General features: G+C 26.5%; 1 protein-coding gene across 1 annotated transcript; it reads right to left on the bottom strand.

Annotated features, from left to right (window-relative positions):
• Positions 1–16,378: 16,378 nt before the first annotated feature.
• Positions 16,379–60,315, bottom strand: LOC129962200 (cell death abnormality protein 1-like). Its single transcript, XM_056075940.1, has 15 exons — positions 60,278–60,315; positions 58,547–58,647; positions 55,557–55,649; positions 49,805–49,906; positions 48,624–48,787; positions 46,118–46,226; positions 44,565–44,711; positions 43,322–43,456; positions 37,031–37,159; positions 30,851–31,000; positions 26,369–26,513; positions 24,834–24,889; positions 23,070–23,234; positions 18,152–18,259; positions 16,379–16,506 (listed from the first exon to the last, which is right to left on the bottom strand). The coding sequence occupies exons 1-15, from the start codon at positions 60,313–60,315 to the stop codon at positions 16,379–16,381; spliced, it is 1,770 nt and encodes a 589-aa protein (XP_055931915.1).
• Between the last annotated feature and the right edge of the window lie 633 nt (positions 60,316–60,948).

Consider the following 60,948-nt stretch of genomic DNA (forward strand, 5'->3'; position numbering starts at 1 on the left):
TAAGGGTTGTACCGTGGTCGGTTATGGCTCTTAGGACTCAAACACAGTTCCAGTCAGTGTTGCTGTTGCGGAGATCCGATCATTTAGTTTTCTTTATTCATGTGCCTTCGGGAGGGTGGAAGAATCAGTGATATGACTAATTCTTCTAGCTCTAAGAAATCCATTTTGGAATCAAAATGTTTTTTGTAGTTTATTTACTTATGTTTAAAGTGAAAATTTTATTATTAAAATTTCCAATCCTGAATTGCTAAATAATTTGCATTCGTTACCACCATCCTGTAAAATTAGTTTTTATTTCTGTATGCAGCAATGTATTTAATGATTTAATAGTTCATGAACTAATTAACTAACATATGAAAAAAATTGGTAGAATACTTGATGAATGAGTTAACCATACATGCGTTGAGAAAGAAAATATAATAATATTTTTTTCACGATGAAAATGCCTTTATTGCGTGCATTATTTCATGCATAATCAGATGAATATATACATAAAAAAGAAAAAAAAGCGAATTACTTTACATAGTTTTATTCATCAAGCCGGTGGTTTAAGAAATAAAATTTAAGAAAATCGGAAAAAAATAAATCAAAATTCATTTCAATAATTGTTACTGTGATTTCTAATGAGTTATATAAATAAAATACCAAACAATAAATGTTTGTTTCATTTCAACTCAGACATAAACAACTATTTTCGGTAATATATTTTATTGCATATTTTATATTGTTTATTTGTTTGTTTAAAGTAAGCTACAAAAATATTTATGTTACTTTTTGCATATGCTTTACATAGATTTTTGTCATTTATTTATTTAATTCTCTGAATTAAAATTTTAAGTATTTTATAAATGTAAAAGGTTTTTCAGGTGGATTCTGGCATTTGTTTTCATTTCAAATCAATGGTTTTATTTTTAATTTCCTCTGAGAATGTGCTAATGGAAGTTGAACTGTTACTTTGAGATCCAAATATGTTTAAATCGCGTTCCCCCTTTCATTTTTGAAATTTATCAGTTATTTAATAGGTTCATAATGCAATAAACTTATGTGCTGAGATATTATAAAAAAAATATTGCAGCAGTTCTGATATTAACAGATAAAATTTTGAGAGATAAAAAAAATATTAAAGAACGTATAATTTTGTACGCTTTTTTTTCTTTAAGAAAACTTTGATTTTTACAACAAAACACCTGCTAATAACACTCATATTTCACAAAATACTTTATTGTAATTCGATTGAGATGTAAAAATGCATGCATTAGGGTGGATAACAACAGAGCATGTTACAAAATATTTTTAGGGCTAAAAAAAATTTAAAAAGGTACTTCAGAAAAACTACATCATTTGAACCAAATAGATATTTTCACAGATGCCTGCAAAATTGCTTGAAGTTGCTATCAGTATCGATGCATACATTCTTCTAATCTAATTAGTGTTCTGATATTTACTGTTTAATTAGATTAATTAATTGATTTCTTATGTTATTTTTAAGATAAATCTTAAGCCACAACTGAATCTCAATATTTCAATTGTAGACGCTGTAATTATTTCTTCAAAGCTGGAAAAAACCAACTTTCGCATTAATTGAAGTCTGAACTATTAAATCGCTATACTTATAACTAGAAAAGCCTCGAATATAATACTTAACGTACATTGCTTGTACGGTTTATGAGAAAAGACTATAAAACAAAACATATTTAATACTAGTTACGGCTAGGACTTGACTGACTTCGACAATTATGTTGGCTTTGCCTATAATATAAAGCCCTTATTGTTGTGGAATCCTTCAATATTCATATTCAGTAAAATATATACAAATTATTAATTGTTTTTGGATAAACGCTGAAAATGTATGGTTACAATGCGTTTGTACGGTAGTAGCAAAATAAGAAAATTTTATATTCTTTCAGAAATTGTAGTAAAATAATTTCAGCCCTCAATCACGTAAAATACTTTTTCTTTTCTGTTATTATTAATTAATATTGAATACTGAAATATGAAATCATTTGGCTTTAAAAATAATTATGGGTATAACTAAATCGGAAAGACTCTTTTGAAAACAAGCATAATGAGCAAAATCATAAATAAATAATTATTTTAAGAAAAACTGGTTTTTGTGAAATATTAAATTTCCATTCCATCATTAATTATGTTCTAGTGAAATGCTTTGCTGCTTTTAATTAATTTTAAATTGTTCTTAAGTTTAGATTCCGAAATAAAAGAAAAGAAAAATATTAAAAATAAAATATCGTCTTTTGAAAAACAATTATTATAATATTTACATTTCATATTACAATGTCGTTTTTATATTTTTAAGTACAGCTTAAAGGTTTTAGATATAATTACAAACATTTAAATGTTTAGAAATAAAAGATTCAACTTTAATTTCAAATGAGTAATATTTCAAACAGATTTTCTTTTCAAAATTAAGAACTATATACTATTAACTTTTCGAGTCACACTATAGAGGTCCCTAAAATTTGGGGTCTTTGGGTTTTGATAGAATTAAACAATAAATAAATTATAATTGTAGTAAAAAATAAAAAGGCGAAATCATGTTTTAAAAGTGCCACAGTTATTTAAAGAGAAACAAAAACTTTCAATAATAATCTAAGAACTGTTATGGAATTCACAGCAGCAAACTAAATATGTGTAGCTTACAATGGAAAATTGAGCCAAGCCTAATTCATTGAACAATATTAATTTAGGTAAAATACAGGGAAACGTTTTTTCTGCGATGTTTGCAACAAATGCAAAACTTCAAAATGCACATTTAGGAGACTGCAAACCTGCATCTAAAGAGTTCCTGAATGGCTTCAGCATTTGATTAGACATACTCATGATAAATGCTAAGTGACAATTCTATTCATATTTAGGCATTTCATTCTCAGTCCAATTGAAATACAGTCATTTTTCTAGAATATTATTTCATGATAACAGCATATATAAAGAAAATAAATGAAGGAATAATTCTAACTAATCTCATTCTATCACATTTAAAAAAAATGTTCCAACTTTCTATTTTTATGAGCGAAATCAAGTAAAGATAACATTACAGATGTCAAATATAACAAGAAACGATAAAACAGACTCCATGGTATTAAATTTATCTTTCAAAATGAATTTGCGGATTGCAGAACCAAAAGATTGCATGGTACTGCTAATATTAATTTTATATTACATATTTCATAAACTAATATTATTAAAACAACTCCTCAGCTCCTACTTGCTTCCACAATCTGTATATTGTCCAATCCATGAATGCTGATAGATTACCCTGGCCTCAAATCCAGGGCATACTAGTTTTTTTTTCTAATGTTTCCTAACTACATGGTGGGTATTGCACGCAGTAATCTCTAAGATAGGGTGTTTTCTTTATATGAATAATGCCCAAAAATTTTAGTTGAATAGTTATTTTTATTATTTATTTTTATTAAACATTAATAAAAACAAATAATGCTATATCCAATTATTAATATTTATTTTCATTCAAATTATTTAATTTCCTCAGATTTGCATAGATTTCTTCCAAATTGTTCTCATCATAAATGTAGAACTTTAGGAGTAACTATGAGTTGTAAAAAACTAAATACTTGTTTTAATTAATCATGATTTAAGTAATCGTTTGGAATTTCTGAAGAAAATTTCCTCAGAACAAAAAACACCATTTCATATAAAACAACTACAATACTATATAATTTAAAATACAGAATAAAAAAATAAAGAGAAGATAAAGAAACTAGCTGCTTCAAATATGAAGATCTAAGAAATTTGAAAGGGAATTTCACCTGATGATTGCAGCCGTCACTACTTAGTCTGCAATTTCAAATGCCTAAGCAGATGTTAAAAAGATGGGAATCCCATTAACTATATACTACTGCTAGATTGCAAGGAAAAATGCAAAAAAAGTAACTAAGTGAAGTACTTGAGTACCAAGTGATTACTCAATTTCATCGACATCAGTCATTCTACAACAGTTTTCACCTATGTGGCAATAACATTCCTTATGCTCAATTTCTTTGAATTTTTAAAAGATATTGGATTTAATTCTAGAAATAAAATTGCATTTAGATTGTTTCTCACTACAAAATTGAATTTATCACAATATATAGTCTTTAAATTTAAAATCCTAGCAAGGAATTGTTACTTTCCATACTTTTGTGACATTATTGTTAAACTCCATGGAAGGAAAAGCTATTTAAATAAAAAAAAATAACCTACATTTGACGCAAATAAAATCTTCAAAAGAAAATTATTGGCATAGAAATTAAACCACTATGCAATCATCCGAAATTCTTAATGCAATAGAAAATATATCACTAAATAAATTTTTTCTCCTATGAATCAGAATCACTTAACCAATATGAGGAATTTATGATAAATCAATACATTTATTGTTCCTTTACAGTTTCCAATTTTATTGTGTAATTTATATTAACCTTTTTTTATCGTAGAAAGTATTTATTACGAATGCAAACATGAAGCGCACTAATGTCATATAAAATTATAAATAACCTTTGAGAACTCATTATTTGATATATAGTTTGCTACAAAATGTAGCTTTCACTCAGTTTAAAAAATTCAGGCATTATTCTAACAGGTATACATTCTCTTCTTTCAAATCTCATATATATATATATATATATATATATATATATATATATATATATATATATATATATATATATTGTGTAAAGTAATACCAATCAAAATTTTCACTTTTATTATAACTTTATAAGAAGTAGCAGAGTTTCGCAAATCTGAAACGAAATCGATCAATCTCTGTTTACCAAAAAATAATCAACATCATGAGCTATCTGCACATGTCAGGATATCAAGTTAAATGTTATAAAACGAGGAGGCTTGTTGCTTTAAAATAGCTGTGCAAATCAATATTTCTCGAAGCAACTCCTCCCAAATATAGATACGTCCACGGAAAAAATACATATGTATCATGAATGTTGTCGAGAAACGACAAATAGGATGTTCCAGCCTCTAGAAAAAAGAAATTTTTGAGAGAACGACTGAGTATCCATATCTAGAACGAAAGTCAACTGGAGAAGAAGATGAAACGAAGAAAGTTACCGTTAACATTTTCTTGAAGGAACTTTTCGAACAGGAAGCGAGCTAGCTGTTTGGCCTAAGGCGACGGAGGCAGTCCAGTGGACTTCAACTTTCGAGACAGGGCCAAAACACTTCCTCAATTTATCCAGATGGGTTGGATACGAAAGAATTGAATGGCCGCAAGGGATAACCACAGATGGATAAAAAAAATCGGGGAAAATGTTCTTCAAGCTTTTTAAAGGTTGACCATGTTTCTGGGATTGCTTTGGAGAGGCCGAATAATTGAATTTATGACTTAGAATCTTCCCAGAGAGATATTCAATTCGAGTGTGTCAAACAACTATGTACTGGAAGTGATTGGAGGCAATTTGATACAACACAATGATCGCTAGAGCCATAAAAATGGCAATTCCTTTGTACGTTGAAAATATTGCTTTACAGGAACATAACTGTTGATTTCGCCGTTTTTGGAATTTTTCATTTTCAGTTTGGATTAGATAGCAACGATAGAAACTAGTTTACACGAACATTATCTAGTAATGGATATTGTTTCAGATATTCTGCATTAGTAAATGATGCAACGTAGAAATAGTAGGCTTGAGCATAAGAAAATATTGCGTCCTATTGTAATGGGTTACTCAATTTCATTAAAAATAATTTTCAGGTAATCAAATAAAAAAAATTTTTAAAAGTTTACTTATCTTTTAATATTTCAATTATGAAAAATATTCCCAAATATATATCTCTGGTAATAATAAAAATGAATGTTCATACCTTGACGCTTTACAGCTAGCTCGATTGATCTGCAGTTACCAAACTTGACTTATATATAACTCGGAGGGTGGGAATATATATCTTTTAAAATTTTAATTAGAATATCTATTAATTAAAAATTTAATGATTATTTTAGTTTTAAAAATAACTTCCAAAAATTCTACAACAGTAAAACAACTTTTACAACATATCAAAAAAAATTTTTAATATTTTTTTTTTCATTTATACTAATTTTTGCCGTATATTTTTACTTTTAATTTTAAGAATTCAAAATTAATTTCAGTTCGTTTTACACTAATGTATTTCAATGTTTAATTGAAATTTAAATCACTTTTAAATTTTACCCTAAATGTTTCATCTTTCCTTTTTCTCCAGTAGTGAAATTCAAATCGTTTTAAGTGAAATTAAAATCGTTTTTCCATTTTGTCCCAGATGTTTCATCCTGGCTTTCTATCCAGTAGTGAAATTCAAATCGTTTTTCAATTTTGCCCCAAATGTTTCATCTTGGCTTTCTATCCAGTAGTGAAATTCAAATCGCTTTTTAATTTTATCGCAAATGTTTCATCTTGGTTTTCTATCCAGTAGTGAGTTTTAAGTGAAAATCAAATCGTTTTTAAATTTTGTCTCAGATGTTTCATCTTGGCTTTCTTTCCAGTTATGAATGAAACTACAGCTTATTATTATTATTTTTACAATGGATAGGTTTTGTTTTAAGATAACCTTTAATATACATTTTAAAATTTGTGTATTTACAATTATATTTTTAGTTCTTAGTAAGCAATAATGATTTCTTTAATTACGATAGAGATAGATATATTTATATATATAGATATATTTAGATATATTTATTGACCAATCCTCTGAGTTATTACACAAGTTATGAAAATTTTTTGATGGCATACAAAAAATCTGCTAAATCATTCTGTTCTCGGTTTTTATATTTTAATTAAGATTCTTTAATTTCGTAAACAAAATTTTTGTATTAGTTAAAATTTAAACAATTTCTTTTTTGAAAGTACAGGCTTCTATTTTAAGTGAGATGACAGAAAATTAGAGAAATACTTTACACAATGGAAGTAACAGTGACAGACTTCTTAAACAGAGCATGCTACGTCTATTAAATTTCAAATTTAAAAATATTTCGCCGAGGAAGACATGAATAGCGAGTCGAATAAGGCGAAACATTTATTTGAAAATTTTAGTAATCAATATTATAGACGATCGTGACAGATAAAAGTTTCAAACCAAAACTTTCAATCAAATAAAAACAAATTAGCAAAGATGGTTTAACTAAATAACAGCAATTTGTTATAGACAACTTAAAAAGTATAAATGCATTTTTTTTAAACAAAAATGTATCATTTTCTGTGCTCTTCCTTATAATTATAAAATTATAAAAAAGAAATTTCAAAATCAATTTTCAAAATTGCATCGAATGCATTCAATTCAATTTTGGAGTACAAATTGTCACTATTATGTCAAAATGTCTAATGCCTAAATTAACATGCAACAAAATATATGAAATTTTGATTTAAATGCTGGAATAATTAATCATTGGTTAACCATATTCTGTTTCGAAACCAGGTTGTAGAAAGTTGTATTTTAAAAAAGTAAAATTAATTTTTGAATTCTCACAAATGAATTTGTCTTGCATTAAATAACACATTTTATACCGTGATATGAATATGTAATTTTCCAGATTTGATATGGGGATGTACTCTGTATATATGTATATATATATATATATATATATATATATATATATATATATATATATATATATATATATATATATATATATATATAACATAATTAGTAATAAATACTAAGTTAATCAAATTAAAAAAAATAAAAAATAAACCAGAATAAAAAAAGAGAACCTGGCATGAAGACTTTCTCAAGGGTCACCCTCAGGCAGGGATTCAATAAAAGAGTTTTTTTCGGTGAGAGTTCTGACTTTTAGTCCAACCATATTGACTTCTCGTGACTCGAAAATCCCCTGAAATTAAGGCCTAAGAGATACACCATTTTTAAATTACCGTTTCAAGTGCATATTTTATGCTTTCTTTCTATGTAAATTTGGTGTAGCTCCAGGCATGAGATGATACCTGTTTCCCTTTGAAACAAATTTTATAAAATTTATTTGCATAAAACATTCTCAAGTATTACATTGAAGTTCCCTTCTACTTGAATTGCTGATTAAAGAGAAAAAATAATCGTAATCTCCCAGCTGTAATTACAGTGAAATCTTTTAACACTGTATTTATTAATTTTGTTGTTAAACTAATGGCTTTATAAAAGTAATGAAATGTAAAATTAAAAATGAATCTTATAAATATTTCTAAGTTAATTCCAGAAACTTGTTAAACAGAATCCTTAATATTGCTAATCATAACGATTTCGTTCTTTGAATGGGTAGAGGAATATTACAATAGAAGCCAGTCAAAATATAAAAATATTAATTATGAAGAACTGGACGAAAAAAGAAAATTTGAAACCATTGACTTAAACGAGGGTTTTTAGTTCCTGAAATAGCGTGTTACTGAATACTTCCTTAATTTTCTTTCTCATTGTACTAACTAACTAACCATTAAAACTAACATTTACTCTGCTCTCATAATTCATTAGCTATAATATATTCAACAGTTAGATGGTATGTTTAACATTATAGAATTCTCTTTCTCATGTTTTTTTTTTTTTTTTTTTTTTTTTTTCATATTTGCTTCACTGAATCATTTCCGCATACACTTTGGTACTAAAAAAAATGCATTACCACATTTGGAGAATATTTGCGTTTGTATCGTTCTGATTCTAATGCCACTAATCTTTATCAGTGGTGGTGGGAAACAGCGTAAGAATAAAAATATGTAAAAATGAAAGATAAATAAAAAAATAAAAATGAAATAAATGAAGTTGTATCTCGGAGGTATGGGACACGAAAAGTGTGTGTGTGTGTGTATGTGTGCCTGTGTGTATGTGTGCCTGTGTGTATGTGTACGTGTGTGTGTATGTATGTATGTGTGCGTGTGTGTGTGTATGTGTGTCTGTGTATGTGCGTGTGTGTGTGTGTGCCTGTGTGTGCGTGCGAGCGTGTTTGTGTGTGTCTAGTGATATGGCATTGCCTTATATACTTCCGAGAATACAAATCATAATAAATTAGTTATAAGATAAAATAATTTATTAAGCACTTATGAAAAATATCAGAAAATTCTTTGTTGTGGTCAAAACCAAGTTTTAGTACCTTTGACATTAATCTGATGGCTTAATCCAATTTCAGTTTTTTGTAGATGTACACTATAAGAAGTTTTGTAGTATTCAGGTGACATGAATATAGTTATAGGCAAAATAACAAAGTAAAAGACTCCACATTTCTCTTCATTTTCTTTGTTATTATACTTTATACCAATACTGAGAATTAGAAAGACGAAAATTTATATTTAATTTCGTAACATGTGAACTTGATATTAATCGCACCAAAATGCTGGAGAAAGATGGGAGAAAGATTATTAAAATCAGCATAATGATATTAATGTCAGCATAAGATTATTAATGTCAGCATCCCTAAATTTCACTTATTTAGACATTTAAAAATACCCTTTTTTTAAATAATTTAAATTATTCATGCAGTATTTTACGAAAAGACTCTTTGACATGAATCGCCGCCCATACGAATATCATAAAATAATATTAATAAGGATTTTCTAACAGAAGTTGCATAATCATCATAAGAAAAAGATCATGTGTTTTGTAAAATTCTAAGAAAAAGCGTGTTAATATATATATATATATATATATATATATATATATATATATATATATAACCAATCTTAAGTAAGAAAAAGTTTGAAAGCGAAACTAAAATGAAAACGAAACAAAAACAGTTTCGAAATCGCAACTAAAATTTATAACCTATTTAAACTAAAACCAAAAAAGAACTTCATAGTATTTAGAGAGCGCAATTGCAGCTACTTCTAAAACACAGATGAATTGATACAAAAGTATTAGAATCAAGTTAATAGGAAAAACAAAAAATCAAATAAAAATTAAACCAAAAAAATTATAAAAAATATAAAAAAAGAATCCGGCCTGAAGACTTTTTCAAGGGTCACCCTCAGGCAGGGATTCAAAGAAAGTTTTCGGGTCATGAGGAATCATTATTAGACAATGTCTGTATTTCCTCACAGAAAAAATCCCTTTCTTTGAATCCCTGCCTGAGGGTAACCCTTGAAAAAGTCTTCAGGCCGGATTCTTTTTTTTATATTTTTTATAATTTTTACCGCTGTAATATAACCTGTGATTATAAAGTCTGCAGAAGAATGATTAATATACCATTATTAATATTTGTTTGGAGAATGAATGCCTAATGGTTTATTGATATAAAGCATTGCAGGGGAAGATACTGATATAGGAATGATATAAAGATGATACTGATATAGGAATTGCGATTCTGCTTAGTTTAATTAAAAATATTTATGAACTAATATATAAGATATGTGTTCATTCATTTTTAATATATAAAAAGTACAGTACAATATATTTGTATACATCTTCAAGTGAGCGTTCAGAAAATATACATCAATAGGGTTTGTACACAGATTCACAACTGATCTTTTATCATTTTAACAACAACAACAAAAAAGGCTTCCAGCATTGATACTATAATTCTACATCATTCTAATGCTGATGGAACTTCAAATAATGTACGAGAGGAAATGATGCCGTAAAAAAATTAATGAAAAATGCCGCATCAAATGATGCGAGCAAAAGTGTCTAAAGCAACAGCACATAATGCTCTGGGAAAGGGCATTTTTCAAACCTGCTTTCAACAGTGGAGTGGAAAATATCAGCGGAATAGGTGTTATCAGCAATGAATCTTCAGGCCACAATGACTAAAGGAAAAGGCAGAAAGAAGAGTTGTTATTAAATTTATTTTTTCTGATCCGCTTTGAGAGAAGATTATTAGATGTGATAGGGATATGATGATGTGTTAAGCTCATTTTCTGTTGTGATAAGAAATGTCTGCGATAGATGTTTCGTGATTCCCAATCATAATGGTCCATTTGGTAGTTTGTTTTTATCAGTTATTTTTTTGTCATGATACTTTATTACTAACTTGTTTACAAGGAACTCTGCCAAACAAAATGTAAATGTGAAACAACAAAGAAAACTATTTTTAAAAATGCATTTCGATTTTCAGAAAATACTTGATAAAATGAGCAATTCTTTTGATAATAAATCCATATACCTCAAAAATAAAGAAAATATTAATTACTAAAGTTAATCTAATAAAAATATATTAAATTATTATAGCATCAATTTAATAATAACAGTATATAATGCCTTCTTTAAATTTATTAAAAGAAAACCCAATAAAAAATGGCAGAATACCGTTATGGGATTTGTATAAAGGAAGTTATTCTGAAAATAATACTTTTCAGCTCGTTCTATGAAACTGAATCTAAACCATTCTCGTCATATTAAAGTCTTCGATTTTCGTAATCAAATGACAGTGAAAAAAAAAGAATTTCACTACATTTCATAACAAAAATTTGATTATAACTATCAGAAGTTTCACAGAAGTAATGAAATTTGTAAATGACTTACAAATAAATGAGTCGATTATTTTAGTTTCTTATACAAAGTTGCACAGAAAACTGAAGAATCTTGGTGAAGTTGAAAAGTGAAGTAAATTTTGAACTTATTCGAGGTTTATCTCCATTTCTTTGCAATGTTAGGATTGTATTTCATTTTATTAAGAGCTATTTAAATTTTTTACAGTTGTGTTGACGTTTTTGAAACGTTCTTGTCTTTTTATTTTTAATATTCTTACCTTTTTTTTCAAATGTATATAAAAATATTTGTTTGTATCTCTTTAAACAACATTTTTGTCGTTTTATACAATTTTATTGTATCAAAATTAATAAAATATAAAAAGCTTCTATGAGAATTCACTGATAATAAATTAACATAATCAACAGAATTATTTATTCTACAGTATGCCTTGTTTCGGTTTGGATTGAATTTCAAAGTAAAATCAAAAGTAAATTAATAGCAATCATCAATTTTTAAAAATAGTCTATTTAACTGTATATATGGATCACAACAGCCAAGTTAATTGTATATAGGAGAACCAGTTTACTGTACACAGTCAAACCGGATAATATGTATTAATTACTTGAGTATGTATAGTATGTATTGATTGATATGTATTGATAGTATGTATTGATTGATAGAATTGTATTGATTACTTTTTTTCTTATACTGCATTATACAGTATCAAAATGCATAATAACATACAAAGATGATTAAAAAAGTAATTTAAGGAAACATAGCAGATAATCCATCAAATATTGCATCATGACATTATAAAATCTGTGTCCATGATGCATCGCCAATTTTATTCTATCTACACAATAAATAATATTTAAATGTATATTTTTTTAAATTTTTAAGTAAGTATTATTTAAGATATATACAAAATAAAAAAAATTAAAAATCCCAAACAATCCAAATGTTTTGTCTGAAAAAACTAAATTCTAGCTCTACCGTAAGATTTTGTTATTTCTTATGTGGTCTCCATTTCCCATATTAATTTTAAATATATTAAGAACAATATATTTTATAGCTACTTATTAAGCGTCAAAATATTTTTGTGTCTTTCCTTTAATGCGGTACCTATCCTCCGCAGGAAAGACAGGGCATATTTTTAAAGATTTGTTTATCGTTGGAACAATAGTATTCAGAATTAATTTAGATGAAAACAAATGGCGTCATGATTGCATAATTAATTTAAATTATCTAGTGATTGACTTTTTAATTTATTCCTTTCAAATTCTTGGGAATAAATTGAGATACAGATTTCTTAAAGACAACTTTCTTGCAAATATGATATTGATCTACAATTTCGATGTAAGAAATCACATGACATATTTTAATATTCTAGCTGTTGTTTTTTGACTATCGTGTTCACATACAGTTAAACATAATAATAAAAACTATATTTTTTTTTATCTCAGGAATACTTAAAACGTGGGGATTCATCAAATTTCCGAAATTGAAATGTTGTTTATGATTGCAATAGTTTCTTTGCACTTACTTCTTATATGATGAAGTAAAAAAAAAAAAAAAAGAAGAAGAAGATTCGGAACTTATTCATATTAAAATTATTTAAAAACAGTTATTGCTTTACTCTGAAATAAGATAATGTATTTTCAGATCGATTGCAATACTAATATTAATGAAAAGTATTCTCGAGTGTCCTCTTAAGATTGAATTCTTTCTGTCTTTTCAAAACTGATGAAAAATATTGGGATAATGCTATTTGAAATTTTTATCAATACCTTAAAAGAAATTCTGCATACTCAAAATCCTTTTTGAAACGATGATTCATTTTCAATTCTGAACACAAGATTTTTCAAATCATTTCAGTTCAAACGATGATTGAAGACTCCAGCGAATCGGCGGAAACAGAAAAAGGGATTAAATGGAAAGACGAAAAAAATTATGCAGTCAAATGCTATATGAAATCAAGAAAAATGAATTCGAAAAATCTTTAGAATGTTCTTGTTTCCACGGATCATTAACTTGGGGGTTTCAAGCTGCAATGATGAGATTTTCAGAAATAGAAAAAAAATTCGAGAGGAAACTCAATGTTTAAAAAGATGTGAATGTCTTTCGGTATCTTTATGAATATAAACTAAGTGAATTCATATCCGTGTCTTTTCGATTGGTAATGGAGGTTGGAAAACAAATTCAATGTTGAAAAATATGGAGAAAGAGAAGTTTTAAATGGCTATTTATTGTAAGAAGGGTTTCATGATGTTTAAAACATTTCGTCTTGATTTGTTATTTTAAAACTTTAAGTATTTTTTTTATATAATTCTTAAGAAAAGGATCTTAACTAAATTATACACACTCCATAAAAAAAAAAATTGTTAAAATATTACTAACAGATAAATTTGAAAATACAGCGAAAAAGATATTATGCGATAATTTATATTTATTTGAATATTATGAAAGATATAGCCATTGAAGAAATTAAATTATATTACATAAAAAAAAACTTCATAATGCAAATGATTCAAACATATTTTTTCTTTTCCAAAATCATAAAATAATGGATAATTTATCCACAGAAATTCAGATATTGAAAGCAAAAATGCCACCTAATGAAGTTAAAAATTTAAAGAAATATTGAATTCTATTATATAAATAATAATTCCTTGAAAATTATACCTGCACTGCGAGAAATCGTACGATGTAATTGAAGGATCTCGATGACACGACAACAATGAAGCAGGGACGTTGCCTACATATCATTCAAACAATTATTATTTTTTTTCAGATATACCAAATATATACTTGTTTATAGATTTCCTTTATATAGTTTCAAAATCTTTCTATTCTCTCATCAATCAAGAAGGAAAGTAAATTGAATCATACTTTATCTAATATTTGATCCAGAAAAAAGATTTAAATGTTTTTTTCTCTCTTTTGTAATAAAATATTGTTAAAATTTTATTTACAATAGCTTTGATATTTACTTTCCCTCATCTGTTCTTTTATAACAAAATACTATTACAGTGTAAAAAATGCGATTCGTTCAAGTTTTATATCAAATGAAATCCTGTTTATATGCCCTTACTTTCTGTTGACTTCAACATGCATCAATTGCCCTGAAACATTACTTTAAACGATTAATGGCCAGTTTTGATGTCATAATGAATAATGCACAATTGCATGCCCTCTGTTCATGCAGCACTGACTCAAAGATAACAGAAAGGCCTGCAAAGCGCCCTGTTTCCGATATGGCGATTTCGAGACGTCATCCCATCACAAATATACAGTCTTGATTAAAGCCCCATAGATCAATAGCTCTCCGTATCGTATCGTTGAACATTCTATCGGTCCAAAGCCAATTCATGAATTCCAGATATATTATTATGTTAGAGATATCAGATACATTCAGGTTTCTTAAAATAAATCTATAAGTTAAGATGGTTATAATGCAAATATATACTAATGAAATATGTGAAAACGGATTTTACAAAAACCAAAATTTTAAAGTCTTTCTCAAAATTTGAATTGATTTTCTGAGTTTTTCTTAATGTGTAGTAAAATAATGTGCAAGCAGTTTCTTTCTTTTACATGCAGGATGGTACAGCTGAAGAACCAGCTATATATTAATAGGATAGAGTTTTAAATAATCATTAATTCATTAGTATTTCTTATAGGTAAGAACCTTATTAAAAATTTATTGAATAGTCGCTGGCGACGAAAGACAAAAATAAAGTTTGGAAACTGGTTTTTGAAAGCTATTCAAAGCAAGTCAAATAACAAAAGAGAGATTTTTGCAATTCTCTGACTGTACTCTATGTATTCTTCATAGATGTGGTTTCGAGTTGTCTTTTAATTATTGAAATTTGTAAGAGAACATAGACTTGTGAAAACTCTGTTTTCTTTGACGGCTTTGGTTTCTTTTTCTACAGAATATGGCAATAATTGTGTAAACACTAATTTGCGTAACATGCATTCAGGATTACTCAGTTTCTGAAAATGTATTAAGTACCAAAATGGCAAAATAAGATTATGGAATATTTGTTATGTTTCCTGTTCTCTTGTTTAGAACATTTATAATTCTATAAGAAGAGAAGAACATATGCTATGTTCTATTTATTCTGCTATTCTATCCCTTGTGGTAAACAATGTTTACTATGTTTCTAAATACTTTTTCACATACGAAATTTGAAACTGTTTGATAAAAGTCTGTGAAGATTGAATTTAATGAAAATTGGGGATTAAAAGAGAAAAGTGTTGATTATGCTAAAATTAAAAATGCTATTAAATTGCAAAAGACTGTACGATAAACATGCGGGGGCTTTACAATGGCCATCATTTTTGCTCTCTCTTTGGAATTTGCAGGACATCTAGGTTTTTTTTCCCACATTTATCATATTATGTCATTGACCAATTTACATTTTGACATAAGAATTTTTTCTGACAATGTTTTCCACTTTAAATCTTCATATTTATCGGATATGATATAACTGTAGAAATAACTTATTGCAGACATAAATAAAATCACTATAATATAAACAATGTTTATAAAATATTCATAATAATAATCGAGTTATTTAAAAAAAATTATTTTGTAATAATATTAAGACTCCCGGGGGCACCTCGAATTGAGGATGAGATGTTTCCGGTATGGTGGTTGGATCTCGCCACCCTGGAGGGTATACAAAAAGTTGGGATCTGCTTCTCCCATCGATGATGGGACGTACTTCATTCGGGAAGGGTTGTACCGTGGCCGGTGATGGCCCTTCGAACTCAATCACAGTTCCCGCCAGTGCTGCTTTTGCGGCAGTCTGGGCATTCAGTTTTATTTATCCGTGTGCCTTCGGGCGGATCGGAGGGTCAGTGATATGACTTTTAATAATAACAAATCAATTTATATAAGCTCCAATTTAATCATTTATTTACAAAGTTTTCCAATTTTGTTGTTGAATAAGCAACTGAAATTAAAATTGTTACATTCTGAAAGTTAAGTCTCCATCTTTTCAGTTGGATTCATGTGAATTTCTGAAGGATCTTCATTTTTGTACTCAACATCAGCATACATGGAATTTCTTTGAGAAGATGCATCTTCATCAGAAATACCAAATGACTGAGCTAAATGTTTTAAAAAAAAGAAATTATTTAACTAACTTACAATACAATGTAATTATTACGATACATTAATACTTATGATATGATATAAACTGAATTAATAAAAAAAAACAAGTTGTCATAAAGTAAATGTTCAGTTTAAAAGTCTAGCAACAATGTTTGTTTGTTTGTGCTTTAGTGGCTCGAGAGCCATTCCTTGACCATACTGCGTCAGAATTAAGGTTGAACCTGCATTTGTTTAAAATATAGCGATAGCAATTTAAAAAATAAATGATAAGAGGAATGCAGAAAATAGGATATTAAACTTCATTTGTCGAATTTTTATTAACTTTTTGAAAAGATTTTTTTTTTCAAATTTGTTTTCAAAGCTACGTATTTTTCAGAATTGTAATCCAGGTATCTGAATATAAAATATTTTTAAATAAATCGGTAAAAAAAATTAACCACACTAATTATTTTTAAGAATTCTCTTTTTCTCTCTCTTTTGTATGTAATTTTTTTTTTGTTGTTGTTGTTAGAGTCATCATCACGAAGTAGAAGGGGAAAAGCAGAAACCAATATCATGGAAGCCCATTCAAAACCTATCTAATTTAGAAAGAAATTTTTATAAAATGTTTGCCAAGCAAGTATTTTAGTCTGAAGACTGAAAGCGACTATATATAGAAACCCATCACGATTTAGAAGATAAAGGGATGTTTCAACTGAAATGATTAGAAAATATTTAATTATTTGAACACAGATGAAATGAAATTGTTATACATTGATATATATGGCACTCCAAGGTTCCCAATATGATTCCACAAAATAAATTTTAATGTAAACTGTTTTGACGTACGTTAAATCTTGGGCTCATAAGTCTTCCAAATTCTGTGGTAAAAAAAAAAAAAAAAAAAAAAAAAAAGACATTGTCAACAAACATACCATCCTCGTTAACTGAGAAAGATTAAAAATTACGTAGTCCATTTCGAAACAGACAAAGATGTTTTAAAAAAGATATGCCTTAATTTTTCGATTACTTTAATATTTTTCCTATTAAAACATTATCTTGTATTAGGGCGACTCACATAACAGGGCAGAAAGCAGCTAAAAGAAAGCATAAAAACGCATTAAATGCTGGTATAGATGCAAGCAGAAATTACCCGAAAATTTGGTGAAAAACATCAGATTTTAAGCGCGAAATTAAGTATTGTAGACTGTTCCTTGCTTACTTGCAGTTTTATTTCGGACAATTAAAGTTGTAAAAACTAGAGCCTGAGAGACATAAACTAAAATTGAAACTAAAATTCTGATTCTAGTTAGATAATAAATTGTTCTAAGAATACAAAAAAAATTGAATTTATTATTAATATATGTAATTTATAAATCTTTATCTTATAATTATCAAAGTGCAATGTTTGAGATGGGAATTGTTTACAACAGTTCCGAATTTATTTTAAGGAGATAAAGAACAAAATTCTTTCAAAAGAAGCTTGAGAAAAGCCTTCAATAATTCTACTTTAGAAACGCTCTTATTTTTTAGTTTGCTTCTCAATATCTCTGCTTGTAAAAAAAAAAAAAACCCTAAGGAAAAGATTTTGTTTCAAGATAAAATCGAAATGGAAAAATAAATACATTTCAAAGAAAATTTCGCGTAATTTTTTTTTCTTACCTGTTTTGGAATATCTGACTTCTGGGATGCAGGTAACAATTTTATCTCCTTCCTGTGTCTGTGCAGTACCAAAGAATATTTCTACGCATTGTTTTTTAATAGGTGATGCTGCAAAATGAAAATATTGAAGTACTTAAGAGAATTCATGAGTAAAGTGTAAATTCTCGGTTTTATAAATTTTGTTTGCTTTATTTAGTTAGCACATTTCTTACGACATTAAATAGAAGACTTATGGTCTTTAGAATTAATAGCAGCAATGTTATAAAATAAATACGCTTGTTCCAAATATGATCAATAACAGTATCACTCTTTTTTTCATTGCTAAGATAGAAATTTTTTAAATCATTAAAAAGACTGATGTAAATCTCATTTACATCAGTCTTAACATGTCATAAATGTTATGCAATCGATCGAATGTAGATGGCGCTTAAATCAAAGATTAGCGTCCTCGAAAAATTGCTTCTAACAAAAAATAACAGGAATTTTAAAAAATCGGTAAAGAAAGGTAGGAAGAAAGAAAACTTCATTTGATCATGGAATTTTTTCTTTTGTTGATTTTTTTCTTCGTATTAAGGTGATTTGTGGTATAACTTGACTGGAACAGATTATAAAATAACCATAGTGTTGCTAATGCAGGAGCTTACATTCAAATTTGTTAAAAATTAGAATATTAATGTTTGATTATTATTATAATTTCTATGTTTAAAATAATAGACAACTGAATTAAGAAAAGAAAATCATTTTCTGTTGGTTCTATATAAATTGTCCTGATAGTGGATATAATTTTTATTGGTTCTTTAGTGAAGGTATTTCAAGTAAGAGATGTGATATGAAATTATTCTATTCTGACAAATAATTGGTAATTATGGTGATTTTAAATATGGTTCTATTCTGCCTATAACTGCCGTAATGATACATCCGAACGATTATTAGTATCGTATTGTTAGGATTATCAGCAATAGTGTTATTAAAGAAGTAATATAAAAAAATTATTTTTGTTTAAATCAAATTATAAATGGTATCAAAAATTTGTTTTTTTCTTTAAAAAATAATATTGACATAAAAATAGTAAAAAAAAAAATATTATAGAAAATATTATTAGTTGAAATGTGATTTCAAACTGCGCAAATCTACGAAAAATGATATTTACAATTACATGAAATTTAATAAAAAATAATTTTGTATATTTCCAAAAGCAACAGATATAATGGTATTAAAACATGCCGTTTAATTCATAAATTGAAATTTTAATTTTCCATTATATGCTATAAAATCCTTTACAAATTTTGTTTGATTCTAAATTATTTTGCAATATAAAGTAAAAACTTAGAACATAAATTCAGTTAAAACATTCATTAATTAAAGAAAGGCGATTTTGGAGATAAAAATACAACACATTTTTCTTTTTTTTTTAAATCAATGAATCAGAAAATAAAAGAAAATCATGGAACCAAGCGGAAGTAGAAATTTTCACACTTTTTGTAAGTTCAGTAACGATCGCAGTTCCTTCCTGTTCGCTATCTTTTTGAAATTAATTTATTTGCAGTGAAATTTTCTGTCTTAGGGAATGATATCTCTTCAATCCTATAATTATGCAAAATTAATGAATAACTTTGTTATCAGGCATAAAAATGATTAAAGATTTTGAAACCAGAATTAATTTCCTTTAAATTTATTTTATTATTCAAATTATTTTAAAAGTAATTTGTCTCCTTTCTTTCAAACGAGAAGACAATAAACAAAATTACGATAAATGTTATAATGCAAAATATTTATTTATGAAAATGTAAATAACTGACTTTTTAATATAGTTGATATAATAATGTCTAAATTGATTTTATATATAATATTGACTTTTTAATATGTCTATGCTTGAAACATACCGAATCACATTTCTCTATAACAATATTTGCTTTAATAAAGAATAAAGAATCCAATAGCAAAACTTTTTTCAATTTAAATTATCTTGACAATTTAATTAAACCATCTCTATTTCTATTGTGATATTATACTTTATTTATTGAAATCAGAAACATTTAAAAGCTTTAAACTGTTGAAATAATTTGCAGTAGTGAACTACATATTTCAAAAGAGAATAATTAAAATTACAGGTATAGTTAAATTATTAAAAAATCTAGTTAAAATTAGTCTAATTAATCAATCTAAAATACATTTTAATGAATTAAATCTAGTTAAAAAGAAAAATTGGGAACTTCTCAAATTTTCCATGGGATCCTAGATGAAACAAAAAGATATAAATGATTGAGTATGTCACACATTATATAAGTATATATTCTCAAAACAAGCCGTGTGATTTTATTTGATAGTAGAAAAATTGACTTTTAAGTGATTACAATATAAATTATTTAATAGGCTAAACAATATGCACCTTTATTATTTATGTATATTATGTATTATTAAGTCGTAATTGTTTTAAATTATAAAATTCAAAAAATAATATTTTAAAAAAAATTTAATTCTTAATCTGTGTACTGTAACTAATAAAAATAAAATGTAATTTTTTACAAAAAAAAAAAAAAACCACGAATAAAAATCACAAAATCTTACATTTGTCAGATTTTTGATATTTATAATATGTGAATGAATTTGTCAGAAAGAAATAATTATATTAAATTTAAAATCAATGCCTTATTCAAAAATGGTGTAAAATTAATCTACGAATTAATACAGTAATCTCGTATCAAAAATCTAATAAAATAAAATACAATTTAACATATCAGCAATGCAAAAACTCATCATTACTAAAATAGATTAACTAATCATAAAAGTAAAACATTTTAATGAAGAAATATCTAACGCAATCTCAGAATCTTCTTTTACTTGAACTAATATAAAGCTCTAATTAAAATATTTGAGCTAGTGAAAGTGTTTTAACGTAATTAAACATTTAATAACGATATCCATTATGCTACAGCAATTTTTGAATATGCCACGCATTATTATAAGTAATTTTTAAGATCTGGAACCTGTAATGCTTCAAAATAGCCCCAGTTAATTAATTATACATCTTTTAGAATAATATAAAACATGTCTATAATTAATCGTGAAGCGTAATTTGTTAACAAATGATCATCAGTTAATTTTAAATAATCTGTTCGTGTAAACGAATAATTTTGTAATAAGTTGTACTGAAGAAATTGATTTTTTTTAATAGAAATAGTTTTCGGTGCTTGATTTCTTTTAATTAAATTTCTAAGAGAATGGGTGTTAAAACTTTTATTTTGCTTAAATAGTGTTACGGTAATCCAAACTAAATAGACGATTTTAAGTCGAATTCTGCGTAAAAATTATAAGCTATTTCGAAACCTAATTTATGTACATATTTTTTTAATTATGAGGTTTTAATTTCAGAAAAGATAGATATTCCGAATTTTGGTTTCTATATAAAATTCAGCTGGAAGGGTCTCTTCGAAAACTTCTCGCATACTCTCCATAAGCATCTTATCTCTCTTCCCCAGTATAAAATTATGGACCATGTGTAAGGCCACGAATATCTTACATTACATGGATGAACGGCAGTTCGAAATATACATCTTTGGCGTGATTTCAGCATTTTTACTAAATATATTGGGAGTATATGAATTTGGAAGCATTTTTGCTTGCCAGCTGTCGCCAAAATTTGAAGCAAAGCTATATTTGTAATCATGAGATAACATAACGAATTTCATTGATTTAAATCACTGCCTTTATGAGATATGGCGTTTTCACATACATGCGAAAGTACAGACCGGCAGATGGTCAACTGTTCGTCAGACGTGGCTCAAAATTTGAAATGTAACTATATTTGCTATACCGCTGTATTAATTTTTATTTATCTAGCTTTTTTAAGTGATTTATTTGTATTCTAACAGCCGGACAAATAACATTCCTGTGAATGAATTTCGTTTAAAATTTCATAAAAATCTACAAATTTGGTCATAATTTCAAGCACCAAATTTCATCTATCCAGTTCAAAGCGTTTTTGATCCATCGTTTCAACAGAAATACAGATATAAGGCCATAAAACTGTTTTTCAGAAACGTGGAGATTCGTAAAAATCTTGAATTCGAATTTTTTGAAGATTACAGTAATTCCACTATACCTATATACGATAAAGTAAAAATAGTTCTTCCCTTTTAATAATTTGCATACAATTGAGTTTATTTTAAGTTATTTTGTAAATATAATAAATGTTTCATAAAAATATAATTTTATGATTATGATATTAACTTTCACAAATCGAATTTTACACATCAAACACTTTATTGTATAAGAATTTCTATATCATATTCAAAGCATTTCTACAGTTAAAAGTTTCAGAGATCCTCTATTATTATAAATTTTAAAAAAATAATTTTGCGTTTTCAAAAAAATAAAAGTGTAGATTTTATTGCGAAATAACTGGTTTTAAAAAAGGAGAAATATGTGCAATTGCAATTAATAAACTGGCAACCGCAAAAACAAATAATAACTATAATGCATCAATACCTTTAGTTTAATATAGCAGATACCATTACATATTTCTTTTCTTATAAGAAAGTTAATGGATGTACTTTTACAAAGTAAATATCTTATTTGAACAGCAATGCCACGCTCTTTATACATCGCACGAAACCAGAACTATTACTTTCTCCAGAAATAAAAGTCGTGAGCTCAGAAGAGTATGTGTACAGTTTATATTTAACCTAATATTCTATCACGAGAGGCGTAATTGTGTTCGTCTTGTAATTATAATGTGGAAGTCAATTTATTTCACTCCATTTAAATTTTTTCTTACTGATTCAATTTATAGATTGTAAATTAAAATCTTAATGAATACACTGCTTTAACTTACTGCATTTTGAACTGATACAAAATCGGTCAAATACATTTGTTTAAAGAAAGAGAGAAAAAGCAACAAAATTTTGTATAAGCTTACCTTTATCACAATCAGGAATTCTGAATTCCACTTCTTCTAAATCCCACTTTTTGTCTTCTTTTTTTACAGTAAAACTGCTTGTTGATGTAAAAGAAAGTTTTGGATTCTTATTTAGTGAATCTATATTTTCTGCTGTTTCGTAATTAGGATTCATAAAACGAAAACCTAGAATTTAAATGAAACTTTAAATTTAAAAATAATCTAGGCTTAATATATATCCGTAATAATAAGCATTGAAGAATAGATTTTAAATTATTTGATATAATTACCATAGAAATTTCACTCGAATTTCATGCTTTAATATGAAAATATATATTTCAAATAAATTCAATTAACGTGAGTGAAATGATTATCAAAGAAAATAAAATCAAATTTTAATTATTTTAATAAACAAATGCCCTAGCCTTAACTGTTTTTTAATTTATAGTTTAATACTGAATCAATCAGAGGTAGTTATAATTCGATACCTTAAAATTATCGCATGTTTAATATTCTGTAATTGCCGTATGGACTTAGCAATACACTGAACAATGAGTAATGGAATTCGTACCTCTCAACTCATAAAATGAAGTGTTTAGAGATGAAAGTGTTAGAGTATATCCGGACACAGAGATTTAAAAAAAACCGTAGTACAAGTATGAGACATAATGTTTATAGGGGCAATAATTCAAAATGGCTGCCATGAATTTGAATGAAAGATGGGAAACATCATGGAATGATATACTAACACATATTTAGCAATACGAATTTCATAGAAGAATGAGCAGAAATAAGACGAACAAATAACTTTGTTTTCGCTGTAATTAGGGTTTTGATGCATTCATTTCTTTCTAATAACACATTAATAAAGTTCAAGTGTCATGAAAATTTTACTCATGAAGATTAGATTTATGTTCTCATATATTAAAGATTACCTGTGATCAAACAGGTAGAAACCTTATAAGATGATTTAAATAAGATATTTTCGAAAATCATAGGCAGAAGAGCATTGTTCCTGGACATTTTTATCCTCTGTGAGTGAGAAGTGGTATTATTTTAAGTTTATGTTATATTTATCGAACATAAATTTGCTTTTTTTCCTGTAGAATACGCCATCTAGTTTTATTTTCACCCACAAAAAAGCCAAAAATATAAACCATCGTGCTTCTGTAAAATCTGGAGTAACAGAATGAAGTTTATTTCGACAGCACTGAGGTAAGAATTACAGTTTAGTCCTGAAAGGCCTCATCGGTCACGGCATTATCCATTCTATAGGAGGTACATCCAGTTAGCGTAGTAAAGGTGCCTCGTCTCCGTACTTTACTTTATCTACCAGGAAAACGAGAACCAACTAATATATCGGAAGATTCGCGTCGTCCCCATTTTTGAGGGGCTCCCAATAAGGAATGTATAAGTTAGTCATGAAAAACAGTATTTTCGAAATAAATATATTTCAGAAGACCTTCCTATTATTTATCAAACAAATATAATGAGCTGTATAATATTTATGTACCATGATATTGTTATATTTTAAAGCACAAATAAAATTTTAATGATAGAGGAAAATATTTTGCGGAGTTACTGAAGAATATTTTTCAAGTTTTTCTGTAAATTTCGGAATTGATTTCGGAATTGATAAAATGAATAAATCTTTCATTGCTTCTACATATTAAAATTAATTTAATTTATTACATGTCACTAAAATCTATTTTCTTATGGGATAATTTAATAAATGATATGAAAAAAATTGAGCTTGTGACTTGTAAAAATTGAATTTTAACTTACTTGAAATAGAAGGAGAGCTGTTTTCTTGTATTACGTTAGTTGTGCTGTTTTCTTCTCTAAACATTGGTATAAAAGGTAAGAAAATCATTTTTTTCAAGTAATTGCGATGTAAAACAAGCATTATTTTGAAAAAAAAATAGCTAATGGAAATTTTGCAGATCCTAAATAACATGAATAATATTTTATGAAATTATAATTGCATAGATATGATAAAAAATATATGGCGCCTTTGAAATAATAATAATGTGGTTGCTTTTTTAGAATTAATTTTTTTTAAATTTCATTTAAGGTTTTCAGATTTTAGTTAACAATGTCATAGTTACCTAATAGCCGTAGACTTTAATCAATTTATACTCTTCAAATGGCTAGACTGAAACCTTTCAATGGGATATAAATGACTACTTTTTTTTTAAAAAAAAAATCTTTTTGTATTGTTTCTGAAGCCTTTAATTAGTGTTCCTTTTATTCGAAATTAAAATGGTCTTGTTTAATCTTATACAAAACAAATCGTTTGCTTTTTTCTGAAATTTTCTCTTAAATTGTAGAAATTTATTGCTCGTTTTTATTTTTCACAAGCAAAACTGATAACACAAAGATTTAGCACTTAGCTCTAAAATTTAGCAAATCTAATAAACAAGTCTTTTCAGAAAAATAAGGCGCTTAAAGAATCGTACTGAAATTGATTTCAAACAAAATAGTTCCAAAATCGAAAAAGTGAAATATACATCAATGGTAAAGCAGAAACCGAATGAAAACATACATATTGGACAACCTATAAATATAATATTTACATGGATCCGTTTCTTGGACATTTTGATTGACATAAAAATCATCGAGTTAATTTAAATATGAAATTAGTTCCCCATATAGCCGAAGAAAACGTTATTATGTTACTTAAAATCGAAAAAAAGTTTACGATTGCCTACCACAGTTCGATTATCACACACCTGAATATACCATAGAAGTATACTCAGTTTTTTTAAATTTTTTTTTATTATTATTATTAAATGAACCAGAATGTACAGCTTATACGCATGCAAAAATATGCCAAGAGCTTAATAATCTCCAAATTTCTCGGCAACAATGATAATTTTGAAATAATATAAAAATTCAAAAACAAATTTATGAGCAACAAACTCAGTCAAACTGATGGTGATAATTTATTTTTATTTAAAAAACATATTTACAGAAACTTTCTTTTTCGTTTTACAAATCAAATTTATGGATTCTTTTACAATGCCCTTCACGTAGTAAGCAGCCATATTTCGTTTTTTTAATTTTGAAAGACAGCTATAAATAGAAAAAAAACATTATACTCAATTACTACTTGGATTTCATGGCATAAAATGAATTTTCATGTAAAAAGTGTTAAACATGTCATATGGTGGTTGAAATTAATCGTCAGAAACTTGATAGTAAGCATTCATGATTTACAACATTATTAGTGTGTTTGTAGATATCAAAATGGAAAGTATAAATAACATTTAACATTTAGTCATTTCTAATATTTTTAGAAATATTGATCATATACTTACTTTGTTAAGCGGGAGCGAGATTTTTTAGCCCTCTTGGTGATGCAGAGTACAAAGAAACAGAATAATAAAAATCCTAGCAAAACGCAGGCAATAAGTAGAATAATCAAAATGTCCCAAGATGATTCTGATTCGTCATACTCCGGACCTATTAAAAAAGATAATTACATGCTCCGGTAGTTTTGGTCTTTTTATAAACCTACAACATTAACTATTGAGAGTTTAGTAACAATGCATTCAGACAAAGTTCTATTAATATCTATATACGTTAATATGCAAATAAAATGGCTTATCGGAATACAATTTTTTTCTAAGCTCTGTTACACAGTTACCTTTGCTACATTTATGCATGCCACTTGCAATCTAGAAATAATTGGTACCACGATTGACAATGAAAGATTTTTAATTACGTTTTTACCAGAGATTGCCCATTTTTGCTTCAGTTTTGAAATTTCATCAATGTAAAGATTATATTGTTATTTGGATAACAGTTACCTTTGCTACATTTATACATGCCACTTGCAATCTAGAAATAATTGGTACCACGATTGACAATGAAAGATTATTAATTTCGTTTTTACCAGAGATTGCCCATTTTTGCTTCAGTTTTCAAATTTCATCAATTTAAAGATTATATTATTATTTGGGTAACAGTTACCTTTGCTACATTTATGCATGCCACTTGCAATCTAGAAATAATTGGTACCACGATTGACAGTGAAAGATTATTAATTACGTTTTTACTAGAGATTGCCCATTTTAGCTTCAGTTTTGAAATTTCATTAATTGTTTTTGTTGTTTTTGTTTTCCTACACTTTGAAATGCATCCCATAAAAATATGTCATTCATTAAATAGCCGCACTAAAGGAAAAATTTAAAAAGATTCTAAAATGAAAGATGGAATGAAAAAGAAGAATGCATAAAATAAATTGAATTAAAAACACTTTAAAAATATTACATAGAAAAATGCAATAAATATAATTATATATATATATTTTGTTTGTTTTAGTGATATCCTGCACTTTAATTTTGGGATTTATTGCTTCTCAAGTTCACTTCTATGTTAGAAGGCATTAAATTTGTATTTTTATATTTTTTGTATTAATTTAAATAAGTTAATGAATGAATTAAATTAAATTAATTTAATTCATTCATTAACTGATACTTTAGCTCTCGAAATATTAAAATACTCTTATTGTTTTTTATACTCAAGAGCGCAATATTTCACAGCGATAGCACACCGAACAATGAGCTAAAAGTTGACGATAAAATTCCATTCTTAAAATTCCCCAAATAAGTGTCCAATAATTTGAAAGATATAAACTTTAAAGCTAATATATTTTCAATATTCAATTCAATACATAAATATTGTAAAAACTAAAACAAAAATATTAAAAATTCAATATATTTTTTGAAAATATCTGTAATTGATTTTTTTTTTCAAACTTAAAATATTGTCAATGGATATTTAAAGTAATTTAAGTTTAACTTTCAATGGATATTAAAAGTTATTTAAAGCTTCAGAATTAAAAGATTTTCATATTAAACTATATATAGTTTTTTCGCATGATTCGGACAACAATAACACACTAATACGAAATAATTATTTAGAATGAATTAAGAATGCAAAATTCAAATTTTCTTCCCTAAATATATTCTTTTTGAAATAAATATATATTATTTATTTAATTTTTTTCATAGTAATAAAAGAATAAAATAAAATCGATTGATTCAAATGTTCAGAAAAAAGTTAGTTATCAATCAAGAAAAATTTATGATACGATAAATAATAAAATACTGGTTTAAAAACATAATCAGATAATATAGTTTAAATAACATTATAAATGTACTTTTTAAGTGTAATTATTAAATTTTAACGTGGGATTTATAACTTTTTTTTTCAAATTATTTTTCCTTTTGGTTCAAAGAAATCTAAAAATGTAAATGAAATAGAATATATTTATATTTTAAATATTTTATTACAATCAATAAATAAGTAAAGGATGTTTCTAGAAAAATTTAAATTAAATTATTTAAACCTTTAACTGTCTGAGTTTTGTTTCTTAATCAAAAATCAAAAAGTCAGAATTCTTATTGCAAAAAATATATAAATGCAATTTAATTTCTTTGAAAAATATAAAATTTTTCTATGATACATTTTTTTTTTAATTATGAGTTATAGTGAAAACGGAATTAGATACTTTGATAAAAAGGTAAAGAAACTTTGTTAAAAAATAGTTTTCCATGTAAATTTTAAGCAATGATTTATTATTTATATTTTTAATTTATGCAGTTAGGACACGTTCTTTAGAGCTGCAGTTCTTCCTAATATCATTTTAAAATCTTACTTTTTTTTTTATCTAGTTAGATATTTTAGAGTATGAGGAATGAACAAAATTAAAAAAAAAGAAGACAGAAAAGTAATCATTAAGTAGGTAATATACAGAGACTTTGAGATATAAGACAATTTTAAGTATCAAAATTCATTCTTTTCTCATCATTCCATGACGAACTGGAATGTATAAAGCTACTTTACTACCTCCGAATGTAGTAGTATTATGACAAATATTTTTACAACTCAGGTTTGGCACAAGACAATTGTTTCCAAATTTCCAAATATGCAAGACTACGCTCACTTTTTTTCTTCTTTGTTTGAATTTTCAAGGCCTTAATTTTATTTTCACCTTTTTTTTAACGAAAATCATATGTTTTAATATATATTATTCTATTTTTGCCAAAAGCTTCCCACAATAAAATTATTAGTAATTTACTTAAATGCAGTTAAAATGAAGACGAATGAAATTTTTCAGTTACTCAAAAACCAAAAATTGTTTTCTTTTTATTGTATAAAGATTTCCAAAACACCTAGAAATTCATTATCAATATTAAATAAAATCATTCAGAACAATTATAATATTTAATACAAAAACTTGATTCTATAAAAGGTAAAATAATATTGCAATACAATAAACAATAGTGATAGAAAAACTGACTACAACTTTTTCAGTATTCAAGTTGAGCTTATTGGAATTTATGAGAGCTTGCACTGCAGTGAAGTTGCTGCTGGACTAGTTTCTGATTGAACGAATAGGGACATATATTTTAGATCTTCTTTAGATAATCTTTTGGCTATTCTGGCAACACTCCATCCACTTTGAATGAGTCTTATCCCCCATCGGTTTACAAGACAATGATCTTGCCGACATTTTGGCCAAGAATGTGTCTGCTAAACTGATACATGAAGAAATCGCTTCAATTAAAAAAAAATGTAAATAATTCAGCTTTGGAAAGCTCCATCCAGTATGCATAATACCTGATAGAGGTTGCTGTACTGGATATCTTTAATACAGACCCTGGTGGAATTCAGATGCAAGCATACAAGAAAAAAGCAGCACATTCCAATGCGCTAACTTTCTAGTAGGGCCGGAACTTTTTCCGAAAGGTCATTAGTGTAAAGATGACCAGGTATCCCCCTACCATTTTCTTGATTGTTTGGTTTATTAAGAATGATGTTTTAAAAGATCGATTTTATTCACTCACTTTTTCTGTGTTTTTTGGATTTATGGGGATGGTCTGGTAAAACTGTATCATCTAAGATTAGTAAGAACTATAGCAATACAAGTAGACGCGACGTAATATGACTAGTATAAACAGGGACGGGCAGACTTTCCCAAGATACGGACTACCGGGCTATTTCTAATTTTTTCAAGTTGTTGCTATGCGCCCAATGGAATAGATGTGGTGAGATAGAAAAAAGGTATTCAATATTTATTAGAACTTAATAATAAATACTGCATATGTACTTACCTATATAACTACAAACATAATAATAATAGCCACAAATGTAATAATATCAAATGACACATTTAATATCAAACAATTCAAAATGCATTAAAAAATAAATCATTTTCATCTATATTTCCCGTAGTTATAATTAGGAAAAGACTTAGTCTGCATTCTGTCCTCCAATCTTGAATATCTTGGAATTTAATTACTAACTGCTAATCTTGCAATGGATTCTAAGTGGTGAGATGGGAACAATATGTTGTTTTAACTCTATATTCAAAGTTGAAAATGCAGACTCACACTGGAAGGTAAAGCCAAAGAACGATGCTAAATGATATGTAACTTATTTTAGGTTAGGATACTTTACTTCGTCCATTAGATTCCAAAAGTTATTATTAGGTTCTCAATTAGGTGCTTTTAAAATTATATCATTTTGAAGGAGAGAAATTTCGTTTTCTTCAAGACATAAAGATAATATATAATTTATATTTTCAGTTATCTTTTCCACATCAACATTGCCAAATGGGAAACACATGAATTTAACAATTGGTTTCTTTTAGTATGCGCGTCTGAGGTCTTAGTAAAGGCGGTCACTCCAAAATGTCTTGGTGATCCATCGGTCGATCGAGATCGATTTAATGCCCACCCCTGAATACAAAGATAAAATAACTTTGATTATTAAGTGTTGAATGAACTTACCTGTATCGATTTTGTTGGACTCATAAGAGTGGCAAATTGAAGAATAAAAATCTTCACAGATGCATTCACCATTGATCGGATTGCAAGTGTAGTTATCGGAACAATTACAAAAGAAACTGCAGTTTAAACCATACGTTCCATTGCCGCATGCTGTTATAGAAAACATAAAGTATTCAGATTAAGCACTTATAAAGAAAAAATTATAAAAAAAATCACCACATATATTTTTAACAATGCTAACAAAAACCAATGGGAATGGTCTCCACGAAAGTGTATCGCATACTATCCAATAAAAGTATTATCTCCTTTTAACCGCATAAAATTGTGGATCTCGGAAAACACCATGCATACCTTGCAAAGCATTAGTAAATAATATTTACAAAATATAGATCTTCAGCATAAACTTAACATTTTTACTGAGTACTATCTCGAGAATATATATTTTATACATCTCTTTGAAGGCCAATTTAAATCAAAATTTGTTATAATTACAGTTGTAATCATAACAAATTGTGCCGAATTTCATTGATATAAGTTATTCCGTTTATTTATCGCATTTACATGTATACATAAGCAAAGACCGACGAACGGACCATCGTTTAATGGATTTGGTTTGGAGTTTGATAAGTATTTATATTTTAGGAACTAAAAATGTGTATCAAATTTTACCTAAATAGTTTTCTAAAGTTTTTGAGTTATCGAGGTCCTTCGCACACGAATAGCCACACAGACTTCCGTTAAACGAATTTCTTTCAAAATTTGATAAAAATGTACAAATCTGATTGTTATTCCAAATATCAAATTTCAACTGTATAGATATAAGCGTTTTTGAGTTGTCGAGTTCACAGACAAAGAGAGAAAAGGCAAAAAATAAGTTTTTCTGTTTCAGGGCTCTCTAAAACGTAGAGATTAATCGAAATCTAGAATTCGAATTTCTTGAAGATTATAATACTTTCTCTATACTAAGAACAGAAGTCACTGGACTGAAAGAGACAGAAAGTCACTGGAATTGTCTTATACATATTTATTAAGAAAATATTCTAATTTTATTTATTTATTTATTTAATTTGCTTTAATAGAACATGATAAGATATTTGTAGATAGAATGAATAATGCAAAAAATAAAGCTTTAGCAACTGATTGGGAAGAATAATACACTTTTTCGTAAATCAATTTTATAGAGTGAAAACTATAGAATAGAACAAAAATTCATCCGAAAATTTTTTTAAAAAATCATATATTTCCATTTTTTAAGATTTGGCATTGATTTCTAAAGCCCTTTATTTATTTTTTTTGCATTATCATTGAATAAATTTCTAATGAGTACATTGTAAGTATTATTTTTAAAGCATGTGATTAAAAAATTAGCTTTTGATTGAAATATTCATTAGAAAACATAGTTTTTAAAATTTTAAATTAAAGACAATTTTTTAAATATTATATTTCATTCATATTTTAAAAACATTTCAGGGAAAAGAAACCCACATAGAGATTAATACAAACCAGAAATTCACTTATTAAAATTACATATATTTAGCTTAAGAATGTACTTATTTATAAGGGAAGTAAGTTTATATATGAATCAGAAATTAGTGCTTCTCTAGAAATATTTTAAAGTTTAGGACCAAATTATGAGTAAAAATGATGTGCTTTATTGGATAGAACAAAGTCAAGTAAACGAACTGAGATTTTAAATTCACTTTATAAAAAACAAATTATTTCAAGAGAATTCAAGCTAAAGTTTTTAAAAATGATGCGTTCAAACTCATTTAAATTAAGAAATTTACAATTTTTTCCAGTTTCTTAATGCTAGAAAGAATTCTGATCATAGCCTTTGAGATTTCATCCCGACTTTTCAACTCCTCTACCCTTTTCCATCAAAACCATTCTCGCGGAGCACAAAGCGTTGTGGTAATTAATGACAACTGCAGCTGTTCTGAATGTACTCAACCGTGTTTGAAGCACCCAAGCAGCAATTCCCAGAAAATAATACTAAACGCTATGAAATTTTTAAAGAGCCGTTGTGTTCTGACTTTTATAATATCGGCTTTATAAACATGGTACAAAAAGAAATATATATACTTGTTTTTTGTTCAATATAGTTTTCGGTAAACGATTTTTTGCCTCGTTTATTTCTAATTTTGAAGTAAGAAAAAATTCTTTTTGATAATAAGGTTTAGGAAAAGGAAAAGTGACATTTATATAAAAGAAAATTTTAAAATAATGAAGTTGAAGCTTCAGAAAAAAAAATGAATTGTCTATTGGAGTGATGGGAATTTTATTATAATTTGAAAATGTTTTTTCAATTAAATATTTTAAAGTAATATTTGCATGTTAAATGCATGAAGATAATAGCTATCGTGACTTCTATAACAGAAAGTATAGAAGTCATCATGGTGTATATGACATGATGTAAAAATACAAAAAGAAACATTTGTTCAAAATACATTTGAGAGCAGCAAAATTGCCTTTTTCTTTTTCTAGATGAAAAAAATTTCAGAGTAACTAGGTTCAACAAAATATGCACGACATTCATATATTCAAGGAAAAATTTGTAAATAAATCAAGTTTAAATTTGTAAATAAAATAAAATCAATCAATCATATATATATTATAATGGCATGAAAATAGATTTCTTACGATTTCCTTGAAAGTAATTACTTTTTTAATCAGCCTAAGCATCAGGAGGTTGCACATTATAATTTGTAGTTAGTCGTTCATTTCGATTGCAACTTTTATAATGCGCTCACATAAGTATGGTAATAAAATATATTCTTTTTCAAAACAGCATTAGGCAAAAGAGTTCTATATAGCTTCGTACCTATTTTCTGAATGAATTGAAATTTTTAATGTGATATTTATAGACTCATAGTTATAGCTTTTTAAATATAGAGTGTCAAATTCCGATTATTATTTTGAAATAACATGCAAAATGTTTCGGTTTACAAACTTTATAACAAATGCTATTTCAATGACGAATAAATATTTTTTTTTATTTATTAACTACAGAAATTATTATCATTATACTTTAACTAAATAAAAGAAAAGGAATGCAAGTGAAATAAAAGAATAGGGATTTAACATTGTATGTAACACACTGTTTGTAAATTGTATGGAAATTATGAAAAATTATTCTATTCCATTCTATTTTAAGATACAAGTATTAGTTGCATTTTAGATGTTTTGATCATTTTAGTGAACAATGAAATCCCACACTCCATAGAGTCTTTAAACTTTACCACAGCTATTTATTTTTATTTTATAATTGCAACAATTTACCACAACTATAATATAATTATTATTAGGTTGTGGTCAAATTATGCCTACCTTCAATACTGACTATCCTATAGTTAAATTTTTGAATATTTTTAGGCTTTAATCTTTATTATCTAGTCTTTATCTTTATTATTTAGTCTTTATTTATTTATTATTTAGTCTTTTAGTTTTTTTTAGTCTTTATTTATTTATTATTTAATCTTTATTGTTGAAATGGGTCTGAGTATATTCTGTTACATAATAATAATAATCTCTCTTAGTGTTGATTATCAAATAATAAAATATGTTAACATAACTCAAAAAAAGGTTTCTCACTAATATCTCTGAAAATGCCTTCAAAGAATATGTTTTTTTATGATCACTTATGGATTTTGATCATATAATATTCTCAAAAAGAACTTTGAATTCTATCTACCGGATATATTTCACTTAGTAAGTATAAGTAACGGAAAATAGTTAAAAATTCTTCCCTTATAGGAAGATTATTTATAGTCTAACGTTTAAAAAATCGAATAAAAGGAAGACATTTTTATCGTTAAAAGCACTAAAAAGATTATTGTTTAATAGGTAATACAGAGCAGTTCATTTTCGTCCGAGTCGATAATATTGGCCCGGCCTTGAGGCGTTCTTACACATCTTTGGAAGATTAATGGCAGGAGTTTTACAAGAACGCGGCTCAGCGAATCATATCATTATTTATATTAAGATGTGCGTACCATCCATCACAATCGTTATGAAACTTTTAATGCTGTTTTTCTTTAGCCATGTTTAGAAAGGAAAAATATTATAATCATAAATTTATAGTCCATTTAATCTTCTTTGAGGTATAATGTATGGTTCGTATTAGTTTTGATATATGTCTTTCAGATACGGATGGTGCTATTTAAAACCAGAGAAATATATTCCAGCATTCACAAAATGTGTATTAAATTTGTTATGATGTGCCATGCTTAATATTCAATCAAATTTATGAGCACGTATATATAAAATTAAATATAATCAAATAAAAATGTTGCATCTGGAACAATTCAATGTTTGCCCATATATGCAATAATACAAATTTTATCAATTATATTCTGATTGCAATGATTATTAAGAAAACACAAAACATCTACATCTTTTTGGACTAATCAATCATTTCAAGAATGATGTAAAACTTAAATGCATATTTTGATCCCAATCACTTGATAAATTCAAGATCGATTTGAAAGTTAAATCTTTGTTGTGATGAAATGAATTAATTTATTGATCTGCGAGTCCCTTTTGTCATCAGTAGATTAGTTCAGGATATTGGTTGTGTATAATTTGAAATAAAAACTCAGGTAAGTAATTTGATGTTCATGATTAACTAAATATTTTTTTAAACTGAAAATTTAATTACCATCAAAATCATTCTAATTTGATAGTCTTACACATATTCTATTTATTTTGTGCATGAACTTTCCTATTGCAGTCAATTTAAATGATATATTGTTGTTTAAAGTTGACATTTGTTGCAATTCTCCAGGTAATCTATTTTTTTTCTATTTGCACAATGTCTTTTGTTGTTCTGTAATTTCACAGGTGAACAGGACAAATAACAAAAAGAATCTTGCTTTCTCCGCATTTACCAAATGAAAAAAATTACGCGCAATTAATTATTTATTGAACAATGCAAACAGTTTTTAATTGCGTTGCAATTATTCATTGTTAAAAATTGTGCAGAAATGAAAATAATTGTTAAAATATAGAAAATTTTTACATAACAAATTAGAATCATTTTTTTAAAAAATTGAGTTTTTGATAGGTATAAAAATCAGTTTTCTGTAATAACATTTTTATGAGTCATCAAAGAAAATGCCAAAACTTTACTTAATTTTTTTATTCAAAATTCTTTTTAAAGGTTAAAAAAAATCACTTAGAGGTACATCCTCCCAAGTTCCATCATAATACTGCGTCAAATTTCTTAGCTCTACGACAAATGGTGTTGTCTATAAAGTACGAACCGATGTATTCATATATCCTCTTATATTATTTGTAATAGAAAATTAGAATAGCTTTATTGCTGTATTCAGAATTAATTCGATTATTGAAATACGAGAAAAAATAATATTTTATAACTAGCATAATTTATCCGTTTCACTTTATGTTGAAAGGAAAGGAAATAAGATTGATTTTTTTTCTTTAATTAAAGAAAGAATGAAATGCATCAAAGTACGTTTATTACAAATTCCAACTCCACTTTAAATGGTTTTCAAAAAAAAAAATTTTTTTTTAAAGCTATTATATAACATCAAGAACATTTAATGTATAATAAATAAATATTTAACATCTATTTAATATTTTTATCGTATTGACCATTATAAAACGTGTGCATATCGTTTGCAAATTCCTATGTATTTTATCTCTTGAAACTCTATCCAAAAGTGAGAGTGGGAGGAGTGATGTAAAGATGGGATGAGAATGATAATTGTGATATAGATATTCTTGGCTCTAATCTTATTGCATGATTTGAATCAAAATGCTAGACTAAGGCAGTAACTCTAATTATGGATGACACATATGGAGGAAAACGAAGCAAATAATGCCTGGTATATCTTTCAGCCTCATTACACTGAGATAGAAATGCATTATATTTATGAAGAACTTGTTGATAAATGATGTGGGAGAAGTATAAAAACATGAATATTGGTAAACTTCTAGAGGTATGTTGGCTCTCATGATCATAATAAAACCCAAATGCAATTAAGCTATTTTAAAGTTAACTACTTTAAAGTAAGTGCATCTGAAAGTAATTTTATTTAATTTGTGCTTCTTAAATACACAACAAAAATTTAATTCGTGACTTCCTAATTTGATTCTAGTCTTTTAGAAATATGTTTTTCAATAAAAGGAAATTTAAATACAAATGCCAGGAACACTTACGAATGGAACAATTTTCTCCAGTCCATCCTGGTAAGCAGATGCAAGCGCCAGTTTCAGGATCACAAGAACTGTTATTACTACATGAACATTCATAGATGCAATTTTCACCATATGTGTTTTCTGGGCATTCTACAATAAAACGGAAGCTATTTAAATAATAATATTCAAATACATTACTTGCATAACTTTACTTGATAAACTTATCCTAAAAAAAACTAATCTAAAATGTTAATTTCGATGTCTATTATCATAGCATGATTATGTACAGCATCTAGTACAACATGCTAGTTTAATATTAGTGCTAGATTAATCTAACACTAATATTAAACGAGAGTTTAAAGTTGCGATTCTGTTTATTTAAAGATACACACAGCAGGCACAATGCAGCATGACAAAAAAGGACGTCAATCAAATCTACATCCTGAATTCATTTACTAGCAACTTTTTATTTTGTACTTTTGCATCCACAAATGAAATTTATTGCAGAATAATTTAGGGTAAGAAGAGCTACTTTTTCATAAATTAAAATTATAATTTAAATATTTTAATTTCTGCTTTCACTTGCTATTTATTTACTGCCTGCTGTCTGAACTGCACTCTTCATGTACTGGTGAATACTGTCATGAAAAAGACTAAATTACAGATATATATACATTTGATTATAGCATTTCTTTCAAATACCATCGGGATAAAAGAGTCAATCTGAATATTTAAAAATTATAATAATCAATTATGAAAACAATGAAAAAATATATTAAATATTTCAAGATCTACAGAATGTTTTTATAATTATACATTTTTATTATTAAATATTGTTATTTTTATTATAAATTATCAATATAGCTGAATTTAATACTGTTAAGAGACTGTAATTACAAAAATAATTAGACAATTAAACTAATTATTTGTATTTCTTAAACAAAAATTACAAATGAAGAAATAATTTGCGATATTATTAAAAATAGTTTATGTATAAGGGATATGTTGTAAGAAAAAAGAGCTCAGTGCTTCAAACATAATATTGTTTTTTACATTGCCCCCTACCCACAAAAAAATATGTATGTAAAAATTAAAACAAAAGTATCTACTTGCTAACAGATTTATGAAATTTCAATATGTTATTCGGAGGATTATTAGTCCAATTTGGAAAAACTCATAAATGTATCATTTATTACCTAAGAATATAAATGGATCAAATCTTAAAAATCACGTGCATATTTAACAATCTACAAAAACTGCCTTTATTAATCAAATGAAAATTCCATGCTCCAAAACAGTGCGTTTAAAATTTATGACAATAAGCCTTTTCAAATAAAACAGAAAATTAGCATCAACCATTCAGACTAAAGGCAAAGCAAATACAAATCAAAGCTTCACATCGCGTGACAGAAATCATGAATTTCTGATTAAGTTCACAAATTAATCTCTTCCCAAGTAAAATTATATTCCTTAGAAATGAGTAATGAATTTGCCCATAACACATGCTCAGATAACTTGTAATATCCTAGCCGAAAGCACTGATAGCCAATTAGACTATGTCTACAGATGCGCAATATTCCGTAATACATGGCTAGTTACTAAATGCTGATATAAATTAATATAGATAAGAGGCAAGTGCGCCCTTCACCGCTTGGTGTAGTAATCTGCATGTTTAATATGCCCCGCCGAATTCAAATATAACAAATTCATTGCGCTTATGAGAATTATGGATTAGGTTTTAATCATTCTAAAACACTGACATTTCAGTGGTTTCACAGTTCACATAAAGCGAGTCAATTCAGTTTAACCGATGTTAAAACAAACATACGAAGTGTTATCTTGAAATAAATTTCAAATAGCACTAGGAAAATGCAAAGAAAATAGATGAAATGGCTTAATTGAAACATTATTTCAATGAAATTTGAATCCTGTAATATTGAAGAATACGCATTATTTTAATATAAAATAAATGGTTATACATAAAGTTAATAGGAAGTACATAGTTCAATAGGAACTCTTTGAAATAATGAATTACAAAATGATTGAAATAAAAAATGAAAAGCAGATTATTTGGTCTCATTTATTTAAATATATATTTTATCCTTGTAAAATCCAACCAATTCACTGATAACGAAGTTTCTTTCCAAGAAACAAATGCTTTCAGTTGAAATGGTTATTGAAATAAAAAGTTATTCAGCTACAGGAATAACAATTATAGAGTTAGGAGTCATAAAAGTAACATAAAATGAACAAAAAATTTATTTTATATTTTGTTTGACAATTAACTTTGGAGAAAAGTAACATTCTGGAATAATCTTATTGATGGAATCTTCTTTTTGGATATTTGCCATTTTCTAAATTTTGATATTGGTTTTTGTCTCTGGAATGTCATAAAAAAATAAAGTCTTCATTTTATTCTATGTAAAGGTTTAATGAAATTGAAATATCTTTATTTTAAGGAATGTAGAGAAAGAAAAACAAGTGACCATGAGCCCTTGAACCCTTAATACCATGTATTTCAGGCATTTTTATGCATTTCCCATTTCATAATAAGGGAAATCTAATTGTATAAAAATTTAAATTCCAAATATTCATCTTGAATGCCAGAATTTAATTATTTCCAGCAAAACCAATTATTGAATACTAATAGTTCTGCAACCAATAGACCACGCATTAAAAGAATTAAGATTTGCTCTTTATTGTAATCTTTAAAATTTAATTTTTTTTACATTCAAATTATTTACACAGGTCTTTGTCTTTGACAGTCTTAACAAAATTCAACTAAATGTCTCATTGCAACCAAAACGATTCAAATACAACACTGGTTCAAATTCAATATTTACTCAGTAGATACTGAAACAATTAATATAGCCATTGGAAGGAAATGTTAGAAATATAAATTCGTACATATGCTATAATTTTTTCCCACTTGAAAATACAATTATATCAAATATAAAAAAAGTTGGACAAAAAGTTATGTCATGATCGAATAAAAAGCAAATTTAATTCATAGACAAACAAAATGTAGACTGGCTGAAATAAAGCAGGATTTCACCTCCATTTAGTCTATTATATAATTTTTAAGCTTTCAATAAAGGTGTAAATAGCTATTTGCAATATATACTAATTAAAATTTTAGGGTTTTGCTTATATTTTATGTTAATGTTTCTGATTCTCAAATTTCGTTATTTCAAAACTTATTCAATTCTAAAGAAAAGAAGTTTTGAAATAATGTTTTTAAAAGAAACGCCGAAGAGAAATCTCAGTGGTCTGAAGCATGTCAAATATTTCTGGTATTTAGTACAGAATATTAGAAAATGAATGACAAATGCAAAATTAAGACCACAACACAAGCTAAAAATTTAAAAATGCGGAATAAAAATGAAGACCACCTAAATGGAAAATTGTCCGTTTCTTTCTTTTTTATACTTTCCGATTTTTTTACTATATATATATATATATATATATATATATATTAATGAACTGATCGCTTTAGTTTTATAACAATTGTTAGGATATTCTATATTCATATACATTTTACAAATTGTATCAATTAATATGCATTATATTTATGATCAACTAATTATTGAATGACGATTGAATTGTGTTAATATTATGTTTAAATATAATTTATTTTAAGCGTTTCACTTTTTTTTGTTCTTGAATTTTTGTTATTTCCAGATTTGGTGCAGATATACCATACTGTATACCAAATATATAATACCGTATTCCATTCATACGGTATTGCCTGCAGCTAACGAGAAAATATTAAAGATATATTTGATTAAATTTCTATTTGTTTGTGTAATAACTTAACTTATTGCATAAAATCTTTTTTTTTTTTTTGAAATTTTTGCCACTCTATCTCAGAAGACATTAAACTTTACCACATATATATCGTAAAAAGAGCTCGAGGTTGAATTTCTGGAGTAATTATGACGTGAAGTTAAAATGACATCATTGAAGTTACATATTAGCTATATATTTATTGAGTTTGACAGCATATTAATCATTCGGTTAGAAACAAAACTTTCTAAGACCTAAATCTAGAATTTTTACATTTTGCAATTAATAATAAATATATATTGATAAAAAATCGTTATTTTAAAAATATATATGCTGTTTTATTTTAAAATACTAAAACTTTTCTAAATATTTTCTTAACTGAGGTATAGAGATGCAATTTTCTATACTATTATTTAATTTGATACATTCTCATAGTATTTTTTTTTATCATTTATAAAGATTTCTAGCATTTTTCATTGAGTAAGATGTATTTATCAGATTTTACCTAATATTTTACTTCATACATAATTTATTTTATTAAAAGTGAAAGGCATAATTTTACAGAATTGCTAGTTAAAAATTAACCATTTCCTCACAATATTTTATTTTCTTAATAATTTCAACTTAGAAACTACGTCTTGATAAATTTGCTCATAGCAATTCCAAAAAGCTATCAGACATTGATTGTCATATGATTTTTCCTAGCCATTTTTACAAACCTTATCATATACATTTCATTGGGAAAAAACCCACAGATAAGCTACCTTAGAAATGCGTGTAGAAATATCATAAAACTTGCACATAAAGGTATAAATATTAAATGAATTTATTTTTTTCATATTTCCTTTCTAATAAATACGTCTGCACTGATCAAGCGTAAATATTTGCGTTTCATTTTAAAAAAAACTTTAAATTAAAGTTAGAACGCAAACTAAAATTCTGATATTTATCGTCTCATGAATAGTATATTTCATTTTGAAACGAAAAAAAAATAATGTTGAAACTGAATTTATGATTTGATATAGTGCTAAGATATTATCATATTAAGAGAAGAAACTTCAAAGAAGATGCAAAATTCTTTAAAAGAATAAATTTTGTTAGTTTCAGAAAACATCCAGACAAGAGAAAATATTTGTTTAAAATTAATGTTAAGTTTAAGCATACATTAAAATATTAACATTCTATCTTAAAGTTGTATATTTATTTTATTTTCATATTTAATTAACTTTTCGCTTTTTACAAAAACGATGCACTGATATATTCACAACAGACATCTTCAAGATATCCAAACCAAAACTCTTAACAAAATATTCACTATTTCTATATAATTCTGGAATTTATTTTATTATGAAAACATGAATGCAAATAGAACAAACAGAAGGATCGATATTTTTTCAGAGGTAGGAACTTAGATTCGATTCCATATCCCTAAGAAGTACCTCTAGGCATGGTTTTTCAAAGATCAGACCTTTTCCATATTAGCAAATCGCATAGACATTTAAATATTGGTATTTAACAAAAACTTCATGTTGCTCAAGAAATTCATAATATATAATCTCTTTCAACTTGAAGGGAATTTGACATCTCTTCTCAGCAATGAAAGGTTTTGAATGTTTGTATTCACGAGCTATGCATATATGAAAAGTATGTATTAGAATAGGATGAGAGTGGTTGTAACTGCTCAATTTCTTGATACTTTTCACTTGATTAGGGAGAAATGACAACATTCTCTAGTAATTGAGAAATATATAATTGTTTTTACAATTTTACAATTTTTGAAATATACGCTTTTGTAAAAAGTCTGGTCAATGTCTTTGCGTTTACTTCACACACAAATTTGATTTTGAAATTCTCCAAAGCAAGCCTAATTAATCTCATGCAAGATTTTAAATTTTAAAATAAAAACAGTAGCTACAATGATACCTGAATTTGCTGCTTTCCGATTGTTGGTTATTCTCAGATATTTATGAAGGCTACGTATTCTTCATTAGAAATTAAACATAGAAAGAAATACGTAGTTTCTCACTATCTTTATAACACACACACACACAAACACATAATTTATTTTACTTGTTTCAAGCCTCATAATATTATGGGTTGATTCAATTTTTAAATTAGATGTATAAGGGAACTCAATGAAATAAATAACAGAAATTATATAATTAATGATAAAGTTTAATATATCAACATCATTTTATTCCCAAAACTGCAGCAAGCTTTCTACTTGACGTTTGGTCATTTTAGGATACATTTAACGATTTGGATTCTCATTCTCACCAATTAGCCTGACGAGTTTGTAGCTACTTCCAGGAAATATTTGTCATTTCAACAAATTTTTTGCTATCAGCTGACAGTAAGAAGCAAATTCAATAAGCAATTGCAGTTTGTATTTGTTCTGTAGATATTAATTGAGTGTATTTTAATTGTACACTGTACTTTACAATTTGGTATTGTAATAAAGACGAAACTACCCAACTTTCTGCGAATCTTTTAGATGATCTCCCAATTCATAAATCAAATCGTTACCTAAATCGCAATTTGAGCCTCTAGAGCCTGCAGGGCAGCTGCACTGTCCAGTGATGTAATGGCAAGTCCCCGGAAGGTACATGCAATCAGGACACTTCATTCTGCAATCTTTTCCAAAATATCCTTCTGGACATTCTAAAAAGAATAAAAGCCGTACAACCATAAATAAAATTTAAAATATCACTTTTGTAGAATCGGATTTTTATAAAGTAATAAACACCCTTTCAAAGGCACATCAGAATAAATCATAGTTAAAAGATAATGGTTCGTTCCCCACGAAATGAATTTATATGCTTCACTCAATACTTCTTCAACAGAGATATTTCATTTTATTTTAAATTAAAATAGAGTTGTGTGAGCTCTCTCAAAATTATTTGCCATATGATTTGATATAAGAATGTTTCTTTTTTGCAGGGTTTCTAGAAAAATAACTTTAATAAAAGGATTCATGAAGGATTGGAAATAAGTTATCAGCAAACTAAATCAATTCGCAAACATCTCCATTATTTTTTTTTTCTTTAAAGATTTAAAGATTAGTTATAAATCGTCTCTATTATTTATTTTCTGGAAAGATTTAGTTATAAACCGTCTCTAAACATTTTCTTCATCTGACTCAATGAATAGTTCAATTTCTTTAAGAGACTACATCTTCCAATGATTTAAGAACTTGGTGAATCTCATAAAATAACAGACTGATGTTAAAATCAGTCACAAAATCAAAAGAAAAGAAATACAGATTTTATAGAATTTAAGATTTGAACAAAACTTGGCGAAAATTTAATAAAAGTTTCTAGTATTCAGTGCAGTGTGACTAAATCGTAGGAATTTTATATAACTAAAATTTGAACTGCAGCAAATTCGTCGTCACATCGCCAAATGATCACCAAATTATCTTCAAGATAAGGAATCATTGATTTGCCATTCATTAAAAATATCTGTAAATATGTCTTTCTAATTGCACAAAGAATAACACTGCATTTTTTAAAAATCTTCACCATGAAAGATCATACTGTATATCAGGAATTATTTCTATCGTGTTGTATTTTATTTCTGAAATAATAAATGATATATTTCAATTTTTATTATTAATTCAGATTTACATCAACATGCACAAATAGCTACATTTCTTTCGATACATTAATTGCAAACAAAGGGCCCAAAAAATTAGTGTGTTTTCCTCAATAAATATTTAATGTATTAATAAAATTAACTATGTATCATGATTTAATATTTATTTACTTACTTTTTTCACACTTTAGTCCGTACCATCCAGGTTGGCAAGAACAGTTTCCAGTGACGTGATCACAGATAGAATTGGGAGGACATTTGCATTTCTTGGAGCAATGAACTCCCCAAGTATTTAAATCACATTTATTGGAACATGTATCACCTGAAAAATGGTACCTAATTAATACTTCTTGTTGAATCTTTCATTCAGCATAGCAACATAATTATGTGCTACTAATGATTGAAGTTAATTGATTTACAGAAATGATATAGGATTGATTGACGCTGATGTCTGAGTGTATAATACAATTTGTTGAATCGCCTTAAGATGAAAAAAGCATTCAGACACAATTTCCAAAAGCACTACGCAGTAGTATTATAACATAAATAGATATTTCTGTTGAATAATGTTTTTTTAATCGACAAATTACTAGTATAAGAGAAAAGAGTTGTTAAGTGGACAGAAAACAACTTTTCTTTTCTTCTTAGTATATAGCTGATATAAATGGTTCTTTTCCAAAATATCAACATAAAAAAACCTTGAAAAACAGTCTTAACTTATATAATACCATTTTGTGAGTGATCATTTCACGCAGTCTCCTCTATAATAAATGAACAACATTTTTTAATTTTAAAAAAGTTCTTAATTATTTTATTCTGATTATATCAATTGAAGTCAGTAAATTACATTTTTGGAATTTGTGAAATAAAAAAATCAGTTTTTTTTAACATTTGCTTTATGCAGAAATTTCTTATTATCTAAATATAAAAAAGGAGTGATTTTCACACATTTTGACATAAATAAATGATTTTATTTTCATCGAATGATTAAATAGATCTAAAGTTCCAAATCTATGACTAACTGACACTGGTCTCAGTTTAAGAAATTAGTTATGTGTGATAAAAATATAGATAAAATTTAAAAATTAACTGAAAATGCTCATACATAAAAAAAACAACTTAATATAATTAGCTGATAAGTAGTGTTTCATATAAAATGATCCATAATCACTTCTAGTATATCCTCAACAATGATTTAGAAGATACTAAGGGCAATATCAATGCAATTTATTGATTTTAAAATGTACTATTTTACAATATATTCTGATAATTTTATATAGCCTACATATATATTATGCTATATTTTGTGTATTTAAATTATTTGCATGCTTTATTAAAAACACTTTCAGCTGAAAGCTGAACGTTTCATTTAACGAACATGAGCTTATTTCGTTTTCATTAGTTGAATAGTGAACATAAAAATGTTCCTGTTAATCGCATGTGCAAGGATTATAAATAATAACAGGGACATTTTGATTTTTGTCACATAGAAATAATTCACTTAGAAAGCTTGAAGCTTATTAATACAAAATAGAGTTGAATACTCATGTTTATAAAATATCATTATTTTTCATTTATGCATTCATTTTTAAATATGTTTCATTTTTACTACTAAAGTTTACATCTGTTTTTAATCGTCTGATTTCATGGAAAACCTTTATTTTTACCCAGCATACAGTTTCAAATTTATTCTATAGAAGAAATACCTGAAGCTGAGGATTGTCCTACCTTTCCAACCAGGGACACACATACATTTTCCATCATTATGTCTGCAGAAGATAGTTGCTAAATCATTACACGAACAGTTCTTCAGACATTTTTCTCCATAAGTTCCATCCTAAGAAAAAAATTTATCTTAGTTTTGAATCTGATAGTCATCATTGCTTTTCCTATTATTTGAAAAGACAGAAAGCAATTCCTTGCATTTTCAATGACTTCAAAAGGCAGAAAACAAAATTCTGTATTTTCTATGGTTTAATAAAACAAACAGCGATTCTTTGTTACTTCGATGATTAGAAAAGGCAAAATAATTTTCCTGTATTTTCGATGATTTGAAGAGACAGTAAACAAGTCCCATTGTTTTCAAGGATTTGAAAAGATAGAAAGCCATTCCCTGTATCTTCGATGATTTGAAAAGACAGAAAGCAATGCGTTGTTTTTTCGCGTTAAAAGAATCTTCAAATTTTTTTCTGTGATAATATGAAGGTGAAATAAATATCTATATTTGTGAGAATTGGCTTTTTTCCAAGAAACTTTGAATTCAAGGAAAAAAATTCTCCAGAGTGGTATTTTGCTACTTAATGATTGAAAATAAAATAATTCTTTCTAAGAAATTAAATGCGACATTAGAAAATTAGTTTTTAAAAGAAATATTATGGTTAAGAAACGATTTCGAATCAAAACAGGAATTCTGAGACTAATTTTACCACGTATTCTAACACATATATTGATCGCTAATTTTTTAGAAGGAAAATATTTACATGAAAATATCTCAGCAAGATCAACCGTATGAACTAAAAGGATATCTTTAAGTTGTTTTTGTTCTTCATTAAGAAGTAGCATAAACTTAGATAGTGATCCCAGGAAATGTTTTATAATGCTTACTTAATCTTTACTAATAATAAAGAGGAATATATATGTATTGGGGCTCTGCAAGCCAGAACTTTAGACCTACAACTACCAAATTTGCTACTTTTAAACCAATGTACCTTGGGAAAAAAGAATATGCACCTCGAAGTGATTTTTTAAAAGTTTTAATTACTTAAAAATTAAACTGTATTTGGTGTCTTTCTTGATAACTTCCGAAAATACTGATGCACAAAAATAAATTTTATATCGCTTCATAATTAAAAAAAATATGCTTTTTGATGATAGTTAATTAAGTGTTGGACATATTTTTTTCTGAATTTTGAAAATTTTTCAAATATATATTTTGCCTAATTTCCAACGATAGATTATATTATTGCCTTGCAACTCTCACCGTTTTTATTGTTTCATCAACTATCTGATCGTGTAATTTTCTTCCATTGTTAGAAATAACGAAGAAGGATTTTGATTTATACTGTATAGTTTACGAAATAGATAAAAATATGAAATTGCAATGTTTGTGATAGATTACAAAACATTTTATGTACAATTAATTTATAAAAACTTTGATCCACACATTTATATTTTTAATAGTATTTTGCATTGCATCACATCATGCGTCCAGCATTAGAAAACTTCATATACACACTGAGTGGTGCATATGTAAGATAATTAAAATAAAGCCACTTGAATTTCTGTCAGTATCACGATATCATAGAAATGAAGTTGTATCAAAGAGATTTAGCTGAAATCAAAGATGGTCAATATTCCCAATGAACTAGTTGGTCAGCAAAGGATACTATCATATAATAATAATAATACTTAGTGAAATTCTATATACCGCAACTTTATATTTTACACTTCCCTTTTCTTGATTAAATTTAAACTAACTATTGATCGTTACTTTTATACTCACAATGAATTGAGATTGATTGTTTGTCGTTTAAAAAGGAAAGAAATTTGAGATTTTTTTTCTCTTAGGAAAAAAGGGGAAAAAAACTGAAGCAACAACCCTTATCACATCCCTTTTTAGCATCTAGTAAATAAAAAAATAAAACTTGATATAGTCATAATAAACCCGAACTGAAATGATTAAAGCATTAAAATTTCAGACATAATTATTTCTTTCTGAAATTTCCCGGTGCTTGCGTTATATCCAAATTGTTAAAATAAAATTTTCTCTACCCTCTGAAATAGGAATGAGTACAACAAGATGTTGGTTATATCATTTATAATGAGATCTTTATGAAAATAAACCATGATTTAAAGTTATTCCTAAGCAACATCCATTTCTCTTTAAAAGCCGCTGGGCTATATGTTGGTAAAATATTTCAGAATATGATCTCGAAATATATTTGAAAATAATTGGCACATTTGTATAGAATTCTGTTTAATCTATATTTAGTGTAGCAAGACTAAATATTTAAAATAAAAGTTGTATATTTGAAATAATTTTCGTTCCATATACATGTAACATGTAAAGATTTACCATTCATCACTAATTAGATAGATACTGACGGCCTATCACATGCTGCCAAATTTAATTTTTACTGATTGCAGTAATGGTTTTCTAGATGGCAACCACCTACTGCTACGAAATTGTTAAAATGCTCTAAAGAAATCGTGTGCTTTTTAAGAAATCATATACCTGGCATTGATTTTCGCAGTATCTCCCTATGTATCCAGGAGGGCAATCACATGTACCATCTATGAAGTTGCACACACCTCCATTTTTACAATGACATTCATTTACACAATTCCTTCCATATGATTCCTTAGGACAAATAGATTCGCAAAATACGCCTGCAAAACCTGAAAAAAAAAATCTAGTTTAAAAAAAGCAAATACATACAAATTAATGATTATCCTCCTGAGATAACATTCAAAGTCAAAACACACTTTCATAATTCTCTCAAACGCAAAACTATCATAGACTCTCGTATCATTTATTGTAATAAAGCAACTAATTAGCAATTTAGTATACGATATTTCTTATTTGCTTTCAAAATAAATATTATCTCAATCATGACTGCCAAGAATGCGAATTTCAAAATTTTGCAAATTTTTTACTTGCATCTTTTTTATATTACTTTGATTTAATCTCTCACTTAATTTATGAATGTTAAAAAAATTCATATTTAAATATAAACTTGAGTTCATTATATGCAAAAAAATGCAAAATACAAAAAAGAAACATATTTATGTATTTTTTAGCAAAAATAAATAAATTATATTTAATTTTAAAAAAATGGAATTAATTTATTACACAAATGAATACTGTGATTAAAATATTAATAATTTGACTAAATAGTAGTTAAATTAATTAAAATAGTCAATTTTTTAGTTTATAAATCTTTTATTTCACATCTATTATTCACTAATTTTTTATTTCACTAGTTCACTAGTGAACTAATTAATTATTTCACTAATTTTGATGAATAATTGTATATTTATTTGCCAGATTAGATAGATTAGGAACTTAGATTTAAATTGATTTTGTTAATGTAATTGATTTATTGTATATTAGATTATGATCTTTTACTTTCTACTTTGCTGATTTAAGCCATTAATTATGTTACAGAAACAAATGTTACAGGTGGAATATCAATATTTGTTCTTTTATGGATTTTGACCTTGCACTGATTTAATGAGGTAGGGTTGAGTTTTTCTGGGCTCTTTACACAAATTTATGCTTTTAAAGAATATTGAAATATTTTATTTTGTTGGCCTTTGACCTGTTATTTCCTACTCTATTATTTCCTACATAATAAATTGTTTTAACAATATGAGAGTAAATAAGATACTCATGTTAAGCAATGACATGCGAACCTAGAGGGCAGTGACAAAATCCATTTCTCTTATCGCAGGTGGCTCCGTTCTGGCAAGTGCAGTACATCTTGCATCCTTCACCAAACCATCCATCATCACATTCTGGAAATAAAAACAATTCAGTGAATCTTCTGAAATGGCTTCTTTGATTTTTACAACAACAAAGCTTTCAGAATTTTAAGAATTTATTTTTAGATAATAACGAATAGTTTTTTTACAACAAATATCAAAAGAGAAAATACATTCTTGAGTTTGATTTATTGGTTTCAAAATATTCTTGATCCGCAATATCCTCCCTGAATCCAGAATTTCTCTTGCTCTCTATGCAAAATTTCAATAAATATTTATTTTATAAAATTTGTAAAATTTCAATAATTTTTGCATGTTTAAATAAAAGTATACAGAAAAAAATTTTGTTCAGATATAAATTTATCGAGCAAAATTAATAAAAAGTGGGATTCAAGAGCCTATTAGTTACTACATATTTTATTTGCTTGAAAAATATATATTATTATTCTATATAATAATATATAATTTATAAAATATTATTAGTTACTACACATTTAAATTGTGGAATTAAACTGAGCAAAATTGCTTTTATTTATTTTTCTACGGTAATTTTCGGATGACACTTCGCTTCCATGACAGCAATTGCTAATAATAAAAAAAAAATTAAAAAAAACCCATCGTACAAGTAGAATTTAGCAAAATAAATTAAAATTCTTAGAAATTTTGTATTTACAAAAATTCTCTATCATCTATCAAAATCTCTACGAAGAGGATTTACTATAGTGTCATCGCTGTGTACACTGTAAAATATTATCTTTGCCGTTTCCGTTTCCTTCAAACATGTTAGAAGGAGATGTATAAAATTGTTCAGTATATGCAATTTTAAAAGGTTTTAAATTAGTTAAGAATTTGTTTTTAAAATACTTTTTCATCAAATAGAATTTAAAAAAAAACACTTTAGATCATTTTTTCGGTTCCAAAATGTTTTTCGTAAAACATTCTTAATAATTTTAACCTTCTCATGAAATTTGAAATTTTCAACTTTTAAATACTAGGCAGAAAGTCTAAAATTGTATTTAATGTAGCAATTTTATTCCCTTTATTGAAAGGAAATTATTTATTCTGAATCAAGGAGATGTAGACCAATATGATTACTATTCATAATATTTAACAAATTTTTAAACATTTATATGCATTTAAAAAAGAGTTTTGATTTAAAAGGCTGAAATCAATATTGCTGATCAAATTGATGAAAGAATTGACGAAAAATTGCTTTCTTCTCTTCAAAATTCTAAAATAGATCTATTAAGGTAGTTCAGAAAGCATTTGCAAATTGTACCAAAAATAAACATCACAATAGCAACTCAGAATCATTTCATTTACTCAAAGAAATATTAATTTTAATCTAAAAAATGATATATATTAAATACAGAGATCGAAAAATATCTTAAATAAAAGTAAATTTATGTCGCCTAAAATTTTTATATGGTATATTATTAAAATTTCTCATAAAAATTTCTATTAATCATTAAAAAATATTAAAAATCAGCAACAAAATTTCCTAGTCTACATAAATAAGCAACTGGGCATTTCTATCCACGAATAACAAAACAAAATAAAAAAAATGTTATGGAAAATAATCAGAAGATATAAATTAGAATAAAAATAAATTATAGAAATAAAGTAAGGTAATGAATTTTCCGGGGTTTTTTGTCAGAAGCATATCAATGAAAATAAATTTGAGTAAACAAGTGTTTTTTTTAAAGAGTTCTTTCGATATGTATTCTTTTTTTGTAGTTGTTGCTTGTAGTTTCAAGTTTTTTTCAGAAGTTCTTCACATATTAAAAAAATCGTAATTCATATTCGATGCATAGTATAGTGTTTAAAAATGTAAATCAGTTTTTGCAATTGTTTCATATAGAAAAAAAAAATGAAAAAATAATGACTTTTGCTTTTTTCGGTTCTTTTTATTAAACTTTCATTTATATTGAATTTAGTTATATTTTTAAGGTAAATTAGCTGAATATTTCGTTTAAATCATAATTTAAAACGAGCATTGAAATAGAAAACAAATTAATTAAGTAATTTTTTCTGTTTGTTTATAGATAGAGAATAAAGTGACTTTCAAGTTACAGCCAAAAAGAATGTTTCCTGAAGTAAAATGATGTTGTGAAGTTACTTTTTTTTTTGTAAATTGAAAACAGTAGTAATTCATCAATATTTTATTTTAATGAAGTCAAATCCATTTGTAAAGTATCTCATTTCCTATATTTCAAAAAATTTGTAATTTTATAAAATCTCAAAGTGCTCAAAACTGTTTATAAAAAAAAAATCTCTTCGATAAAAAAAATTTGAATTTCCGAGAATAGGATTTCATTCCACGAAAGAATTTCCGCATCTGTAAAACTTCTTCTTTCCATGGATCAAAGTTAATGCAGAAACGCGGTTATCAATTTGCATTTCGCCACCAGTTTATTAAGCTGTTCCTTTTGACAAAAAGTAATCTTACTTCGTTCGCATTGAGAGAGCTAAACAAAATAAAGCCGAACCGAAACATGCAAAGCATTCTCATGTTGGAGGGCAGCACAAAAGCTAACACAAGGAATTTCAACACACGGAGTCGGTTTTAAAAGAAGGAATCATCCCGAACATTTGCATTAAAGTATTTCCCTTGAGGTATTTTTTTTTTTTTTTTTGCACGTCCTTTTCTTGCACAATTCAATAGAAACCAGAATTGTATTCCAATGCATACAGATAAAATTGCATTTTTTATTTAGTGAATTAAATTTCAACTGAATAAATAAAATACTTTGACAACAGAAACCTTCTATCAATTTCTTCGGATTCTGACTTGTGTGTTAAAATACTGCAGAAAGCTTTTGTAATTCGCAGAGGAAAATTTCGTCACAGAACCTCTCTAGTTCAGATTTTATTATTCAAATTAATATTAGATGGCTCGAAAACTTCTTTCGAGTTATTACTTTTATGCGTGTTTACATATGCTGCTTGAAAAATTCAGACAGCGTTCGAAAACAAATTGTTTATTTGTTTCTGTATTGATTCTAAAGTTTCGCTTCATTATATTTTTATATATGTTTACTTTTGTAAACAAAATAAGTCTTTACGAAATACTTATTCTGCATTAAGAATACGCTTTGGGATGATAAATTTTAATTCATTTTCCTTAATGCTTGGATTATTTGTTGAAACATTCAGTAATTCGTAATGAAATTTTTGGTTTAAAAATTAAAAGTAAAATATCATCATTTCAGATTTTTCTTTATAAAAAAAATAGTTGAAACCTCTTTTCATAATATTAATTTCATGCATATTTATAAGAACTGAAATAAGAATTTAGAATTTTTAAAGAAGATTCTTAATTGGCATTTGCATTGAAAGAATATGCATGCATTATATTTTTAAAACAATATGCTAGGTATTTTTTAATAAAATGTTTAATCTGAATAATTACAAATTCACATATTCACAAATCTGAACAATTAAAAATTAAAGGTAAAACTATCATTTTATTGCGATTTTATCAGAAATCCTTCACATAGATGGAAATTCTTTTCATATAATTTCTCCTATTATTTAAAATAACCAGTTTAATAATTCGGATAGTGGTTCAGCATTGGGTATTTAGTTTACTGTTATATAAAAAAAATCTAATACCGAAAATATTATCGAAATTCTTATTCATTTTATCCATAACCCATCTGTTAAAACAATGATTGTAATATATATTTAAAATAATTTTGTCCGGTTTTATTGCACACATTTAGAAGCAATCACAATATTATTTAAATAAAATCAATATAATGATAGTATGTATAAGCGTAATTTAAAATATAGTCTGATTTGAAGCGTAGTCTTTTCCTTGTCTGGGATTTCATGAGATCAAGCATATTTTTTTCGTTGATAATTGCCTTTTACAAGAAGTTATCTCTCATTGAGATAAGAATTGTAAGACTTTTTGTTCATTACTCGTCCTTCGATCCACTACCTTTTTATGGTCATTATTTCATTGTATTATTTTCATAAATCATCAAATTCCTAAATACAAGTGGTATTATTTTGTTTTAAAAAATAAAGCATTTTTTTATTCGAAATTTTTTCTTCATTGGTTTTAGCTGCTTACTTACAGCTCGTATTATTAAAAATTTATTCCTGAATGTAAACTCCTCTCTAAATTATTTATTTTATAAGCTTATTTTCAATGTTTAATAAAATACAGATTTTTAAAATAGAGTATCTCTCGTATCAGATATCAATACTAAACTTTATTTAGTGTTGGCAAGTTAGAAATATTTGCATAAATTTCAGAGTACAAAATTTGAAGCATTTTTACCCAATACTATAACTAAATCCAGAAAAAATATCATGCCCTACGAAATGTATTCTTTTATTCTGAAAAGAATAGCAAATGCACAAATGAAAATTAGCAACAAAGTCAAACATTTGAATCGTTCCCCTTTCGTTTTTCTCTTATTTTTATACATAACGAAAATTAGAAAGTTTGGTTATAGTTGATTTTTTATGTGTATTCAAATAAATGTTATCAGTTGGGATAAATTTTATTTGTAGTTTGACATTTTCTAACAATCATTGTGGATAATAATATAAATAGAAACCTTTTAATAGAATTTCTCATATTTTTTTTACAAAGCAGATAGAATGATAGCTAAGTATGATAGCTTTTGATCTGATTTAAATTGTTTTATATGATTTATAAATGTTTTGTTCTAAATTTAAATTATATTCAAAAGAACTTGCATTAAATACTATTTTCAATATATATAATTTATAATAAATTAGATATTAATGCGAAGGAAATCAATAATTAAAAATGAATAAATAAATGACATATTTTTCTTTTATATGAAATACAACTTGACGTTTTATAAATTAAATAATTAAAACAGTACTAATAATTAACAGCATGAAATTTATATTATTAAATATTTCCCTTCATACTAATAAATTTCTAAGTATTATTTTTTTAAGACATGTATTATTTTTCTAAGAATGTATATTATATAAGTCGTCGTTCCTAACTCATTCTATTCTTAGTTTCACGCATTATCTAAGAAATTTAAATATAAATTTTTGAACAATTTGTCATAATTTTGAAAGAATGGGAGGCCAAGAATCTAAGGATCATCAACCAAATTACAGTCCTGTATCTCACTAAAATATTGAAATAACATACAGATACACAGACGCACGCAATGGAAATACAATTCCATATATATATATTTCCTATTTTTAGTTTCAAACAAATTTAAATCGTTCAATTTCATCAAAGCATCGAGTTAAAATTCTGCAATGATTGTAATATTTTTATTTTTATGCTTCAAATGAGATGCATTGTAAGTACAAAGGCAAAGCGTTATTTTCTGAAATAGTTTAAAGAAAAAAATTAATTTCAAATTTGAAAAAGAAATGAATTAATTACGAAATCCTTTCTAAATTAATTAAAATATTTAATATTTTATTTGTCTCCTTTTTCACATTACGATATCTGATTTATCCGTAAATTTTAAATTAAGTACACAGTTAAGTACAATTGATGTTTTTATCAAAAACTAATTATTTTTTAAAAAACAAATATGCATCATTAGAAAACAAGAATTAAAAAAAAAAACCACAAGCGTTTCAAAGAATTCCCGTATAAGATTCTGATGTTTAAAAATATACGAATCGATCACATAAAGTTCAACAAGGATGATAAAAATCTCACCAGCAGTGCAATTGGGTCCATGCCAACCTTCATTGCAGATACAAGTCTTGGGTTTAGTGCATTTTCCGTGAATGCAACCATATGAACAGAGAGCTAGAAAAAATGGAGAAAACTTTGTCTCTTTTTATTTTTCAAGAAATACTGATACAAAATCATAACAGTTTAGATAATTGTGTATTAAAAATTGGATACACAGGAAATATAGAAAACGAAAATGCTATGAAATCAAAAGAAGAAATACAAAAGTTTTTGTAGCTATTTCATTTTAAAAATTTACCTTCAAATTCAAATTCAATTTGAAAAGGAAATTTTATTATTTAAGCCAACAAATTAATTTTATATTTATGTAACTTTTGCTCTATGTATGAAAACTAAATTGTGTTATTACCTGTTCCTATTTTTAAATATTCTTATCTTAGTAATGCTATTTAAATAAACATAATATTCCCTTTTTTAAATTCATTTTCCCTATCTTGCTTTTGAATTTCAGAAACATACTTCTTTATAGCCAAATCCATCATCCATCAAATCAGACAGCAGGAATATTCAGACAAACTACTTATTTACATATTTTCGTGAGCTATTTACAGCGACTACAACACTACTTCCTCGATCCCACCGTATAAAAGGACCGTATAATAAATTTATTATTTAAATTACTTACATTATTTACCACTTTTAAATTAAAATAATTACTTTGGATATGTTTAAGATACGAATTTGTTAAATATCTTAATATTAAGAAATCATTAAGCGAATCCATGAATTAGGCAACTCGATATCCACGATATTGTTTAGCAGCTCAAGTTTGGGGCTTTTTTAAAATGTTATCAGATTCCGTTTTTATAAAAAGTGAAAAAACACTCATTCTCTTAAAAATTTTCAGAAGCTTTTCAAGTGTGAAGAATATGCACTTCTTGCGGCATAGTGCAAGATGTTCACACTCAAGGTGTGTGAATAATATTCATAAATTTTTATCGCAACTCGATACCCATGATATTGTTTAGCAGCTAAAGTTTGGGGCTTTTTAAAATGTTATCAGATTCTGTTTTTATAAAAAGTGAACAAACACTTATTCTCTTAAAAATTTTTCAGAAACTTTTCAAGTGTGAAGAATATGCCCTTCTTGCAGCATAGTGCAAGATGTTCACACTCAAGGTGTGTGAATAATATTCATAAATTTTTATCGCAACTCGATACCCATGATATTGTTTAGCAGCTAAAGTTTGGGGCTTTTTAAAATGTTATCAGATTCTGTTTTTATAAAAAGTGAACAAACACTTATTCTCTTAAAAAAATTTCAGAAACTTTTCAAGTGTGAAGAATATGCACTTCTTGCGGCATAGTGCAAGATGTTCACACTCAAGGTGTGTGAATAATATTCATAAATTTTTATCGCAACTCGATACCCATGATATTGTTTAGCAGCTCAAGTTTGGGGCTTTTTTAAAATGTTATCAGATTCAGTTTTTATAAAAAGTGAAAAAACACTTATTCTCTTAAAAATTTTCAGAAGCTTTTCAAGTGTGAAGAATATGCCCTTCTTGCGGCATAGTGCAAGATGTTCACACTCAAGGTGTGTCAATAATATTCATAAATTTTCATCGCAGTGCAAACACATTATCAATGAATGAGTACGATTCTGATTTGGAATATTATACAATTGAAATTTTTTTAATATCATATTGTTTAAAAAAGCACTGAAACAAAACAGTAGTGAAAAAAATTGAACGGAAATTGTAGTAAAAGTAAGATAATTTGTCCTTACAAACATATTAAAGAATAATTAATAACGGGTATTTCAAATTACTTCTGCTCAAAAATAAAATAAAAAAGGTAGTTGACTAAGAATACTAAAAATATAAGTTTTCCACATTAAAGAATCAAACAGCAATTGCCGAAAATGCAATAAAATAGAAAAGTGTCTGCCAATCTACTATCTTATCTTAAAGAATTTGTAAATAAATAGTTAATTTTTATAAATCATTAATTATAAATCAACCTTTTGCGATTTTCTAACAGTCTTGTAGTTGATACTTACAGTATTTATTAAATTTAGTTCTCATTATTATTTCTTATTGTTTTTAATACTCAGCTGAGATTACATGGTAATCCTGAATGCATCGGTTAAATTATGAGAAAGTCTGGACATTTTATTTTGCCTAAATGTAGTTATAAATTTCATTTGCTTTTTAATATGTTTGTTTGATTTTACTTTAAAAATGCCCAAAAAATGCAGAAATAATTTTATTTAATAGCATATTTAAACGAGTGCAATGATCAATATAAGCACTGCAGTGATGTATAAATTTTTCCACTAATGATCCAAATGAATATTATTCGTATAGTAAGTTAATTTCAAACTTAGAAAAAAACGCGTAATTTTTCGCTACAATTTTAATAAAAAATATTTCGTATATCAAAATCTAGTTAAAAACCTTATAGATAAAAATTCTGAAAATTAATCATTTTACTATTCTATTTCGCTTACTTGTAATGTTAGATGTACTACATGATTAGTAGCCAATAAATTTAAATAAAAAAGATTTTTAAAATACACATTTATCAATGTAACAAGTAGATTTACAGTAATTTTTTTCTATATTTAATATTTATATTTTCTTTCAAAGTTCTTTAGATTCTATATTTAAAATCTATATATTTCAAATTCATAGTTTCTGAAACTCACATCAGGTGGGGCCATGGTAGGAAATAAAAAAAATAATCAAATATATAATTATGAAATGAAAACTAAATTCTTAAAAATCTTTACAGTAACGCATTTTTATCATAAAACAAAAAGATAACGGATATAAGAAAAATTTAAAAGCTCTTATCTGGAAAGAATTGAAAAAATATTTAAAAAATTATAAATTCACTATGAATTTATGAAGCATTCTTAAATAAAAGTGTACAAAAAAAAAATTGGAATTCAAAAATATTAATAAATTAAGTGCATAAAAAATATTATTCATTTTCGTGCCCCTTACCTGAACATTTCCCATTCTTCTTGACATATCCTTCGCAACATTCAAACACTGTCTTCGTTTTAGGCACAGATATTGTTTTATTTATTTGTCTGATGGCTTCTCTGCAAAATTTTTAATTAATATATTTCAAAGAATAGGCGTAGCAATAACATACATTTTTTCGAAAAAGAAAGAAAACGATACAAAGGTAACATTTATGATTAATTTACTTTGAAATATTTTTGATTACGAAGTACTCATAATGAACATATTGGCACGATAATCTTAACGATCACACCAAGCAGATTTTTGCAATTGTAGTCATATAGATTAATTTTAATGCTATATTTTATGCTATGTAATTGAAATGTGTTGCTCCTAAAGAGTGTAAAATGAAGGAGAAAATAAACGATTTTTGTTCAGAAATAAAGGAGTTTAATAATATCAATCGAAAATATTTATAACCAAAGGAATGTTTTTCACTTGTATCATTTATAAAAAGTACTTTATAATCTTACTTAATTTACAATTTTTCAATGATGCAGTCTTTCTTCTTTATTTTGTGATTTTGCTGTTATTTCTTGATACTTTCGTAACACAAAACTGGAAGAAGATTTTTGCACATTTTTAGTACTTTTTTATTTTGTAATCATTTTAATTGTTTAGCCTTGTTTTTATATTATTGTATTATTGTTTTAAAACTTATAAAACTAAGGCATAAAACAATAATATCGTTGGCTGAAAATCGCAACTTGAAGGTAAATTCCTGCAATTATATATATAAAAAAATGTATTCATTTTTATTTATTGTTTGTGGTAATGCTCATAATAAAGAAAATATTTCGTTATGTTGTTCAATAAAATATTTCTTTTAAATGTTAACCAGTTAAGACGTGTTGAAAATAACATTTCAAATTCATTCGTTCATTCGTTTCAACGTTTCATTTTGCCACATTTTTTTAATGGGGCATTTAAAGTGATTGTTCTAAAATTTTGAAATTGCCGGCATGACTTCTTTATCATAATTGAAGTATTTCTTGAAAGCATTTGTAATAAATAAAAGATTCTTTCGTATCATTTTTCATTTTCATTTACTCTCTGTCGTTCTTAATATTAAAAATCATTTCGATTTTTGAAGGAATTTTTTAAGGTGTTTGGATAGGAACATCAATTTATCCAATAATGATAATTCAATTGTGTAACAATTAGGGCAATGCCGAAAGAAACAACATGATAAGAATAGAATTTAAATGCCATTCTGGTTGAAAGTTATCCCTCTTTTAATAACTACGAAATAGTAATAACCATTTATCTTTGAACAATTTGTGAAACAATAGTGTGACCATTCCCATTTTTCTATTCCCCAAATAACATTTTTCCATATTAAAAAAAATAAATAATAATGGTGTTACTGCATTCAATATTAATATTATACAAGCTAATTATGTTTAAAATAAATTATATTAAATTGTTTTATAGTCACTTTATAAAATTTTTCTTTCTTTTGAATCCATTTTAGCTGGAAAATAGATGTTGGAATTTTCTACAGTAATTTAACACGAGTTCATAGACACATGCAAATTCATATGCGTTAGCATACATATAATTGTCCACGGTGAATTATTTGAATTAGACATTGGATTTATTTCAAATTATAAAGTTTCGGCAACCAATTCAATAAATAGAGGTAGATAAGCCCAACACTATCTGTTAAACTGCACTTTCTGCTACAAAAAAAAGAAGGAATATTACTTGGTCCTTTTACATTCTATGTCTATATCAAATGCCATATTTACAAAAAATAAGTGTTCTAAGAATGAGCAGAGAAGAAAGCCTTGTGAGCAAATAAATTAAAAGAGAACTTAAGAAAGAGAATATTGATCTTTTTAGAAACGTATAACAAAACATAGAACATGTAGAACAGAATTTTCCTTTAATTATTGAGAATTACAAAGGACTTGTAAAATTAAATATATATCGCATAAAATTGAGTAAATAATACATAATAAAATTCATTTTATGAAATATTTTAAACTAAAATTTTATTTACCTGTAACGAGTACATTTTGGAGGGATTTTTAAGCACCAAACTGTCGTTGGTTTTAAAAAGGTTTCATTATATATCATCACATGTTCTTCCCTGTACCTTTAAAAGTGCACCAAAATATTTTTAAGAAACCAATTAATTGCCAGAGTGATAAGAAAAATTCAAAGTAAATTAAGTAATAAAAATATAATAAATATTATTTATTAATTATTATAATATTTATTACAATTATTGATGAATAAAATAGCATATATTTGAAGAAAAATATATGAGGCATTATTATAGCAATTGTTAAGCAAAAATTAATTATTTTTAAATTTCATTTTCTAATTCGATATATTATTCAAATTATTTAATACTACGCTAAAATATTTTA

Source organism: Argiope bruennichi, chromosome 2, assembly GCF_947563725.1.
Source record: "Argiope bruennichi chromosome 2, qqArgBrue1.1, whole genome shotgun sequence".
Taxonomy (NCBI): domain Eukaryota; kingdom Metazoa; phylum Arthropoda; class Arachnida; order Araneae; family Araneidae; genus Argiope; species Argiope bruennichi.

Excerpts from the sequence above, each read along its gene's own strand:
- LOC129962200 (XM_056075940.1), bottom strand. The coding sequence starts at position 60,315 with ATGGCATTTGATATAGACATAGAATGTAAAAGGACCAA. Across the intron at positions 55,650-58,546 it reads GAAGAATGGGAAATGTTCAG|CTCTCTGTTCATATGGTTGC; the intron begins GTAAGGGGCACG and ends CATTTTTTCTAG. Across the intron at positions 23,235-24,833 it reads CAGCTCTCCTTCTATTTCAA|GTTTTCGTTTTATGAATCCT; the intron begins GTAAGTTAAAAT and ends TTTAAATTCTAG.